The following is a 62,998-nucleotide window of genomic DNA, read 5'->3' on the forward strand; positions in this document are numbered from 1 at the left end:
GTGGACGAGAAGTATAAGAGAAATTTCAATGGTAGAGTAATGGAAGAAAGATGAAATACCCTTTTCGTAAACATATAATCAAAGAGTAGGAAAGCACTTTATTCGATCAACACGGCTTGGTAAACGCGAGCCATGCCACTTGCCAACTTACTTGTTTGGGTCACACATGAATTCTCAAGTCACAAGAAAGACGACAAGTATTTCTAAAATATTGCGAATTAATGATCAGACCAGCTTGTTCATGAGAAAATTATCCTTCTTGGATAAACACCTAAGATATATATATATATATATATATATATATATATATATATATATATATATATATATATATATTGTGTTTGTTGATGCAGGATGTGAGTATTTTTACAAGGCACTTGGGTGGATAACTCGAGACAGTAAAAAAAATATATATTATTTTAAGATTTATTTTTTAAAAAATAATATTATTTAAAATATATTTTAAATCAACTTAAATCATGAATTAATTTACCACGTTGAAAGATTAGATTGAGTATAATAACATTAGCTTAAACATTTCATAAAAAATAACAGATGAATATTGAAGAGGAGAAGAAATAAGAAGAAATCAATATAATAATAATAATAAAAAATAAAGTTTAATTAATCAGGTTCTAAGTTTTTGTTTTATAAATTATTAATTTAAATTTTATAAATTTTAGGATTATTAAAAATTTACATTATTTTTAAATTTAAAATTTATGAAATTAGTTAAAATAAGTTTAAATATTTATATTAATAAAATAATAATATGATGATTAATAAAGGTACAAACAGAATGTTGTCCACAGGCTTTTGCAAAGAGTGGTTGAAAAATGTTCTCTCTTATTGGAAGTTGGAAGTTGATGGGCACGAAGAATGAGGTCAGCCATTAACATAAATTACGACACTCTATCAGCAATTATTATTACTGCTTTTTAAAATATTTTATATTTTAAAGAATATTAAAATAATATTTTTTAAATTTAGTTTTAACTTAAAATAATTTATATTTAAAAAAATATTTTAAAACACAAAAATAAATAAAAAATAAATTTGTTAAAGAGCACCCGTCACATGCTCACGTGTAGACGAGCTCTTCTCCTACTCTGCTGGCAGCAAACACCGTATAGCTGGCAATTGATGGCACGCATTTTCTTGGTTGGACCGTAGCCTTAAGATAGAGGCTTAGATATATATATATATAAAATGAGAAATAGCTTAATTAATAAAATTGGTTGTTTCTTAAATTTTATCGGTTTAAATTTTATAAAATTTAGATTTATTGAAGATTTATATAGTTATTAATTTTAAAATTTATGAGATTAGTTGAGATATGCGCAAACTAGTCTGAATATCCATATTAATAAAAAAGTAAAAAATAAAAAAATTATAATATATTAACACTATGCCATACTCGCTTCTCACCCATAAATCCAAGCTATCTATAAGTCGGTTTTAAGCTTCATATGGTAAACTTGTTTGCTTTCTAAGAAATCGTTTTCCAGGGAAGTAATTTCTTAAGATGTAATTATTATTTGAGTGGGTAAATTTCCACTTGCCACCAAGCCAAAGTGACTTTCTTTCTAATTTTTATATTGAAGGTGTCCGCCGCAAGACCAACAAATGAAATTGGGATGTCTTTCAGTCATGACAGCTGTGTTTAGCGTGATGGTTCACCCTTATTTTTTATTAAAATTTAATTATTTTTTATATTATTTTGATATATTAATATAAAAAATATTATTTTAATATTTTAAAATAAAAAATAATTAAAAAAACAACTATTATTATAATTTTAAACACTCCCGGGCTTGGAAAGGGCAATTGTTTTTTTTTAATTACTGTTATTTATCTAACGTTTGATGGGCCACTGGCCTAAAAAATCCTTATATAAACAATAAGAAAAAAAATTATAATGGGTTAGGTTGGTACCTCGTATCTCCTGCTCCAAGAAAATGTTTGATGGGCCGATTGATTATAGATGCTCAATTAAATTCACTAATCACGAACTAATTGTAAAAAAAATTCATTCTTTGAGTGTTCGTCACAGTAAAAAATACTTTATATAATAATTAAAGAATATTATTAATCGTAGTTGTCAACTTTTTACTATGCGTTAATGGGATGTGGAGGGGGTTCAAGACGGGATTTCTTTCAGTGGATTGGATTGAAGTCTCTATCAAACACGACGTGTAGACTGGGTGACTGGGATTTGCAATATTTTTTTACTGTACTAGTTTTCTGTAATGATTCTTTTAAGGATTCTGTTCCCCAGCAGCTGCTATTTTAATGCAGCTTGCTTACCTCAACAGGTTCACCTCACCCCAAGAAACCAAATCATCTCAAGAAAGCATCCTAAGATCACAGCAATGGCAACCAATGGCAACCATTCAAGAGTGGAGAGGTAAAACATCTTCTTCTTTTTCAAAGTTGTTTAACGACCAGTTCTGGGCCAAGAGCTCGTTTCATTGGTCAATGACTGTAGTGTTTTTTTGCCTTTTGTCCTAGGTATGCAGTGGTGACTGGTGCGAACAAGGGCATTGGTCTTGAGACAGTGAGGCAGATTGCTTCTAAGGGAGTTACAGTGGTGCTAACAGCTAGAGATGAGAAGAGGGGGACGGACGCCACTTGTATGCTACACAACATGGGTTTGAGAAATGTTGTGTTTCATCAACTTGATGTCTTGGACCCAGTTAGCATCGAGTCCTTGGCCAAGTTTATCAAGGATAGATTTGGAAGGCTTGACATCCTGGTAAGGGTTCATTTTCAAGAGCGATTATATTAATTGATCTGTCAAGAAATCTACTTGCTTTATACTTTAGTTAGGGTTCTTGATAACCACTGCGATGCAAATCTGTAGCTGTCTTTCTGTTGTCTGCGCTGACGGTACCAACTGCTGGGTAGCTTTTAATTCTTGTCTGTTTAGGCATTTGATAGGATTATGTTGCATGATGAATTTGGATTTGTCCTACTGGTGTTTCTTCCAAGTATTTTGGTGAGCTCTGGGAGCTCACTTTTAAGTCCAGCAATGGATGGTATGGTTTAGCATCCACAGAAGAAGAAGAAGAAGAAGAAGAAGAAGAAGACGAGAGAGAGAGAGAGAGAGAGAGAGAGAGGAAGGAAAGGAGAGACCAATTCTTCTACTTCATTTTCTGCATAAATCCTTCTCTTTCGAGTTTGTTATATCTAAACCAAAAAAAAAAACAAGCAGCTACATATGGCTGTGTTTTAATTCTTCTAGAATTCAACTAAATGAAACGTGCGTTTTCAATTCAATGTGTAGTCCCCTTTTTTTCACTTCTTCCTGCTCATATTGCTTCTTCTCCAGCCATCCCCTCCAGAGAATTAAGGACCTGTAACAACAATTCTAATTCCAGAAATGCTTGTGACGATATTCTCTCCCCTTGAAAATGTCCTTGTCCTCGAGGACAAATTATGAGATTTGATGTAAAACAAAAGTGTCAGCTCCAAGCACCGATCCATATATCCAAGCATCTCTACGTCTTCATTCAAAAGATTCAAAGAAGTTGCCTTTGCTTTCAACACCTCAAGCCCCTTGAACATGTTGAAAAGATTTAGAGGTTCATTAGCAACACTGGTGCATTGAGGTCTACCCTTTCAACAGTATAAAGTATCCCAATGTCTCCTCTGTAAGATCAGGACGAACCTAGAATCTTCAATCAGCTGCTGGGAATATTTTGATGCCGGGAAACGTTAAAATCCACGATATGCGAGTCATAAGGCAAGGGAGCAGCTAAAGGTGAGAAGGATCTTGAAGGTGATGGCACAGATAACTCCTGGGGATTCTTCGCGACAAATGCATGCAATGGATAATTCAAGTGAGCACCAACACAGTGAAAGAGAAGAGAAGGGCTGAGGGAAGGAGGATTAGAAACAGGATCTGAAGTACTGGTAGAAATGATAGACTCAAAAAGATTGTGAGAGATCACATGCGTTGGACGATTATCCATCCCTCTTTGCCCAAGACTACGTCCATCGTCTTTTAGCAAACGGCGGGCAAGCATAATCTCCAACCATCCATCTGTAAGGCTGGCCGCACCCGGTGACTGTCTAGAATGGATAGAAAACCTCTTACCATTGGATTCTAGCTTGAATGCTAGAGAAGGCATAATGTAGTAATTCCTCGTACTAGCTCCATTGTAAATTCGAGTGCTATGGGAGATGGGAGGTTTTCTCCCAAGTCGTTTTAGGATACGAGTACACTTCCTGCACCATTAGACCCTCAGATAACACTATGTGCCCACCAGCCTCAATGATAGGCTGAGCATCTTCATTGGGTTTGAATAGGTAGGCCCCACTTCCATAATTAGAGCACATTAATTTCTGTTTCTTCACCTACAGCATTCATGGAACCATCTGTATTAGTAACTTTCTGCAACAAACCGTGCTTGACATCAAAGATGAGAGTTTAATGTTGATTCTGAATTTCAGCCACACCACCTTCTATTATGGAGCAAGCATATGCAGCAGGGCAAGAAACTGAATTGGACATCGAGAAGTATTTTAGTTTTGTTGGTTTCGCCTTTTCACATCCCACAAAACCATTAGCAACATAATATGTTTGCAACCCCATGGCATGGACAGAAGCTTTCCAATGGAGACGATGCTTCCCAATAAAAATCTTGTTTCTATCATGCTGCAATTCAGGGGAAACTTGGCTTGGGACAATAGTCCAGTTTGAATCCAGAACAGTAACATCATGCCTTTTAATAATAACCATCACAACCTCTTCTCTAGTTTTCTCCAAGGGATTAAAAAGTGCAACAGATTGTGAAATTCCTTCGCGAGTATTGATTGCCTTAAGCACTGGTTGAGCGTCATATTTAGATCTCACCTGTTCTGACTCATACTGGAATGGACTATGATCAAACTTTTCATGGTGAATACCAATGAGTAATTCAATTGATTTGGACATAAAAATTTGCAAGACCTGCAAAGAAGTATGCATCCAAATCCTGTAGTCTCTAACAACATGATCCCTAGTTGTGCTAGCTACCCCATCATGATGTTGGAAAAGAGCTAAACTCCTCCTCGCAACAGTCATCTTGTAGGCAAACCCCGTGGCCAATTTTTAACATTGTGCTCTCTGTCAATAACCATACAACAAAGCCATCACTATTTCTGTAGCACAAAATGTTTGCTCCGGTACCCGATCAACAGCCTTAAACTAAGGCCTTGAGATGCAATAAGCCAATAACCACTCCAATAGTCCAGTTGCCTATCAGAATAAGTAAAGAAGTCACCCGATAGAGATGGAAAACCCTCAATCTGTCTAGAGCCAACCTCAGTAGCAGGCAGAAGATGAGAATCAGCAACCAGCTCCTCCCTACTATCTACTGTGTTTTCCAATATCATTCCATGCCCACCAGCAAGTTTCACTGCCGCTCCTCTCCCCACTTTTGCATTCCCTCTGTGATTGTATACCACAATCTTCCCCTGGATTTTTGATGGGCTTATACTCCCCATATAGCAATGTTTATTCCCAACATCATCATCATCATACACCAAAGGAAGCCTGGAATCAACATGTGGATCACCAGAGTATAGCGAAACCCCGTTGAAAATCCATCCATTGCCCAAGGCTACATTGGCTGGAAAAACTCTATCAATTATTGAAGCACCTACAGTAAGAATCCCTGGAGCAATATTGGCAGCAATATATGGATCTGGTCCTGTGTTCCCAGCAGAGCAAGACACAACAATTGCATGTAGTGATGCACTAAACGTCCCCCATGGTAGTCGAATCATGGTCATATTGAGGAGAATGTCTCGTAGCACCAACAGAGCAAGACACAACAATTCCATGTAGTGATGCACTAAACGCCCCCCATGGTAGTCGAATCATGGTCATATTGAGGAGAATGACTCGTAGCACCAACAGATAAAGAAGTCACATGGGCTCCTTATTTGCCTGAGTTGTGAGGAATATGCGTGCAGCTGCAGTAACAGTATGTGATGGTGGCAAGTACTGTTCAACAGAGGTTGTTGTTTGGGTGCCAAACAGGCCATCAAGGGGTGGATGACGAAGCCCACATTTGGGATTCAAGCAATTGCCATTCAACCAGAAATAGCAATCCCTAGGATTAACCCTGACATCCTCATTGTGCCGATACTCACACTCACTTCCCTTATAGGAATGGTGATCTCCTTCACGGGTCCAGCATGTTTTTGGAGTAGGGTCCTCGTTTAGCTAGTTGTAACCTTTGCAGAATCAAGCCTTGTTGAAATGAGAGTACACTAATGAGGTCCTTCAATTCCCCAAATCTAGCTTCATGACTAGCTTGCATACTTTCCAGTTTCTGTCCATGTACCTCCAGTAGCTTCATCACTTGCTCATGTTCCTATGTTTGTTTCCCGTTAACAGCATCCAGTGAGTCTTCCAACCTTCTAAGATCTTGGGATCTTATATCAAGTGCCATACCTTGAGTCTGAAGATCTGAGGCTCTGATACCACTTGTTGCATGCTGAATTTGGATTTGTCATACTGATATTTCTTCCAAGTATTTTGGTGAGCTTTGGGAGCTCACTGTTAAGTCCAGCAATGGATGGTATGGTTTAGCATCCATAGAAGAAGAAGAAGACGAGAGAGAGAGAGAGAGGGAGAGAGACCTATTCTGTTATTTCATTTTCTGCATAAATCCTTCTCTTTCGAGGTTGTTACAAATACACAAAAAAAAACAATAACAACCAGCTACACGTGGCTGTATTTTAATTCTTCTGGAATTCAACTAAATAAAACGTGCATTTTTAATTCAAATGTGTAGTCCCCTTTTTTTCTGACTTCTTCCTGCTCAAATTGCTTCTTCTCCAGCCATCCCCTCTTTAGAATTAAGGACCTGTAACAACAATTCTAATTCCTGAAATGCTTGTGACAGATTAACTCCCATGATAGATGAACAAGTGAATGAAAGAAGTTAGATTATCAAGAGCAATTTGGGTTGTCATTAATGCATTTAACAATTTTCTCAACCAAAATCATTTAAATTATACTGCCAGTTACTGATTTATGATAGCAGTTTTGTATCCAATGACAGCCTAGCTGGTGAAGTATAAGCTTAATTCCTTTAAAAAATAAGTCTAGATGTTCTGTTCTTGCTGGCTCGATAGGAATCTTCAAATGGTGTTTGGTTCAATGTTAATCATAAGCGATTTAGAGCAAAAACAAAATTTTATTGAAGAGTTATGGATAGCAAATGTATAATTTTTCACGGGTTTGGAATTTTGAGGATTCTTTTCTTGTTTTTCCCGCATTTTGTGATACATTTATTTTGTCCAGGTTAACAATGCTGGAGCTTCTGGAGTGGTAGTTGATGAGGAACGCTTGAGGGCCATGAATATAGATCCTGAAACTTGGGTGAGTTAACCTTATTCTAAAACATGAAAGCTTTGCCAGTGAATCCCAACCAGAAAAAACACAACCTTATAACAACTGTTTCTCCATGCAGCTTTCAGGCAGGGCAACCAACATGGTTCAACAAGTGATTAAGACATCTTATGAGACAGCAGTAGAATGCTTAAACACTAATTTCTACGGTGTCCAGAGATTAACAGAAGCTCTCCTCCCGCTTCTGCAGCTATCCCCTTCAGGGGCCAGGATAGTTAATGTATCATCTCTCAGGGGTGAGCTATGGGTAAGTGCAGCCCACATTCATCATTTTTTTCGTTTCTTCTTTGATGGAGAATCAACAGCCAGCATCATACTTTCGCATATAGTTATTGTTGCTGAAATGTTCATTGTGGAGTCATGTATGCATAAACCTGTTTGCATTGCTGCTAACAAATAAGCTAAAACCTGGCCTCTTTGTCTCTCTAAGGACCCTGTACTTGCAGAATGGTTACCTTGCAAAAAAATTGATGTTTATATGCCTCGCATTAGTAGCATGTATATTCCGAGTATAACGACCATCTGTGTATATGGAGTCCGACTCCTGCAAACTGCTTCCAAACTGAAAGTGGTGAAAGAAGCCACCTCTGCACTTCATAGAACATAGAATTTGAACAACTTCAACATTTTGCTTGATGTTTCACTCTAAACAATGCATTATGTGCACCTGTCTCGATTAATGCAATCATTACTTGCAGAGAATTCGAGGAGATGATCTAAGAAACAAGCTTGGGGATTCGGAGACGCTGAATGAACAGAAACTGGATTCAATATTGAAGAGATTCTTGAAAGATTTGAAAGAGAATACACTTGAAGCTGGTGGATGGTCATTGATGCTGCCAGCTTATAGCATCTCCAAGGCCACCCTTAATGCATACACTAGAGTCCTTGCCAAAAGGCATCCTAACATGCTCATCAATTGCGTTCATCCTGGCTATGTCAATACAGATATAAACTGGCACACAGGACCAATGCCGGTTGAAGAGGGAGCTCGAGGTCCTGTCAAATGTGCCCTTTTACCTGATGGAGGACCTACTGGCTGCTATTTTGATCAAACTGAAGTCGCCAGCTTTTGATCCAGCTCTTTCTACTCAGACGCTGTTGGATTTCGTTGATGCTATGAAAAGACTACCCTTTTTTTTTTATGATGATGAAAAGACCACCAAGTTAATAATCCTTCATGATATGCTTTTTGGTTCATTCATTTCATAACATGCTTACAAATTAAAATATAATCTTTCACACAAGATATGATGCGATTAATTTGAGGGCATTTATTTGCCACCTGCTATAAAGAAAATGCCGACGCAAAATATCGCAGGTAAAAACCCTTAATCTGTATACGGACTTTTACCATTCAAATTACAGATTTTTAGCAACTTTAACAACTTCACTCAATGGCTTTCCATCTTCAACCTCACTCGTAACATTTCCCAACGTACCTGTTACAAGAGTTAACATGAAGCATATAAAAGAACCAATAAACATATGCAAATACAATCATAATGAAATGCATGATCTAACAGATGCATAACCTAACAGGTTAAGCATTGGATCACGGCCTTGTTAAATAGGTACCGCTCAAACTCCCAATTATACGATGGACAGGGTCTCCTGATCAAAGTCTATGATTTGAGGAGCTATGACAGGAAGGCGAGCACCAACCTCTCAAGAATAGCTTCGAGTCAATTCGATTCTGCAGGCTAGAAAGGACCCATAGTTGTAGGTGAGAAATGAGTCGGAGGTATATGTAAGTCAATGTTACTGGCTCCGAGTGTAGAGAGTCTAATAAGTTCTCTTCTGTCCGCGGGCATAATTGTTTTTTTTCTCGTAAGTCGGGAATAAAGACAGTCTATAAATGTTCTTTACCCTGAGGAGTCCATGTTTAGGAACCTTTCTACGGTAAAGAAACTCCAGTCTAGCTGGACTTTCTTTATCTTGCACTAATCCCCATTCCAAGAAAGGCCATGATCACTTAGGCATTTCAAAAAAAGCCATGAGTAACTCTATGCTTCATACGGCCACTCATCGACCAAAGCATGGAAGTGAAGCTTCGAACTAGGGTTTCTACTTTGATCGATCAATCTCTGACTTTGTCTTTCGCATACATTTCCTCAATCTCACTAAGAAAAGGCATGCATCAACAGCATTCAATAAGGCGGCTTGAGAATGCTTTGAGATTTCTCAGATATTCTCCAGTCGTCTATGGTCCACCCTCGCCACCATCAATCCAAAGATACATTACAGCGGCACCAACCCAGATCACTTAGAGTTGAAAGTGATGAACCACTCGACTTAACTCAGCAAACTTCGGAAAAAGCTTGATCATTTAACTCTCTTGTAATCACATCAGGTGCAGCAACTAACGATTTACTGTCACAAACTCCAACTACTCTCAAGTAAACTCCCTGCCAATGCCAGCCCCAAAACACAAAGGTTTCAACTTTCTCAAATGAAAACGTACAAAGTCGACTTCGAATGCACATTCCCACTGTTACACAGAAACCCATTTTAATGGTATTGGGCTAAAAATGGAAGAGAGTGATTAGAAAGGAAAAAAAGGGAACTTGTTGGACATGAAGGGATCGACAGGAGACAATGTGTTGGAGGAGTTGGCGACCAACGCCTCCACAGACCATCAAAAGCAGAGTTATATTCTTCATTCTATCTGTCTGTCTGTCTTCTTTGCTTCTTTTCTCTATGAATTTTCAGTTGTCAGTACAGTTTGTTGCAGTCTCTCGTCTCTTCGTGGTAGGGTTTTGGGTTTTTGGGCTGTATAAACAGGGGGGGCGGGGTGGGGTTCCACCCCTATTAGTCCCTGTACGTTTACAAGATATTTAATTGCATCCCTGTACTAAAAAAAGGTTGTTTAAGTCCCTGAACGCTAGCTCTTTTTTTTTTTTTTTTTTCCATGTGTCTGCCCTCGATCCAACTCCAAATCTTGAACTCTTTTAAGAGAATAGCAGCTAAAATTTAATATATTTATGCCTTTGACCTCAAAAGGCCTTGGAATTTTGAGTCTTAGCTTTTACTGTATTTTCTTGTATTTAAAAAAATAAATAAATGATATTGAACATGATAAAAAAATGTGAATTTATCTCCATTAATCTCATTTTACTTCTAATAAAATAAAATAAAAATGTAAAAACAAAGTATAAGTTCTTTGAAATAAAGTAAAGGTATGAATATCTAGATTATCAATAAAAAAAAATCTCGAGTAACTATATATTTAGATTAAAATTTACTTTTAAAAATATTTTTTTATTTGAAAAAATATCAAATTAATATTTTTAAGGTTTTTGTGGTGCTTTTAATGTATTTATGTTAAAAATAAAAAAATATTTTCAATTAAAATATATTTTAAAAAAATATTATATACTACAACATCAAACATATTAAAAAAATAAACTACTCGAAACTTCTTTATAATATGATAACTTATAAAAAAGTTACATCAACTTGATTATCTATAATTATCTTAAACCTATGAAATGGAATAACTAACTAGTAACATTGATTTACTAAAAAAATGTAAAGATTTACTACAGGAATAGCTTTAAACTAAATGTACAAAAGTTTTAAATACAATAGCTTTATTGACAATAAATTAAACTTTGAAGGACTAGTTTGGAAATTATCCCCTGCCTGATTACCTAACGGACCACTCACAGTCCCACGCAAGGTTTTGTTGCGTATTGAACTAAATTCGACGGGCTTCTTTAGTAAATTTCTAAAAGAGTTTTAGGGTTTTCCACTTTTTAATTTCACTCTCCTTTTCCACTCTCCTCCTTCAATTAAAAAAAAATCAAAACTTTGATCAATCCCTAATTACCAATCCTCTTTCTCTTTATCTGAATTCACTCAATTTTAATTACCAGGTACTCTCTCTCTATGTTATTATTTGTTAAACTTGATTCTGCAATTTACAGGGCTCTGGTTTTATTGTTCCTTGAAGTGAATTGAATTGAATTGACTTTAGTTGAATTGAGTTGAATTCTGTGCCGTTTTTGGTGTGTTTTTGTGTCGTTTCATGTTGGGTTTTGTTTGTATCAGCTGGTTAACCATGAAAGATAGTCTTTTTTTTTTTTGAGAGTTTTCGATAGCTATGCTGTTTAAGTTTTATTTCAGTGAAAAAAGAATGCTACTTTTTTGTTATTAATTTGTTTAGTTTTCTATTTTCTTTTAAATTTACGTCTCAGAGATATATTTTGGGGTGTTTGTTGGCCAATTTTGTGCAGATTGTGTGGCCACCTTTTGCTTCAATAGAGAATTGAAATGCACGTGGAGTTAAGGAGTGTTTGTTAGGTTTAGCTTTGGAAACGGAGGGTTTTTGGTATGGATGTTCATGTGATTGACAATGAAGAGGGGACGAGTCATCGTGGGGTGGCCTACAATGGAGATGCAGAACCAAATGACAGTGGAGAAGCAAATAATGGCGAGCATGATGAGGATGGAGCTGCTGAGTTGCATGAGCCATGTGTCGGCATGGAATTTGATTCTGAGAATGCTGCTAAGACTTTCTACGATGAGTATGCTAGACGTCTAGGTTTTAGCACCAAAGTTGCTCACTTTACCCGTCCTAAAACTGATGGGGCCATAGCTGCTAGGGAGTTTGTATGTGGTAGGGAGGGTTTGAAGAGAAGGTCTGCGGATAGTTGCCATGCAATGCTTAGAATAGAATTAAAGAGAGGTAAATGGGTCGTGACACACTTTGTAAAGGAGCATAACCATTCAACTGTTAATCCCAGTAAAGTGCACTACCTTCGGCCCCGCAGGCATTTTGCTGGTGCTGCAAAGAGTGCTGCCAAAACTGGGCAAGGAGTGGGAGTTTCTCCAAGTGGTGATGGCCAAGCAGTAGCAGTTGCTACTAGTGGTTTTAGCCAAGTAGGGGGAGTTGTTCCAAGTGGTGTAATGTATCTTTCCATGGATGGAAACCGCACACCTGTCACGGAGACAAATCATGGAGTTAGGAACACTACCCCTGCTGAACCAAATCGTGTCGTTAAGACTTCTACAGCAGTGAATTATATTGCTCGGTCCAGTAACCAAAAGAGAACACTTGGTAGGGATGCTCAGAATCTGTTGGAGTATTTCAAGAAAATGCAAGCTGAGAATCCTGGTTTCTTTTATGCAATACAACTCGATGATGAAAATCGAATGGCAAATGTTTTTTGGGCTGATGCAAAGTCAAGAACAGCTTACACTCATTTCGGTGATGCAGTTACATTTGAAACAAGTCCTCGAGTAAATCAATATAGGGTGCCATTTGCCCCATTTACAGGTTTGAACCATCACGGCCAAACAATTTTATTTGGCTGTGCAATACTTCTTGATGATTCTGAAGCTTCTTTTGTTTGGTTGTTCAAGACATTTCTGACAGCAATGCATGATCAACAGCCTGCTTCACTAATCACCAACCAAGACAAGGCCATACAGACGGCAGTTTCTCAGGTGTTTCCTGATACCCGACACTGTATCAGTAAATGGCATGTTTTAAGAGAAGGTCAGGAAAAACTGGCTCATGTATGTAATGCACATCCCAATTTTCAATTGGAACTGTATAGCTGTATCAACTTGACTGAAACTATTGAGGAGTTTGAAAACTCATGGATTGATATTCTTGACAAATATGATTTGAGAGGACATGACTGGCTTCAATCATTGTATGATGCTCGCGCTCAATGGGTTCCTGTGTACTTTCGGGATTCCTTTTTTGCTGTAATGTGTCCAAATCAAGGATTTGATGGTACTTTTTTTGATGGTTATGTGAACCAACAGACCACATTGCCAATGTTCTTTAGACAGTATGAAAGAGCATTAGATAATTGGTTCGAAAGAGAGTTAGAAGCAGATTTTGATACAATTTGCACCACACCAGTTTTGAGGACGCCATCTCCTATGGAAAAACAGGCAGCAAATCTTTATACAAGGAAGATATTTGCAAAATTTCAAGAAGAGCTGGTTGAAACTTTTGTATATACTGCTAATAGGATTGAGGGCAATGCAGATATCGGCACATTCAGGGTTGCAAAATTTGAGGATAACCAAAGGGCCTATATGGTTTCATTAAACTGTCCAGAAATGAGAGCAAACTGCAGCTGCCAAATGTTTGAGTATTCAGGCATTCTTTGTAGACATGTTTTGACAGTATTCACAGTGACAAATGTTCTTACATTACCACCCCATTACATCTTAAAACGATGGACGAGAAATGCCAAAACTGGTGCAGGAACAGATGACCGTGGTGTTGATTTGCCTGGCCAAGAGTCTCTTACTTTGCGGTATAACAATCTATGTCGGGAAGCTATAAAATATGCAGAGGAAGGGGCAATAACTGTGGAAACTTATAATGCTGCTATGGGTGCTCTTAGAGAAGGTGGGAAGAAGGTTGCTGTTGTGAAGAAAAATGTTGCCAAAGTCTCACCTCCTGGCTCTCAGGGTGGTGGGACTGGTAACGATGATTGGAAGACCTCAACTTCAGCATCGGATACAACCCCATTTTTATGGCCATTGCAAGATGAAGTTACCCGGCGATTTAATCTGAATGATAATGGCACTCCAGTGCAATCTGTTGCTGATTTGAATCTTCCCCGCATGGCCCCCGTGTCGCTTCAGCGTGATGATGGACCCCCTGGTAACATGGTACGTAAAGGAACTTTGCTTTAAGTATTAATTTTTATGTCCGTCGGAGTTCAAATTATAGCAAAACCCACTAACTTGGCAATTTATACCTCTTGCATAGGCAGTTCTTCCTTGTCTCAAATCAATGACTTGGGTGATGGAGAACAAGAGCTCAACACCAGGGAATAGAGTTGCTGTCATCAACCTGAAGGTATGCATTTAATAAACTAAAACCTTGAATGGGCTTTAAATGGTCATCTAGCCACTAGAAAAGAAATTTTTTGACAGTTGACTGCCCTGGGTCATTGTGTAAATACACGAACCTTTTCAACTATTTAAAATGTATTTGTTTTGGGTTTTTTTTTTAAGTGTTTTTGGTGCTTGTGATTTAATCTTTAGCATATTGTCAGTAATACTCGTGTTATTCTCTAGCTGTGTATTTGACAATTGATTTGGGGCCTCACATATAGTTTCTGTGGAACTACTGCAGTTGCAAGATTATGGCAAGACTCCATCAACAGAATTGGAGGTTAAGTTTCAACTCTCGAGAGTTACATTGGAGCCGATGTTGAGGTCTATGGCATACATCAGTGAACAGCTCTCAACACCAGCTAACAGAGTTGCTGTCATCAATCTGAAGGTATGCAATTCAAAACTAGATCTATGTAACAGAAATAAATCTGATACTCAGGTCCTGCCACCATGACTAATGAAATCTCTAAACCCATTGTAGAGAATATCATATGTTTTGTGCTTCCACTTTCATTAAAACAAAAACAAATGGAAAGGATAGAAAAACAAGCTGCTGGTTCAGGATGTTGTTTTCTAGATTGGTTAGAGTATATCCATTCATCTTGCCCATATGGTTTTATTTATAGCTTTATATTAAATTTGAATTAAGTGTGGCAGGTCTCAGGACCTCAAGCCAGCCCCAATCAAAGGGGTAGTCTGAACTCCGAATTGGATGTATTTCTTCCTCTCGCTTCTTGGACAAGTTATTCTTCTCGAATTATTTATCAACTTGCAATGAAGAACAATTTTTTGCTGCAGAATATATGCTATCCCTTCATGTCCAGAAACGTGAAGTGAAGAAGTGCTATTTTCCTGTGCATGCTTTAGAAAATAGCCAATGGCAACTAGTTTACACTCTTGACCTAAACCATTCAAAACTCCTAATGCTGTGTCATTTATAAGAAATTAGTATTAGTTTTTGTGCATTTATTTGAATTCTTTGTCTTTAACTTGGCCCTTCTTAATTTAAAATTCAGTCTGCTTCTTGATTTGTTCTCTTCTGTTTTATGATTTAGAGATACTAATCCTGGCAGTAACATTGGTCATTATGTTTTAGGCACCAATGAAATTAACAATCTATAGAATTGGTTATTGTGCAAATGCATCAGCATTTGTTGTTTGAGGTTTGTTTTATGCATATAAATAAATTATTATGGGTTAAGGAAATCCATATCGAATCATACAGCCCTATGCATTTGTGGATAGTCATGAATTTTCTTACCCATTTAGTGTGGTTTAGGATTACCAAAGTCAGTGATTACAACATGAAAGAGGAGCAAAACGGTGAAATATGAATACACATTTAGGAGAGCCAGATAGCGATGGAAGAAATAATTTGGGGCGTGAAACTGGAATTTTGATGTATATCTCTATAAGTGTGGGATTAGGCTGATCCTTTATTTCCATCATATAGGAGAGGCTAGACTGAAAGAAATGGTTGAGGGATTAAACTACTGGTTGAATGGTTGCTTCCAGAACATAGGAAGGCAGCCGTTAAAGGAATTTTATTTTCTCAATCTATTTTCTCCTGACATGACTTTCTTTCTAATGTTTTTCGCATTAATTTCATCTAACTCTCATTTTTATACTGCCCTAATAATTCGGGTGGGCACATGTGATGAGTGTGTACCTGTGCTTTTTACCTCTCCCTCACAATCATTGTTTTCCCAATTTCTTTCAACATTGGGTATTACTTTTTTAACTTGTTTACACATCTATCAATGAACTTATTTCTCCAAGCATCCCATCTGGATTCTATCATGTGAAGTTTTTTGAAATGTTGTGTTTCAAGGTATCATAAAATGAGAGGACTAAGTTCTGGAAACTTAATTATCAAACCAAACGACAGCAGCTATCCATGAATAGTGGTGCTGTAGGATAGATTTGGTGAGCTTTGTCCATGTGTTTGTGGTGCACTAGGAGTTATTAATCCTATCAGAAAAGAACTAGATGAGACGGGATCTAGGACTAGTTAAAGAATCCCAGGCCCAAAAAGAAATAAAAGAAATGTAATTTTCAGCTCTGCCCCTGTTCTGCCCACTTCATAGTATTAGAACTTTTAATGTTTAATAATCACAGCAGTTATTTCATTCTTACAGATAGGTTTTTGGTCTCATTGAGGTGTATGTTGACCTTTGTTTTTTGTTGTAGTTTACTTTTCATTTGGAAAACTTATCATTTTTTTTCCTGGTTTCAGCTTCAAGACACTGAAACAACTACGGGAGAGTCAGAGGTTAAATTTCAGGTTTCCAGAGATACATTAGGTGCCATGTTGAGATCGATGGCCTACATTCGCGAGCAGCTTTCAATTTCTGTAAGCACTCTCTTCTTACTTCTAGTGGCTTTCTTTCACTTTTGGTACATGAGCTCCAAAACTTTCATCTTCTGATACTGTTGATGCTGCCCCTTCCATTTTGTGGAGCCTGTATTTGTTTCAAATTTTCTGAGTGTCCATCTAGGCCCAAAAGAATTATGCTTACAAAGTATGTTAATTTTATAATAATGGAACTTTTGCAGTAACTGCTACCTTAGTGCACCCATAAAATTGATTCCTTGCATTTTATCAGAAAAGGAAATGCTTGCACTAAAAATGGTCTTTGATTATTGTCCTTGTAAATGTTGCTGGCAGCTTTGACTGTGCATCAAAGCCTTTCCCTTTGTTACAAAGTTTTAGACCTAAGAGCCGTACAATCTCCTAACCATACATTGTAGAAAAAAGATAAAGAGATAGTCCTGTCAGATCGGTGTGTATAGCAATGGGAATTCATCCTGGACGACATCATAATTCATATGAGCATAGTTATGCAAACTATTAAAGAAATATGGTAACGATCTCTCATTATTTGTGCAAGAGAAGCCTTATATACATACTTTCCACAATCTAAATAGTTGCCACTTTTGAAAACTCACAAATAATTGCATATCCAATTTAGTGCTCAAATTCAAGAAATGTTACATAACAAGAAAGAACAATTCCTTTTTTATTGGCTAATGAGAACTGACTTAAGACAAAAAAAAAATATATTAATTAAATATAGACACTACCAAACACAGATTAGGCTCTCTCTCGCTCTATTTTTTTTTTTTTTGGTAAAGTACATATCAAACATTAGATTCTGGCTGGGTACAGAACATTCAATGTCCATCACACAAATATAAATCTGTAAAATAGGAAAAATAGCTCCTTATGTCAAGTTTCTTGATGTCCCTGATTGAACAGAGGAGAGAACCAAATCAATCCATCCATGTTTTACCAAAATGAGCTTTCAGGGATGTAGAATCAAGGCAGCTATGTTAGTGGAGTCTATATCGATAGACTTCCTCAGGATCTGCCAAGTTCAACAGGAAAGCTAATGTTGCCAGCCCTAATTTGTTGAGCAACACTAGGGCTCTCTAAACCTAATTTAACCTTTTGACTTTTAAATTGATTTTGAAAATTGTATTAAACTATAGTTTAAAAAAAAAAAAATTGGATGAAACTAGTTTGGGAGGACAGGTGTATGCCTCAAGATTGAAAGTTCTTATCTGATTCAGATGAAATTTGTAAGTTTGAGAATATGCTAACCTCATCTGATCATTAGAGGAGATCTCTCAAGTGACGAGAAGCTCTCTGTTCCCTTAAAGTGAGAGTCAAGCTCCAGACCGGACAGAGCTAGGAATCCAGAATCAAAATCACAGCTCACCATCTATTTTCTTTTCTTATGTTCTGATCTGTTTCCGCGTTCACTATCTGTCTAATATTGTTGCTTGATTTCCTTGTTTCTCAAAACATAACATTTATAGGCAATTGAATGTCCTCCCCACTTATAAAAAATGGACAAACATGGTAGATACCTTTTATAACGCATCATAATAGTGGTACTGAGAGGTTTGCATTATCCAATATAGAGTATCGTTATTAACGCTACTTTTTAAGAAACTTTATATGCCAAGGAGCTATGACTATTGCACCAAGTGCTTATATTAAACATCTCGAAGGAATCATTTTGAACATGTTATCAATTCACTTTATTTACAGGGATGTACTGTAGCCTTAATTAATTCACATAATTTACAAGGATGTTTTATCGTCATGGTCTCATGCTTCTAGTGCCTTTAAGGGGTGTTTTGTTAGCCAATATTTGACATGATTGGACTGCTTTAGCTTTTTAATTTTTTGGGTTTGCTAGTTTACTGCACCTTAGTATAGAGGCTGTCATATTCTCCGCTTTGTGATTGTACATCTGCTATTTTCATTACTAATTGTTCTCTTTATCATAGAAGAAAAGAAACTTATGTTTAGGTTTAGAGGTAAAGTAAATGCTTCATGATTACAACTAAATGCTGGTCATTTACATGAACATTCTGCCCGCACAAATTCAACTTTCATAGTATGAGAACAGAGGTGATTCCAATAAAGAACCTCGCCCTACATTTTTTATAAGATACGTAGCGTGCACAATCTGTCTGCGTCATATGTTATCTTGCCATTACCTTGTAAAATCCGCATGGCGAATCTGTTTGCACAAGTTGAAAAGTTTAGCATGGTCAATTTTTTTAGCTTGTTCAGCCCTTAAATTGGCAGATTTAAATAGCTGGTTGGTTGTCGTCCATGGTTGTGTTGATCTTGACGGTTGTACATCTGCATATAATCTGAGTAGCTAGAATTTCTGTGAACAGTATGATCTGTGTTGTGAAGCATCTTGCGCCTCTTTTTTCCCTTTTTTTTTTAATTTATTTTGTCTTTGAGTTAGAATAATGCAGCCAAACAAATTTCAGCTATCAACATTATATAAAGTTTATTATTTTGCCTCTTTTTTAATGAAGTAATTCCCCCAAGATAAAAAAAAAAAAAAAAAAAAAAAAAAAAAAAAAATCAAAGCTCCGGATTTCAAAGTTTAGATGTACTTATATAAAATTTTTTTATGTGGAGCAGGTTGAGCCCCAAGCAGAGCCTCCGTCAAAGAAGCATCGGAAGTGAAAGCTTATGTTTATAGTCAACTAAATTCCAGGTAGCCAAAACTGTTTTGAACGACAGAGGAAGTGTGTTCATCATATTGTCTATCGATGTTCCCTTTGATTAGGGCATGTCCGCCTATTGCCCCTTTATTTCCCTCCCCCCCGTCCCAGCTCCCTTGTTTGTTTTGTAACATATTTGTACATGTAGTGTGTCAGAATTATAAAAAAAACTGAGGCATCAAATAGTTACCTTTTTGGGTTTTTAACTGACCCGGATGCCTCGTCTGTTCCAAATCCTTCCCCAAGTTTAGTTAGAATCGATCAAAGATAATTCGTGTTACGCCAGATAATTGCACCGTGTTGCTCTAATCTTCATACCAACAATCGTTGGGAAGTCAAGGCAAGACTGGTATGAACTTAAAGATGGATGCTTTTTCCAATTCATCTGTTCGGTTATTTAAAAAAAAAAATAGCCATCTTTTTTCCCTGAATTTTTTCATAGGATTAGGATCAATTCCTTCTGCCTAAAGAAAGCGGAATCAATACCAGTTCATCCGTGTATTCCTCGAGAAAGTGGAGAGAATAACGAAATAGCTTCTACACAACATTGCGAAGCTAAAATGCCCAAATCTTACTGAAACGAGCACTGTCTAGGACAGGCTACAAGAAAGAGGATTTTAAAACGCTACTCAAACGTTCATCTGGCACCTCTTTGGGACCTCATTTGTTTTTATTTTTTAAAAAAAAAAGTATTCTCAAGCTAACCGAAAACTATGAAATCGAAAACAAATTGACAAATCTGCTTTGCACAAAGTCCATTCTACAGATACAATTTCGTCAAATATTGTATGTTCTCCCACCCCTAAATACACAGCGCAGCTTCTCAAGACAATAAACGTGGGCAGAGATGAAAAAAATATATCAGGGCCACCTTTCATCACTGGCATAATCAGAATTCGTATCAAAGTGTTGCAGCCTCTTACCAATTAACGCAAAGAAGAGCTGCCCTTAATCGCATTAAGTAGAAGGTGATGCTTCTACAGTTGGATTGCTTTATCTAACTGAACTCCACCCAGCACTTAAGCTACCTTCGCCCAAAAATAAGAATCCATATCTGAAAGTCTTTCTGTGAACCACCAGTGACACCTACAAACTCCTGTAATCTATAACAGTGACTTCATCCTCCGGGGCATCTAGGTCTTGATAGCTACAAAAATTTCAAAGTTCCAGGGGAATCACATCATGATTGAGGAAGAGATATTAAACTGAAAAAGACTCTTACTAGATTGTCTGTCAGAACCATATCAAGCACAAGATCCTTTTAAACAGTAACTTCCCAATGCTGGCTGGTTTAAACTTGTAACTAAATGCAACTGTGAATCTCAGGGGAATTTAAAAAAAAAATGCAGATCTTTATGTTTTATAATCAAGATTCAGCCCATCACCCTACAACTGTTGTTTGAAACAATATACAGTATACACCATAGCACTTATTTGTCAGGAAATCCATGGCAAGTGTCACATTGATTTTATTGGCATGGATCTTAATCCAGCTTATGCTAAGTGATGCCCATTCCAAACATGTTAATGGATCAAAATGTTTCACTGATTAATGACATGAATTCAGGGTAATTTAATATATATATATAAAATTGCACAAAAGGGAAGTCTGAAGGGGAAAAGGTAACACAGAAAGCTTACACATACACAAGAAACAAAAACTTTGTTGGAAGAGGTTGCAACAAAAGTTACCTGCGTATACGTCGAGGATCCTGTCGGAAGGCTGGTGATAGAAGAATTGGGGCTGGCCCACCTAGTTGGGGTCCAGGCCTTGCATTTCTGCCACCACCTTCAAACGGAGGGGGGCCACCCTGATCTCTAAACATGCGCATTGCAACTTCAGGTGGGGCAGGAACAAAAGGCCCCAGTGGACTGCAAGTCATCAGAGCAAGCTCTTAATAAAAAAAACAGCAAGAGTACAGAAATATCTCCACTAAGACAACAACAAATCATTGCTCAAACTCTCAACCTACCCAGCTCCAGGAACAGGCATCAAAACTGGTGGAGGAGCTATATCTGAGGGGAAAGGGGAAGGTACATGGATGCCTTGTCCTCCAAAAGTATCAAACATTGCTTCATCGTGATTTCCTCCATCAGGACCATCATTAGATTGGAAGTCACCTGATTGTGGGTTTTCAGACCTATCAAATCTTTCATTGCCATTTGCTCTATTGTCACGTTCTCTACGGTTGCCGCGTTCATCCTTCAACGGACCAAGCCTGCGCCTTTGTGGCTTATCCTTCTGCAATGAAAACATGTGGTTATTCATAAACAAGAATGATAAGGAGAAATCATAATACTATTGTGAAAAACATAGTTAGCAAAACAAGTATTGACAAAAAAACAAGACTGCAGATCATGCATCATTTCCTACTCGTGTAGAAGTAGAGAGAGTCACCTATCAATATAGTTAATTTTTTTGCGAGCAGATCATCAGAATGTTTTGGACAAACAGCTTAAACAATGTTTTATTGGTGACTGTATGAGCATTGAAACTCAACCTAAATGGCACTGTGGATTATACAAGTGTCTGAAAGACAAAAAAGAATCATGGGTATGCTTTCGCTTCCATCAGCGTGTTATTTGGTACATGACTTTTTTTCCCAACTGAGAATGGGAGCTATGGCAAAAAGAAGCCCATGCACTTGACTAAGATGCTCTAATGGTCAGAGATGAATAAAAACGCAGATTCCCAAAGACAGAGCATTAGTTAAGAGAGATAATAGTTTGAAATTATAAGACCTCATTTCCTACAGTAGAGTCTAAAAAAATGAAAATAAAATTTCCTTCATTCACTAGCTTTATTTGCAGTATAAAATCAAGGTCGAAAGGCAATATTCAAAGAAGACAGGCTGTAGAGAAGTACAAGTTTATAGAAACATCTCAACATGCATACGAGTACAGTGTATGCTTATATTGCTGAAACAAGAGAGTGGGATACAGAACAGACAGTTGATAGACATCAAACTATGGAGGGAATTAAAGAACTGGAACTCAATATGATAAAGGGGGGCATCTCAGCACAGCCATAATCATCATTATTACTTTTGGGATCTTCAAGTTTCTATCTTCAAATTATTATCGGGCCTTGCTTTACCATTCATCCTCTATAAGAATGGTACCTAACGTTACATTTTTAAATAGCATACAGTATCCACCCTCTCACATCCATGAATGAAAATATAAGGACCCTTTCTAATTGTTATAGACTGCTCCTTCTTGCTTTTTTAATATTCACATTTCAACTCCCATATTTGGCTTTGAAGCAAGCACATTTATGCTGTTTACGTGTTGAAACAAAAACAAGTTTCCCACCCCCACCCCCACCCCAATCAAACAGAATGCATTAAAAAATGGAAATCAGTATAGCTAGCAGCTCCATCATAAAAAATATGAAGATTTCGAACTAGATATAGGAGAAATTTGGATAAGCTAAAACCTGTTAGCATGACTCGGAGAGGAAGCTGGAAGAGGAAAAACAACAACGGCTTACACAGTGAACATTTATTTTACACATATACCCCTATTATTTGACATTATGTAAGTCTGGATTTTATGTGAGAAAACCATATAGACAATATAAACAGGCATGTAGATCACTGACTACTATTGATTGGATGAATCATACCGGCATGGACTGCTGCATGACAGGTGTGCCACCAGGTGCATCTGAATCACTGCAAATGAGAATAAGGTGCTTGTCACATGATCAATGACATCAGCAGAAGAAAATTATGTTGAAAGACGTTGCTTACTTCATATAGTTTTGATAATACAGCTCTTCCCGCACTTTGGCAGTCAGCTCCATAACAAGTTCAGGGTGTTTCAGCTTGAGATGCTTGTGCACAAACTCAGCAGCATGGAAGAGCTTTGTGCAACCCTTGGCTCCACAACCATACTTCCACCCATACTTTTCATCTCTAATCTTCCGGACATATGGATCCAAACCTTCAACTGCAGTAGCATCTATCTTCTCCTTAGCAGTCATTTTTTCTAGAGGATCTTGACCCCTCAATCTCTCTTGCCAGTGTGAGTCAAGTTTCTTTTCCCACTCAGTTCCACTGTTGCTTGTATCAGAACTCTTTCCCTCAGCTCTCACATGCCTAAGACCCTTAGCTTCATTAGTTTCAATCATTCCATAGTAATCCAATCCATGGACCCGCCAGAGATATGTTATAAGTGTATCCAGTAGCTCCACACCTTCAAGGCCCTTGACTGAGGTTAAGCCTCGTATGATGATAACAGGGCCAGTGGAGCTTCCATGGGATTTCTCTCTACTCATTTTGTCATTATCAGACCCGCTTAAAATATTTTCATCAACACCTTTTTCAGAATCAAGTTTCCGTACAAGGGTCTGTGCTTGTTCAACGTCAACTTGGATTCTCTTGGGTTCTGAACTCACTGGATGAGCCTTTGGAGCAGCTGAAAGATCAGTGTCTTTTGCAGGTGGCCGACCATGCCTTCTTCGTTTACCACCAGTCTCTGCATCATCATCAGAATTTTGATCACTTGCCTGCCCTGATTTATTTGATGATATCGCGTTGACACCAGGACCTCTACAGTATGAATGAAAACTTTAAGTTGGACAAGATAAAAGTAAAGGCATGCAAGGTGCAATTATGTAAATTTAAGGATAGAAATTCCAATCTTACAGGTCCAATGTTCCACTCTGCAAATCAAGCAAAAAGTCTTTCGCAACCTTTCGTGCAACTTCATTCCTCCTACAAAGCATTTTCAAAGAACAATCAAACAAACACCAAAAGGTTTGCGCAGTGGCTGCCATTGAACACCCACAGGTCCCACACCCAAACCTAATATCATATCATGACAATTTTTTCTAATAAAATATGTAGGGTAAAACACACCTTTCAATGACTGCAACCAAATTTGTTGGATGATACTTGTCCTTCAACCTGCATATAGCCAACTAACATTAGCTCATTGAAGCCAACAGAGTGGCAGATACTAACCAAGGGAAGAGAAGTACCATTCTTCATCTTTATGGGCCTCAAAGAAAACCCGTTTCTGAGTCGAAATATACTCTGACTTGTATTCTTGATATCTGCATAATCAAAGGCCATGATCACATTCACATTTTTTACTTATGATTCAACTATAAAGAGTCCAAAAATAAATCCACATTGTACCTGCGCTCAGCTTCAGATGGCAATATATCATCTTCAAGCTCCTGAATGAATTGCTTGTATGACATTAAGCCTTCTCTGAAAAGCATAAAGTTACCTTGTGAGAACAACAAGCATAATGAAGTCTCCACTCAACTTCTGTAAATTTCCTTATCTATATGATTGAAAACAATGAGAGAGAGAATGCTAAAAGATTATGTCTAACCAACTCATTCACATATCAAAAGGTGCTGCTAGGATATTTCCATGTTACAAAAACATTCATGTTCATATAACTTCTACACTACTTCGTCTTTGTCATGTACCAACAAGGTTCACATTCAGATTTCAAACAATACAACCTTAGGAAACATGTTGCTCGACTAAGCAAATACAAAGTCAGAAATAAACTAACTAAACCAGACTGCATTTAATTTTCACAGATCCCTTCTCAAACCACAGATATTGAAATTCTCAAAATCAGAAAATAATTTTGATCTAGTGCAGAGCCGCCTATAAGAAGAGGCGCTGAAGTTGAGGGAAATTTACCCGTGAGCATTCACTCCAGTTAATTTGTGAACGATAAGGCAAATACAATTTATTTTTCCATATAACTCAGTCTCAAATCGGGATAAGCATAAATATTGTGAGCAATGCAAACATCAAATTTTGATAATGAAGGATAGATTCAACTCCATCCAGAGCTAGTCTCTATAGCACGACAAAATACTAACCTTTGAGCAGGCACTACATTGGAAGTATTGCCATAACCACCACGTCCCAATTCCCAATCTGTAACAATAACTGAACCAGTCACCTCCACTTCAACAAATAGTACGAGCAAAACAACAAGGTTGATTTCCTTATAGATGCCATTTTAATAGTAGAAAAAGTAAAGACAATCACTCCATCTATGTGTCTCTGCCCTTTGTTCTATGGTTGGATTTTCTCGAGCAGGTAAAAAATCCTCAGTAAGCTTCCTAAGGGATCTAGTTTGATCATTGATTTTCAGTAGGAAACACCTTGTAACAAAACCAAAGTCACTAAAAATGCAATAAAATACAGATATAAATATGGATACAGGAGGCTCTAATCAAGTCAAATCTTTAACTTAGGTCACTAACTATTGGCAAGGTGGCTTGCAAATAAGTGCCTTGTATCTTCCATTATATCTATCCACCACAAAAATTATGCAGAGCACATGAAGTCACGTTTAGAATTTTAAAACAAAGCCATCAGGAGCAGTTGAGTATGTACCTGGAGGACCACCTTGATATCCACCTCCACGACCCATGTATCGGCCATGAGGCCTTTCTTCACCATAACCTGGCCTTCCTCCCATCTCACGGTCATATCCACCACCATAATCATATCCAAACCTACACCAGACATCAAGTTTCCAATATGTTGAGCAAATATTGCATAAAGGAATTTGCCAAGCCAAAAATTAAGAATTGCAAGCAAATATTGCAATCATTTCCTATGCACATATACAAGGCACGGCCTTGATTAATAAGGTGAATCTTGAACTGCAAACTGCTGACAATAAAGAAAAAGGTACAAAAAAAAGAATGGGAAGGCAGATTCAACCATCCAGATAAAACTTCAAGATTCACCTTGCCCGCACTATGAGGTTTAATAAGTCTAATAACAGTCAATTCATCACTAACGATTTAAAAATATAAATTTCAACTCAGATTCAATCTCAAGTTCAATTCTATCAAACCCGCCTGAACTTGAATCAGGAGACGACCATACTGAAATTAAATCAGATTACTGCATTACATAGAAAGAAAGATTAAACCCACAGCCCTCACAATCCATAGACAACACAATTAACTAAATAACTACCGAAATTTTATATTATACTATATTTCTTCTCCTATTTTATTTTCTTTTTGGCTGATAAATATAAACCCCCTCAATTAACTAAATAACTGCCAAAATTCTCTACGTGATTCTCAAGATTCCTAGACAAAACCTAACCAACCGAAGCACGACACAAGAAAATCTATATAAGAAAAGGCCCAGTCAGAATCAATCAACAAAACCCGAACTCACCTTCGATCACCACCTCCAAATCCACCTCTAGGACTTCCTCTCCTGGCATCATATCCACCATCCTCCCTCCTCGATCGTTTATACGGAGGCGACCTCCTCGGCGGCGGCGAGTGTCTCCTGTCTCTGTAAGGCACCGGAGGTGGAGGACTCACACTACTCCTCCTCTTATACTCTCTCTCCCTCTCTCGTTGCGGAGGTGGCGGGGACCGATTCCTGTCATAATAATCGCCTCCACGTCGATTAGGTGGTCTATCGAAATCTTCACGTCTCTCTCTTGAGTCTCTCTCACGGCGTCGTTGAGTAGGCGGAGGTGGTGGAGGCGAAGATTGTGGATCGTCGGTGGGTGGCTTATCCTTCCTGTCCCGTCCTCCTCCGCCGCCGTTCCCGCCGCGATGGTCGAGGGAATCGACCGGCATGTTAATGACTTCGGCCATCGGGGTTTGGGTTTGGGGATTTTTTTTTAGGTAGTGAAAACCCTAGAGGAAATTTTGAGGGCTTAAAATTTTGGGGGAAAAAAGCAGAGAAGAAATGAGAAGGCGTGTGCGCGTGCTTGGGGAATGGATTTCTCCAATAGTTTTTAAAATCGACCCGGTGTCACGGGTCATGGATTTTAATCAAGTCATCCCGGGTAGACCCCAGATTTTTTATAAAGCAAGACAACATTATTTTGTTAAAAGAAATAAATAGTGAACAGATTGCAACTATTTTTTTTTATCAGGTCTTGTCAAATTATCAAGGGTTTTTTACCGCCTCACTCAGAGTTTTTACCTTGATTTTTTCTTGAATCCGATATTGTTCCGGCCCCGGTTTGATAGGTCCCGGGTCAACCCACAAAACTATGGGTTTCTCTCTTTCTAAAAATGTGAAAGGGTGTTAAAAATAAATTGCCGAGTAATAGGCAGCTGCGACTTGTCTTGGGACTGATTGGAAAAATTAACTCATTTAATAATTTTTATTAAAATTGTGTGGTTTTGTTTTTGTAAAAATAAAAATGGAGCTAATATAGCTGATTTTTTTTGTCTTAACTCTTTCTAGTGTTAATATATATATACACACACGTGCGCGCGTTTGAAGCTGTGATTCAATCTGTTTTTTATAAAAAAATAATTTTATTTTAAGTTAATTATTTTAGTATTTATTTATTGTTTTAATATATTAATTTTAAAAATATATTTTAAAAAATTATTATTATAATATATTTAAAAAAAAAACATTTTAAAAAACAATAACTATCATAAAAATATTTTATGAATTATGCTTGTCCTTGGATTAAAATAAGGCAACAATATTATGATTAAAATCGTACAAATAGTGTTAAGATATGTTCAAGCAGATTGAATGTCGTTGCTGTAAGTATACTCGTAGCCTTTATCTTGTAATCAATAAAAACAATACGTTTATAAGAAATAAAAAATGGCCTGAAAAAAATTTACTTAATCGATCGTATGATGTTACATGCATGGACAATAATTCAAATCCTGTTCATGTATCTTAACATTAACATTGTATATATTATATTTAATTTTAATCCGTGCCTGATATTGTAATATATTTTATTTAAAAATAAATAAATTTTATTTAAAAATATATTAAAATAATTTTTTTTATATTAACATATCAAAATTATAAACAATCATTAAAAAATATCAATTTATATTTTTTTAAACAAAACTTGCTCTTAAAACGCATCTAAATTATAAAAACTACCTAATCAGTATAAATAATGCTTCCAGTAATCACTGAATTAGTTGTCGTGTCATAAATAATACACAAAGACGGTTAAATTAACTAGTTTAAAATTTCACTTCTTGTTATTTTCTATTTATTTGTTTTTGTTGGTGTTATTCCATCCGTGATTGTCTACTTGAGTTCAGTGGTATATTTAAAGATTGTTCGAGAGTGTAGCAGTGTTGATTTTTAAAATGTATTTTATTTATAAATATATTAAAATAATATTATTTTTATTTAAAAATATTATTTTTAATATTAATACATTAAAATAAAATAAACAATATTAAAAAAATTGACCAACCTCTCTTTCAGCCGCGATTCCAAATTGGGCTGTTAATATGCTAGGATGAAAAGTACACATGGGTTTATTTATTTTTACATGTAAATGATCAATAAGTCCTCTGATTTTTGTTTAAAACTGATAAATTCAATTTTCTAAATTTTCTTCGAGGTAGAGTTTATCTCTATGTATTTTCCTACAGAATCCTTAAAATATATCTGAAAATTTGCTATCTGTTTTTTTTAAAAAAATACTCCGCGCCAAGTTTTATTAAATATTGTTTTATGTATATTTTTTTAGATTTTTTCCTAAAATATTGTTTAGAATTATTTTTGCCTAACGTGATTTATAGACATGAAGACCCTGTTTATTTTTATACTTTAAAAATGCTTTTGAAAAAAATTGAAATGTTTTATTTTTTTTATTTCAAATTAATATTTTTTTGTGTTTTCAAATTATTTTAATGTACTGATATTAAAAATAATTTTAAAAAAATAAAAATAAAAAAAATATTATTTTAATACATTTCTAAGTGAGAAATTCTTTGAAAAACAGCCACAATCACATTTTTTAAACACGCTCAAATTACATTTCTTACACCAGTTATTATAGTTCTATTTAAATATAATCAAAGTCTACAATGGTTGTAGTGTGTAAAAAAAAATAGGTTACAGTTATAAAGTATTTTTCAAGTGAGAGATATTGAACCATGAAAAATATTACTATGAAAATGTTTTTTCAAGGAAACTAAAAAAATTATTTAATTGGTAAGTTCTTTATAATATAAAGATGATGATACGGGTAGCACATTTAAACATGAACTTTTTTGAAAAATAAACTGCAGAAGTAAATTCACTGGTGATTCACATTTTATTAGGAAAAAACCTCGATAGATAAATTTCATTTTATTAACTTGTGTTTTTCATGTTAGCCGATCAAGTACGTCTCTCAAAAATTGAAGATTTATCTAGCCAATCACAAACTCTTTTTTTATTATTATTAACTTTAGTATTTGGATTAGCTTACGCGTACTTCGATTAATTTTACAAGTTTTAAAATTAATAACCATGTACATGACCTCTAATCTATCAACAAGGATATCATAAATGGTATCACCATTGTTGGTGTATATAGTATCATTGTCAAGGTAAACATCATAAATTGGTGGAGAATACGAATCCACATGTAATAATATGGTCAAAATCTTCATAATATTTATCACAGTCAATAAGTTGTATGCTGCTCATATGCCCGAAATGAATTCTCAAAATTGAGAATAGATTCATGATCACTTCTCTCATGATTCTTTAATTGTCTTTTTCGTCTCTATTTTACATGTTTATTATCTTCAATCGACTAATTAATTTTGTATTTTGTATTTGCGTGTCCCTTGTCATAAATTTTAAAACATCTTTTTTTCAAGGAAAAACTTATTCAGCCCCACAACACGAGCACATCTTATTTTGCAACCACCTTTTTCATCAATGATTATCCAATAACACGTAATAACTAACTACCAAGAGTCGTCAAGCTTTGATGATAACTAGCATAAATAAAAATAACACGGGAAAAACAATAATTACAATAACACAAAATTTTCAAAATAATACATCATGTAAAAACCCTAATTCACAATTTTATTAATGAATATTTATTTTCAAGTAGCTCTTTGAGGTATTTACAACTCCCTAAATAAACTTGTAAATCAATATAAATAGACTACAAAACCCGATAACAAAGGAAAGATAATAAAAGTCCTAAAAAACTATGAAAGATAAAATTATCAAGTATACCATTTAATTGTTTAAACTAAGTAGGAAATATAAATAATCAAAAAAAAATTTCATTAAAAACCTCCTACATCACAAACTTATTGGTCGTGTTGACTTTCTTGTGATTCAATGCCTCCTTTTTATCTCTTTGCATTTTTTGTTGACTTCCTCAAATTTTTTTCATTAGGTGTTAAAATGTTTTTTTTTAAAAAGTGATTAGTACTTAAAAGTGTATTTTATCAAGGTTTTATATCATTATTCTGCACTTTAAGTATCAATAACTCATTAATTAAAGCATGTTTTATAATATCATGTCTAATACTATAAGATACATTTAATTTATGGTAAATATTCATTTTAAATGCAGGCCTATTACGTAAATAAAAAGATTGATTGATGAGTTTAACTACTGAAATTGAGAAGACAAATAGAGAGTTAAGCTTAGAAAAAATATGTTGGTTCAGTCCAAACTGAAACACAATTCGGTTATTGGATCATAATTGGAGCTGTAGAACTTGGATTTATGTATGCTCTATATGGATGAAAAACTAAGATATAGATCTAAAACTTTCATGGGAGTCTAAGATTCAAAAAGGCTGTTTTCAAGTTCAAATTATAGCAACAACAAAGAAGTTTGAATTTGCCCTGCAGCCCAGACATTGTTCAATGTTCAGCCCATTTCTCGAATTCTATAAGTTCAAATGCACCGATTCTTTTTTTGTTGGAAAACCGAGACAATTTTCTGGAACTTTTATGAAGACAAGCTATTTAAATTTTGACACTAGTAATGATGTTTTGTTCAGACAAAAAGATAAAGATTGTCACCAAGTTCAGATGTAGTCACCATCACTCAGTCACCAATTATGTGGTCACTCATTAAATCAATAGTTTCAAATTTTGCCCTATAAAATGAGGCATTTGCCATGCATTTAAGCATCTTGGTTGTTCAGATCAAGATCATGTTCTTGCTCTCTTTCTTTTTATTTTGTAATGTTCAAGTTTTATTCCATGTTATATTTTTCTTAATCTCTTGTTTATGCTTTTCATTTCCTTTGCTATATTTATATAATTATGTTCTTATTTTATTTATCTATGTTTCTCTTCTTTATTATGTTTAGCTAAGTTTATTACGTAAATGTGAAAATGTTTCACTAATGGTGTTAGGATAAGTATAATATAAATTCAATAACTAATTGCTTATATCATAAACAACTTGTTATTAACATGTCTTGTCATTTTTATTCTTATTAATTTTTAATATATTGCTTGTTAAATTATTAATCTATATTTTTGTTGTATAACACTTGGTACAACAAATACTTTACACTTTCATAGCCAACCGTATAGTATAACTCACACTTGTGCTATGAGAGGACTTGATTTGTTGTTGGCACAAGTTAGCATCATGAATTATTAATAATATTTAAAAGTTTAGTGTTACTTAAATAAGATAGTTAATATGATCATATTAATAATTTATAATGAGTTATTAATGACAAATCATCCGATTGAAACTTCCTTTATGTGTGGTTTCCAACTGAATAATAAAAAAAAGTTTATATTATACTTATTTGAAATACCATTAGTGGATCCTCTAACATTAACAACTGTTTTTATAATTGTTTAATCTTCACCTTAATCTTACATTTCAAAGTTCTCTTTAACTCATCACCACTACCACCACCATCATTGTTGTTGTTATTTATAATTTATATAGCTAACCTCCTTATGGTTCGACCCCGATATTGCCGGATTATTTATTACTTTAATACTTTTGCACCTGGAATAAGACATTAATCTTTTGATTGTTTCAACATGATTGAAATTTAAAATTCTAAAAAACAAAAAATTCATAAACTAAAATTTTATGACCAAACAAAAGCTTTTCACCCCTTTTGAGAAGTAAAAATAAGCTTTTATTTCTTTCTTTTTATTTACTCCAACCCTTATCAATTCAAATTATTTTTAATTATAATATAAATTATAATTTACAATAGTAATATTTAATTTAATGTTAAAATATTTCCAGACACTTCGAATACACAACATCATATAAAGGAAAACAAATTCTAAAACATAAATCAATAACAACATAACTTGTGATAATGAAATAATAAATAGATAACCCTGATGGGTGTAACTCAACTTGTCAGATTTTAGACATGCTTCATAGAGATCATTATTTTGAGTCCCACAAACTTTAAGACCACTGGAGGCTTATATGATCGTTAACTTTAGGGTCCGTAAGATTAGTTGAGGTGCGCACAAACTGACCCGAATACCCATATTATTATTAATAATAAAATAATAACAAATAGATAGTGATATTTACTTACATTAAAATATTTTTAAACACCCTGCACAAGCAAGATAATGCAAGGATGAACAAATCACAACACATCTAATGTTGATATAATTTTTCGAGGATGGGATAACAAAGAAATAAAGTTCTATGGTAAAAAAAGGATATGGTCACTTAAACAATGTAATTCTCGATGAAGGGCTATCGTTATTTCAATCTACTCTTCAAAGTATTTAAAAAAAATAAATTAATTTTATTTGTGTGTTTTTAAATTATTTTGATATATTTATGTTTTTTAAATATATAAAAAAATATTATTTTAATACATATTTAATTAAAAAATATTTAAAAAAACGACATACACCATAGCACCAGATATACATAAAATAACATATTCGCATATTCTTTTCGCTTATTACTTTAATTCAAGTTTGAATACAGTTGAATAAGTTCACACTAACATTATAATATTATTTGTTATTGTAACTCAACCGTATTTTTGAATGTTTTTATATTATTTTAGGTTCAAATTATTTTTTAATATTTTTATTTGTTCTAATATACTAATGTTATAAATAAATCTTAAAAGATAATTATAAAAAATATTATTTAAATATATATCTAAATAAAAAATATTTTACCTCTATAATACTTTGAAACAAGTTATATTTACCACTCTAATGTTAGAATCCCTTGTGAACCATGTTTTACTTAAAAAAAAACATACACCGTTATCATTAAACCCGATTACCTGCCATTGATTTAAAATATTTTTGTCAAAAAAAAAAAAACCTACTTTACCAATCTGACCTCAGGACAAGCAAAACCAAGTTAAAGAGTATCCCAAGCCCGGCCCACTCGTAAAATACTATACACCCAAACAATACATTCTACAAAACCCTAGCCTCCTCCCTATATAAATAGAGAGATTAAATCCGGCTAGGATTTCTTGCTGTGGCGAGCCTTCATTTTGTCTGCAGAAACCTCTCGCATAACAACCATGGTGGCCGCCAAGAAGACAGTAAGTTTCTCTCTCTCATCAACATCTTTTCTTTCCAATTCTTCTTTTAATTGAAAAAAAGATTAAACTTTTCTGTTGTTTTTGTGTTTTCTTTGATTACTGCAGAAGAAGACTCATGAGTCTATCAATAACAGACTGGCCCTGGTCATGAAGAGTGGAAAATACACTCTGGGGTACAAGACTGTGCTGAAATCTCTCAGAAACTCAAAGGGTAAGCTCCTATATTTCTGTTTCCTTTATAGGTTAGTTTTTGTGATTTGAGTTGGTTTTTTTGTTGATCTGATTAATGGGGTTTGCGTTTTACTTGATTTTCTAAACGCGGTTCTGATTGAAGAGTTACTTTACCTTGATCTGTGAGGTTGTGAAGGTTGTTTGGTGGAGAAAGCTGTGCGCTTTTATTTTTTTCTGCTGATTGTTAATAGTGATGTGGTTGATTTTTTGGCTCGGTGCTCGTGGGATCTGTGTGTTTTAATGCGTTAAGAGATCTCTTAAGTAAACGTGTGCTTGTGTTTGCAGGGAAGCTTATCATCATCTCCAACAATTGTCCTCCTCTGAGAAAGTCTGAGATTGAATATTATGCTATGTTGGCTAAGGTTGGAGTTCATCACTACAATGGAAGTGAGTTTCTTGAATTTGCTCTAACACCTCTCTCGTGTCTTTCTTTGCATTTTCATGTCAAGTTATGAATTTAGCTTTAGAAGCTTCCTTTTTGTATAAAGAAGCTCTTTCGCCCAAAGTGGAAAGCCTAACCCAACCGTCATGAAGGTCAATTTGTGTCTTAAAGTTTTGAATTTGATTTTTTTTTTAATTCTGGAATCTATTCGTTTTCTTTTAGGGTTGGCTTTACCGAAACCATGAAGGTTGATGTTCGCATGGCTCATTGTTTCTTTTCTATACAGTGTAGCATAGCATTCTAATTGATACTTGATGATGTTACCTATTTTAAGATCATAGCTCATCTGAAAGTCATGCAATATGTATTTGAAATCTGAAGGTTAGTCCATTGAACAATGCCATAAAGATTAGAGTAGGTTTTGATGGGTGTTTCTCGGCACTGTGTTATGACATCAGCTGTTCCTCCCGTGTCTTTTTAATCAAAGAATAGCTGCTCATCCAAAATTTGGTCTTTTCACTTTCTGTAACAAACTGCAAATGGTCTTTCTTGAATTCTAAACAGTTCATGTGCTATCAAGTTTTGTCAAGTTGGGTTATTTTCATTAAAATTTGTGTTTAATATTGTGTCAGATAATGTTGACTTGGGCACTGCCTGTGGAAAATATTTCAGAGTATGCTGCCTCAGCATTATTGATGCAGGTAAATAGAAGTGGCCTTCATTTAGATATTTACGTGCATTATCTGATTTTTGTTTTCTGATTGTGGCAATCATGTGATTTGTTCAGGTGATTCCGATATCATCAAGAGCGTACCTGGTGATCATTGACCCAGTTTCCAAGCAATAGCTGTCTACTTAGTTTTGGTTCCTTTTCCATTTGGAATGCGGGTTTCAATTGAGAGCACTGTGATATTTTGTTAACAAGCACAATTTTTCTGAACCTCTATGCTTCCTTGATAACCATTTTCTATCTACTAGATGTCTGAGTGAATCTAGCAGTCCTTTATTTCCTGTGTTAATTTTTATCTCTATTTTCTTCTCGTAGTCGATGTTGTTTTGTGGCTTGTATCAGAAGCTACAGTCCCTGATTATACTTTCAGTCTCTTTGATGCTCATTGCAATCGACGTCGTGTATCAAATTCATTCGAACCTGCTTTTATGGATGATAACCAGCTTCGGGTGCTTTGTGGTCGCCTTATAGTTTTAACTTGGCGCCGGTTACACCTATCAAATCTGTGGCCATGGGTTTGATGTTAGTCTTCCAACATTTTTCATCGAGAACAGCTAGTGATGAAGAAAAAATTAAAGATTTGCAGTTCTGAGGGAGTGTACACCTCCATAATGTGCCAAAGGTTTTCAATCTTCTTGCTCACGTAGCTGGTTTTATTGGCCCCTGTAAGCACGGGACTATTTTTATTACCAGAATAATTTCTGCACCCTATAAAGTACAAGCATGGAAAAAGAAGAAGTCGAGTAGTGTTTTATATAAAACGAGCGCATCCTAAATCAAAGAAAAATACTATCGAAAAAAGAAAATCAAGTTTTTCTATTTTAAAATAATCTTAGTTTAAATACATTTTCTATCTATTTTCTTTTCTTAAAGAAACGTGTAAAAATTCAGATTGTATATTATATATTTCCTCTTAATTGGTTTAATATGTTTTTTCATGGAAGCCACCTCAGGCAAGTTAGAAGTCAGTGTGTGTGTATGTATATATTACATTATTTAAAAAAAAAAAAAAAAATTAATAGGTTTTTTCTCTAGCAAGTTATCACGTGTACCAAATCGATTCCTATTTATATTTATTAAAGCTAGGCTAGAACAACCTATCGGATGAAGATCTCTCTCTCTCTCTCTCTTTTTCAAAGTATATGTTTTTAAAATTTTAAAATTTTTATTAATATTTTTTAGTGTTTTTAAATTATTTTGATATAAAATTATTTTAAAAAAATAAAATTATTTTAATATATTTTTAAATAAAAAATACTTTAAAAAACAATTATTATTATATTCTTAAATACTCAAATATATCTTTTAAAATTATTGATGAAAACTAAAAAGCAAACATAAAAAGGTTCTTTTTATTTCCTATACTTTGGGATCTTACCATATCTTCGAGGAACGCAAAATCCATATCCACCACACCGCCGCCACAATCATCGATCAAAACTTACTGTTAAGTAATAAATGTAAGATCATTGATTTATTAAAAAAACCCATTTGCGCAATTAACTACAGAAGTAAACAATGGAGAGTTTCACCGCAGAAGATCTGTCAACAATCGGAGGAATCGCCACTGTTTCTCTTCTCCACTCTTTCATTCCAACACATTGGCTTCCTTTCTCTATTGTCGGGCGTGCCCAGAAATGGACTCTCACCAGAACTCTCCTTGTCAGTATGTACTCTCTTCCCTCTTTCTTGCTTTGATTTTCCGTTTAGATCCGGGTCTCTTTCTTTGTGTACTTGTAAGAAAATAGAAAATTATTGGTGGGTTTTGATTATTAAGAACATACGAAGAAAAAGGTTGCGTCTTTAGCAATTTGCTATAGCATGCATGTTTAGCGCTTGAAATGATTTATTTTTTCATGAAAATGTGATGTGAATCTGCCAAGTTGACCAGCTTGATTTCTTAGTGTTTCATTTTATTGGAGTTTTCTGATGTGATTTTAAGCTGGATGGTTTAAAATCATTGAAAAACACCCAAAAAATGGATGCTTTTTCAGCGGAAAATCTCTTTGTAATAGCACATCCAAAGGCATTATCAAATACACTCTTAACTCGACAATGTTTCAAAACTTGGCACTGTACTTGGTCATGCTGATGTTTTGAGATCAACTTCATTGGTTCTATTCTAGATTCAGATTTGTATTGGAAATTAAAAAAAATTCATGATTCATAGGCTCATGATGTATTATGTTACAATATTGGTGTTGCCATGCCTGTGGTAGTTATCATCATTGCTTTTGTTTTCTTATGCAGCTGCATTTGGGGCAGTTTTGCATGTGCTATCCACTTCACTTCTTGGTATAACAGCAATTACTATGGCGAATACTATAGCTGGTGAAGAAACAGTTCACAAACTTGCTTCGCTTTTGCTTATAATTCTTGGTGGTTGTTATATGATACTGTTTCTGTCTGGGAAAGGAGGGCATAGTCATTCTCATAACCAGCCTATGGAGAAAATGGCCGTTGCAGGGCTTGTCCTTGTTCCTGCATTATCTCCTTGTGCAACGACTCTCCCTGTTTTTCTTGCTGTTGGGAATTCATCCTCCATGATGGTGCTTGCCATTATTGTGCTGCTATTCAGGTATCAATGTTATGTCCATTCTGCATTGTGGGTAGTTATTTTGCTTATTGTGGAGTTGTATACTTAAACATGCCTCTGCTCATCTTGGTAGGGATAAAAATATGATCAATGAACCCGTGTCTGCGTATTTGCTGGTTGCCAGTTTTATTTATTTCTTATTTCTTATTGGAGTGTCTCTCCTTTTGATGCTTTCTGGTGTAATAATCATGTCCAAAACTATTAACATAAATATGCAGAAGTTTTTATCGGTGCTTGGATTACTTTTTGTGCATTTTACTGGTATAGATGTCTAATCATCCACTATCAGGTGCAGAATAATTTCTCTCTGTGTTTATTTACTGTTCCTGCATTCCTTTTATGGTTATATGAAGAGTCCCAAAATTAAATCAGACTATTTGAAATCATATTCAAATGGCTTACTGAGATTGTGTCTTTTCGTAAACCAGATCTGGGTAGTAAAGATTTAGTTGAGTTGGGTCGTTGATTCTTCCATTAATTAGAAGCAGGTAGCTAAACTTAAGTGTTTGGAATGCTGGATTTCCTGTTTAACAGACCACCTTATTGGGCTCTCCATCTTTACTAGAAACTTAAATTAATTGCATGGAATTTGCTTGAGGAAAAAGAAGTCCAGAATATGAAAGTTACACTCACTCTACGTTTATTTGTTAATTTGTGCGGGAATGCTTATATTTGATAATAAACATGTGGATAAACCGTTCTCTTATCTTTCCTTAGTTGCTGTTCTGAATGTTAAGTTGTGCAATAGTCAAAACCATGTAGGTTTATTTGCCGTGATATAAAGATTGATTGACACTGGATCAATTTTTGTTGGCAGCACAATAACTGTGATGACATCTCTTGTGGCTCTATCATTCTACGGTGCCAGCCAGCTGAAGTTTCACTGGGTTGAGCGATACGACAAACTTCTTGTTGGTTCAGTTCTATGTTTGGTAGGAATCTTGACGCTTATTTTCCATGATCATGATCACCAAGGACATGGAGATTTCTCAGGGGAGCATTTGAATAGGAAACTCATCGGCCTTTGAGCTATCCTTGTCTGGTATCATGCTTTGGGTGTTGTTATAATCTTACAACATATGTATCTTTATTGCATTTGAGTTTTAGCCATGAGGTGTCTATAAGGTTACGTTTTTCAGAGCCAATGGAACTCGAACTGTACAGTGATGAAACTAAATTCATAATATTTTGTCATGAAACACACATTTTCTCTTTGGGAATATCAACTCCAGTTTTTCGAAACTCTTTTATCTCAACGTTTAGCCTTCGAACAGATTATGGACCTTATTTTGGATCTCACTACAGACGTCCATTTTAGTGCTAAAAATCCTATTGCAATGGTTAAGATTGTTGTGCAGGCATCCCATCTCATGAGCTTAGCTCGAGAATTGACCCGGAATAGGGCCTGGTCATTGTGTTGTCAGATCAATCTGATAAATACATTAAAATTATATCATGTCACTAACCATGCCATAATAAATTAAAAAAGCAGTATCATAGTAAAAATTCTAAATCAAATACGGATGTGAACAGTACCACCTATTCAATTTATTCAATTCAAGAGATGTTATTTTCATTTTAGCCAATGACTCGAGGAGAGTCTGCACAAAACATGTGAGCTGCCCTTGTGTTTTTGTCGAAGTTATCATCACATCCATATTCAAACCTTTCATGAAACATTTGGAGAGCTATTCTCGTTCCTCTGTGAATCTGTTTCTATCATGGGTATTAAATCCAAATCTATGTAACTTGAAAAATTCATAACCTATATAGCCTGGTGTGGGCTCGGTTTCAAGTTAAAACAAAAATAATATTAACCCCACAAGGTTTTATTGATTTGATGATTAACTTGATCAAATTTAATTAATTTAATAAGATTTTTAGTGATTTGATTAAAATCTGACCATATTAATACCAATGGATTTTTTCTTAAAATAGCAAAATGAATTTGTTTTAACAAGAAATAATTGAGTTGATCTAGTGACCCATGACCCAACAATCTAGATTATTTTTCGAGTTAGTTTCTGAAACGGATTTGATTTGACCATGTATTCGAAGAAATTGCAAAAAAAAAAAGTTTGTAAGGCATCCAATCCCAGTTTCACGATGAATGACATGCATAAAATCTAACAAGAAATTAAAAACCTAATTTCAAAATTAAAAAACAGAACCAAAAAATATTTACTCTTAACTATTATAACGACGCCAATCTATGGCAACAAAATAGCTAGCTAGGCATCTGAAATTTATCTGCACAAGTGAATATCTAATTAATTATATCAAGAAGCTTGTTGCAAGCCGGCGAAAACGAGAGGGTTCACTTTCGAAAGTATAGAAATGATGGAAGTAAAAATAAGCAAGCAAGAAGATGACAGGAAAAAGGGGAAAAACACAGGTGAAGCAGACCGCAGCAGCCTTTGACACGCTCAAAAACCATCATTTTCTCTTGGTAATATCATCATCACCATGAACCATTCTAACAAATTAATTATTTAGTAAACACCTAATCTCACAAAATTCATCAACTGCTTCAAGTTGGTATTAAAAAATAAATGATTCCCACCAAACGGCTTGTATCTCTAATGGTGAATTATCGGCCATTAAAAAATAATCATCTAGATGGTTTCTCTTCAAAGAAACTAGTATAAGAAAAAAGAGCCATAAACTAATCTTATACATAGCAATAACTGGTAGTTCTGCTGCATCAGAGGCATTCCTTTCTCTTATTAAACAACTTTGTTCATCAAATCGTTTGCAATCCATCTACATTTATGAAATGAATATTCCATACGAGTAAAAAAAAAAAAAATCATAAATTGTTAAAAAAAACCCAGAAAGGTAAGAAAACCAGATGAACCAGCTGTTATTGAACAAAAAACGTCAAGTCTAGAGGCCTTAAGTCTTAATCTGAGATTATTAAAAGAATATTATCAAAGGAAAAGGAAAAAATGTTATCGCTAGCAGCAGCAGCAGCTTAAAAAAACTCTCAATTCCCCAAAAGGAAAAAGCTCGAAAATCACAATATCCAGACGATAGTTTGGATCATGATACATTATCATAAAAAAAATCATGTCCCTTGTTGCATCAATCCAAGCATGGGAGGGCTACTGGCTTGGTTAAGAGGTGGACGACATGCAAGAAGAATCCCTGTTTTATCAACCTAACACACGCGCACACACACACACACACATATCATCATGAGCTTTGGAGATAAATAAATAAAGAAACCATGCAACAATTTTCTCATGTTTCTTCTGCACAAAGCGATTTATGTTTAGGTTGGCGTGGAAAGAATCGTTGAAGGGTGGCTTTTGGTTTGCATAAATTAGTCAAGGAAAGGGATTTTACATGGCTGCTTGTTCTTGAACGCAGCCTTAAGCTACCTGCCCCGTTGCGTTTTCCTGGCTAGTGCCGGCAGATATCATACTTTCCAAGCTACCTTCCTACACCCTCGAAACCATTAATTGACGATGACACAAATGCCCTTTCCTCTTACCTCCAGATTTTCTCAACGATATTAAATAATTAAAAAAGAGAGAGGCTACTCTGGTCTTCCCCTCCAAAACAGCGTGTCCCTTTCAAATACTGTGTGTGCCAACTAGCAAGCAAATTAATTCTACAGCAAAAATTAATTAAAATGGAGAAGTGATATTCACGATTTATCTATGAACTAAATAAAATTATCACATGCACCTTGCAAGGAAGGATAGAGCTTGATTTCCTTCCCTAACCTTGACTCTCTCGACTTCTGATCAGCCGCTTTCCATTCTTCTTGACATCAGATAATGAACTGTCCCGCACCATCTAGCTAGAGAGAGAAAGTAAGCAAGAGAGAGAGAGAGAGATTTTTATGTATTTTTGGAGTATGAAATTACCTCATCATTTTACACTGTTATTAGAAGTCTAACCTGAATGAGATTTAAATTACTAAATTATCGGTTCAATTCATTGATCCGGCGAGAGACCGGCTGTTTTAATTAAAATGATAGTATTAATTTTTTTTATTATTATTATTGGTATTGACATGATTGGCTTGATCATGTTTGACATAGTTAATCCTATCATTAACCCGGTAAGTTATATTTCTTGCTATACTACGGCTTAGCTCTCATTTTGACATTTTCAGGTTTTTTTAGCATAATCATAAAAGACTAATTATGTGAAAATAACTTCAACTAATAATTAATTTTTTCTCGCACATTTTATACACATGGAATATGTTGTACGATATCTTTGGTTAAAGAGTTATATGAAAAGTGTGGTAATAATTATTTTTTAAATTATTTTTTATTCAAAAATATATTAAAACAATATTTAAAAAAAAATTATTTTAATATCATCATATCAAAATAATCTGACAATATAAAAAAAATTTAAACAAAATTTTTTTCAAATCTTAAAAATGTCATTTGAAATGTAATTTCAAATGATTCATATCCAATGAGTTAATGTTTGGACATGTAAAATTAAATTAATGTCTTTACATGTCTTTAATTTATAGAAAAATAATATTAAATTAACTAATATGTGTTGATGTATATGCAACAATTTCTTGTCATTTGTTTTTGGGTACCTTTCTTCTTGTTTTTAATTATTTCTACAATAAATTAAACTCTCCTTGCAAAAATGATTTTCTTGTCATACGAGTTATCGTCAAAACTTCCATTAATATTATTTACCAAAAAATGAAGAGAAAAAAAAAATGCCCTATGACTCAAATCAACACACCATGATTTCTTTCAAGGTGAACTTCAAATTTACAATCTAATTACTGGGAGAACCTCAATTACACATTCAAATATTTTCTTTATCAATTAAACGATAAAGAATTTTAATTTCTCAATTGAAGCATTCTATTAAATATAATTAACAAGATCATTGATTATTTGTGTGTTTCTCACATGATTTTTATTAAAGGATAATATTAAAAAAAATTGTTTTATTTTAATAAGATGCAAAAGAAAGATACGCATGCGAACACTAATGGGAGCTAATATTTGAAAAATTTAGGGTGTTTGAGAGTGTTTAATAATTATTTTTAAAGTGTTTTTTACTTGAAAATATATTAAAATATATTTTTTTTATTTTTAAAAAATTATTTTTAACACAACCATATCAAAATAATATGGATATATATAAAAAAATAATTGTAAATTTTTTGATGAAAACTCTCTTTTAATTTCCTCCTCTGGCAAGGATAATACAAGGAACACACGGATATTTAATATATCAGTAACTGTATTTAATAAAATAATTCAAATGAAAAATAAAAATTCTCTTACAGTACAGCCGATACAAGTTTTTTTTTTTTGAATATAACATTAAAACTACCATAATAGCTGGCGTTAAATTTGAGGTTTGTTATTTTTTTTCCTACACAAGGAAGGCTGTTACTGTTCGAAAATTATATATTATTCTCTCTCTCGAATTAAGGAGAAAACACTTGGCAAAAATACAAATTTCCAGCTTTACTCTCAAATCTCTCACGCGGTAACGTTACACGCTCTCCTGTTTTGGCCTATATATTGTAAACTACCGTATTTACCCCTATTGATAATCTCTCACGCGGTCTCGTGTGCCAGACACTCCTATTTAAGACACCAAACATGACACAGCCAAGCCCCTAACTTGAATATCTGTTTTATTCTTTATCGGTTACAGGCACACAGCAGTGGTAGTCTCAACACGCTGACTCTGTCTTCGTCGACAGCAAAAATGGCCGACCGAGTTTATCCTCGTGATGATTCACCACCACAGACTACCGAGCTCAAGCCGCCGCCGCCGCCGCCCCAGGAAGAGGAGGATCAAGCACATCACCCACAGTCACCGAGGAAACTTGCCGGACCTCAGTCAGAGAAACCGGTCCAACCACCAGCAGGAACTTACGTCATCCAGATCCCTAAAGACCAAGTCTACCGAGTTCCGCCACCGGAAAATGCTCAACGCTTCGAACGTCTCTCCCGCCGTAAGCCCCGCCGCAGCCATTGCTGCTGTTGTCTCTGCTGGTTCCTCTCATTCCTCGCTGCCTTCCTCTTCCTCGTCGGCCTCGCTGCAGCTATCCTCTACCTCGTTTTCCGACCCGAGTCGCCGGATTATTCAATTGAGCGTGTCTCCATTTCGGGGTTAAATCTGACGTCATCAGGACCGATCTCTCCGGAATTTGACGTTACTGTGAGAGCTAATAACCCTAACAATAAAATTGGAATTTATTACGAAAAAGGAAGTTCCGTTAATGTTTACAACGACGGCGTTAAAATGGCCGCGGGATCGTTACCTGTCTTCTACCAAGACAAAAACAATGTGACGGTGTTTGTAACGTCGTTAAAGGGATCTGCTATTGAGTTAACGAGTGGTGTTCGTACGGCTCTAGTCAACGGGGTTAATAAAGGAACTGTGCCGTTTAATCTGGTATTGAGGGCTCCGGTCAAGTTTAAGGTTGGGTCTGTTAAGACATGGAAGATTACTGTCAAAGTTGACTGTGATTTGACGGTGGATAAGTTAACGGCTTCTGCGAAGATTGGGTCTAAAAGTTGTGATTATGGTGTGGATTTGTGGTAGTGTAGAGTTAGTACATCTGGGATCATTTTTTTTCTTTTTTTATATATTAATTAATTTTGTTTTAAATGAGATTGTGATTCTAGTAGTGGTATACATATTACAAATCAATAGAACAAATATTTCAGAATTAAAAATAAATATACCATGAATTTATTCTCTTGTAAATTATTTTATCGGTGACTCAAGCTAGTGGCATGCACGTAACGGATTGATGGAGTCCATTTTGTGGCATAATATTATATTTATATTGGCTTAATCCCTGTGACATAAAAAATGAAGCTCTGTAAAGATGATTCTAGCTGATTAATTGAGGTAAATGAGCTTAAATTATTCTAAAAAAATGGTCGTAGGAAAAGCAAATCTAGGAGGAAAATTATCGAGTTGCCAAAAATGGCTGTCAGCAATCATCTTCTCTCATCTTCTATTTTGTTAATCGTTTGATCAGGAGATTCTGATTAATTGAGGTTATAATTTTTTTTATGTTTATAAATTGATTTGATATACTAATATCATTTCAAAAAAAATATATATTATTTTAATATATTATTAAACAAAAATTGCTTTAAAAAATATCATCCCTACGCTTCTAAATAACATCTAAACACCATCCAAGCAAGCTGGGATTTGAGAATGGACAGCCAAGAGAGATGCATTGATCACTATTATTTTTTTAATCAAGAATAAATCTGACAATAAAGAAAATGTCCAAAAACGCAGGTGGGGTCCAAATTGAGTAAGCTGGGTTCAATTTGGACAAGTTCTTCGTTGAACAGTCCAAGTTTCAGTAATTCATGCGTGCCACAAATTTGGACCAGTTCAGAGTTTGGAAGAGCGTCTTTGTATTTATTTATTGAAGCAAGGCTTAATGCCCTTTCACTTGTAGTGACATGAATGTTCTTTCAAGCAAGAAACGAGGATCAAGAATACAAGCCAGATGGCGACCTCGTCTGCTTGAACTCTTTCTCACATTAATTTTAGCTTATATATTTATTTCTCTCATTTCAATTCTATTTCTCTGATGTAGACACCTAGCCAGCTAGCCATTAATCAAGGTTTGAAATATTGATAAAGGCCCTGTTTTTTTATTTTAAAAACATTTTTTAAAAAAATTTAAATTTTATTATTTACTTTCAAAATAATATATTTTTAGATGATTTTGATATTATGATATTCAAAAATAATTTTTAAAAATAAAAATAAATATTATTTTAATATATTTCTAAGTAAAAAATTAACACTTTCAAACAGGCTTAAAGATTCAAAGGATGTGTGTGGGATCCAGCTCTTATTTACTAGGGAAAATAATAATAAAATTGTGTGATAAAATGTGGGATTTTTTCGTCGAAGAAAATAATTAGCGATGTCAACAACGTAAAGGCAAAGACACCTTCTGCCTGGATTTTAAGTCTTCTGTGTGATCAATCACCTATGAATGTCAGCTTGCGTTGAAGCTTGAAATGATCTTAGTGTTAGGTTGGAGAGGTGCCTCCTTTTTCTTTGTTTTTTGATGACTTGTTCTTACGTTGAGTTTTTTCTTCTTTTTTTATGTTCACTCTTCTTTTTCCTTGCTAGATAGGGTTTTCTTTCTGTTGTTATTATTACCAGCTTCATCCACCAGGTTGCTTATTTGGCTTGAATGAAGTATAGATTTGTTTTCTGATATGTTCTGAAACCTTAATGTTGTTATAAAAAAAACAATATCATTTTAATTTTTTCTAATGTTGACTCAAATTAATTCGAATTAACCTCTCTCACTTGTAATTGGGGATGGGTTTTACTAACTTTGGATAAAACCAAAAAATACCACCTGGCAGTAACATGAAGAAAGCACAAAAATACCAAGAAAACCCCAGAAAAAGACAACCGAATCCAAATGCATGGAACATGAGTCAGAATCCAGTTCAGTGCCATATCCTACCAGTTTTTAGTGACGGGGATCGACACAAGAACTGAAACCATACACAAAGTGACATAGAGAGAAACAGGAAAATATAAATCCAAATGATCGCTACATTGAATGCATTATATAGCATATAATCAAGACGATGAGAGAAATGGGGAGGGATTTTATCTGAATTCTGATAATAATTATTAATTACTAAAGAAAAACAAAAAAGAGGAGAAGAGAAGAGACTATACAGATCCTCTTACATTGAAGAACAACATTTTCTTCATAGCACAGCTTTTGAAATACAAAACCACCCCTTTAAAACATCTTTAATTTCACTATAATTTTTTACCAGCCTCTTTATTTTCTGCTTTGATTTAACCACAAACAGCCACTAAGCACCCTTTTATTCCTTTCCCCATGTACAAATACGGTATCCAATCGAGAGATCTATCTGATATGCCTTGCCTCCCAGAGTTTCTCACTGTCATGGTCATACAACGCAACAAAATTGCTCCCTCTTCTCTGTAACCAAGCTCTCTTTTCCAATCAAGCAGCTTGCTGTTGGGACATCTCTCTTTCATAATTACTCTTGACAACATGGATTTCCTCTTCAAGTTTTGCATACATCTCGACAGATTTCTCAGCGAAGTTGTTCAACTGGCCAAGAAATCCCTCCAAGCTTGATCGAAAATGCTCAAAACCTAAAATAAAATCCTCTGAGGCCTCATCTCTCAACATGTTAACTGCTGATTCACTTCCGTTATCACCCTTCCATGATGAGAATTTAGATTTCTTCCCTTGGTTCTTCTCTTGGCGTGGCAAAAAGTGAGCAGTTTCAGCTGCTAAAAGCCTTATAGATTCTGCAACTTCCTTTACAGGCAAGTCAGTTAGACCGTCCAACCAGGCACCACAGGTGGCATATACAGGAGGGCCTTTTGATCTTAAGGCCATCGAAGGGGGCGTTTGCTTCCTTTTTCTCTTGGTAGGTTTTTGTGTAAAAAAGACACATTTAAAAAGCCAACTGTTTATAACCTGCAGGTACGACATCTGAGCCTCAATCCACTTTGTAAAGCTTGAAGATAGAGAGCTTAGTTCTTTTTCGAGATGGACAGTAACCTGCCGATGCGACTCTGATCGTATAGAGAATTTGGCGTTACCATTGTTGAATGCTACTGTAATGATGTTGAGCTGAAGCTTGTGGCATTCAAACATCACTTCCCACATCCGACTCAGCCTGCGGTCAGTGGAGAGAGTGAAAACCAGAGTAAATTATTCACATGAAACTATATGCATAATTCTCTCTCGGACAACCAGCTTAATTATTCCCATGGCAAGGACTAGTCCTCTTCCATAATCAGGGAATCAGATATGATTTTTGCATGAAAGTCATCTGGATCAGGCGCATTATTGAATTTACCAAAAAAGAACCCAACCATTACCCATTCTATTGCGATCATTTTTTAGTTTATTCATTTCCAGTAAATATTACTTGAGGCGTTGAAAGTTCTCTATGGGTCTGCTAGATCAAATATTAAACTTGAGCCAACCTTTCAATATCATGCTTAATTCTTAATGTCATAATGATATCATGCTTGGTTTTTAATGCAGCAATGACATGTGACGGAGTTTAGCAATATATAGTCATGTGGAGCCTCTCACAACAATAAGTTGCACAGGAAGAAAGCGAGGTGATGTTGAATATGCCAAAATCAAATTACAGTTCAACTGATTCAGTCAACTTCCAGTCACCTCTTGATTTTAAGTAATGGAACATAAAATTACATACCCTTCAATTAATTCCTCAAGTTGTGGCTGGAGCTCTTTGTCCCGTAATTCCTCAATCCTCTTTGATATGGAATCAATTCTGTGAAGGGCAACTCTGATTCTCGAGTGCAGATCTTTAACAACAGCACGAGTTTTATCAATTTTGATATTATGGAGACTTTTTCCACTGGATTCCAGTTGTCTTAAAGTTCTACAGCGCATGTCATACTCCCTTCTGAGCATCTCACTAGCCTGAAATTTGGAGGAAATACTATTAACCTGTGAAGAACTTCATAAATTTTCTTTGTTGCAAAGTCAGATTTTAATCTCTCTCGTTAATTTCAAAATCAATATAGACAACTGAGGTAATGTACATAGATTCCATAAGAGTGTTTGCTTGACATAGAACAAGGCTTATGAACAACAAATAATGCAGTGACACATCACCATTAAAATTTTCCTTTTCCTAAGTTATATCGTATTTGAACAAAAAATTAAGTCAGTCAATATTTTTTCTTTATCACCAGTAATTTATATCGGACCGTTCAACAATTATAATCACTAAATTAATCAATATTGGATAGACAATCAGAGGATAGAGTGAAAAGAAAGGTGGAGGCTTCCATACGAAAGGGAGTAACAAAATCTGTAACAGATGACATAGCAAGAATGAATGTGATGAAGGAATGTTTCCCTTTGAATCTAATTATTTAGATATTTACTTTTGATTCCTAAACTATGTGCATCAAAAAATCCATTTTGATTTCTTACACCATGTGAGTGACCGAGACACAGTTAGATAATAACTTCAAAAACAGACCCCTAATAGTAAAAAGGATAAACTGCTGGAATGCGATCATTTACAACAGATCTTCGTGCAATTTTCTGGTCTCATGTGAAGTTGGCAAAACAGGTAAACCGCATTACCTATCTTATGAAAATAAGGCAAAACACATGAACGGAATTAATACCAATACTATATTTATTTTAAGAAACCACAATACCTTCACTTCATCATAAAGTTTCCTCTCCCACGCATATAGCCTGTCCAAGGTAGAAGCATGACTGCCGGAGATCATACAAAAATTATCAAAAAGATTGCCAGCCTGATCATCTGAATCATCCTTGGCATTTAATCCAAGAGGATTCCTGGATGAAGATGACCGTGACGATGCCGTCCTATGCCAAGTTAAGAACTTCTGATCCTTTTGGGCAGGCTCTAAGTAAAAAGCAGAAAGAATTAGCAAGTAATAAAGGAAACTTTTGTTAATTGTCTTATGATACTGTTCTCTACAAGGTTTTTTTAACAACAATTATAAATTTTACATCACAGCTCACCACACAATCCTGAATAAAACGGTAAAAACAATAAACCAATCCTCAAAAAAATATTCTATTGAAAAACTTCATTGTGTTTCTTCTTTTCTTTGCTTTCCTTTTTCGACAAGAGAATGTAGTGGCTGGAAGAACTTGTATTTCGTAAAAGAAAAGTCCAGCAACATAGTGATATATTAAGTAGAATTTGATTCAGTAAATCAGAACTTAAGGATAAATTAAGATGAATCACTCAATCACCCAAACTTTACACAATATGAATTCATGATGGACATTCCAAAAGCAATGCCCATATCAATCCGACCACAACATGAGATCATCATTACTAAACGGAAGGGGGGGGATAATTAGTATTAAACTAAAGGGATATACCTTCTTGCAGTTGACTAGGGTCTTCCCCGCAAGAAAAACAGGCCTTGAAGACTGTAGAGGCCAGAGATCCATCTGCAAGAGTAGAAAATAGAGTAATTTCAAGGTGTTTTTAAAATGAAATTGATACGTAGTTATTGATCTTCAACAAAAAGCCAAAAGTCCTAATCAACTTTCTACAATGAAGTCTTCAAATCAATTATAAACCAACAAGCCCCATCCTAGAAAACCAATCTGGGTCAGTCACTCTGTCCTTTAAATACTAAAAAAACGATGACATAGGAAAAATGTTTGTTAATATTCTCCAAGACCTCGTAAACATACACGTTCTCTAATTACATCACATCTGCTAAGAAATGATAAGAGAATAAAAAAAACTTGAAAAATATTATTTCCTGAAAATAATAGGTTCAGAGAGAGTGAGAGAGAGAGAGAGAGAGAGAGAGAGAGAGAGAGGCCATACTTTCTTTTCCAGGGGCTAATGGACGGAAATGCAATTTATTGGCTTCAAGCATCCTTGGAACTTCATTCCCAGATTCAGAAGCTTTTATAAAGAGATATTCAATATCTTTCATGCTTGAAAAGAAGTCCTTAGGGGAAACCTTATTTGCTGATTGATCTTCCTTCATTGTTGTTTTCTTTTTGTCAGCTGAAATAGCAACTGCTGACAATGGAGTTCTTAATGGTGACAAACCAGGAGAGTTACCTTTCTCCCCATTCAATAACTCTGTTTCTGAAGCTGCACTCCCTGCAGAAGGCATGGTTGGTGAGGCACTAGGCACAACATGATCATTTACCCTATTAAGATTTTCAAAACTTCGAACCAAAGTCTCTGCAGGAGGGTCATCAAATTCATCTTCTGAACCCTCTGTCTCGGCACTTTCATGAATCGAAGCTTTCTCTTCTTCATCTTCCAGCTCAGGAATTCCTTCCTCTTCCCCGAGCCTTATTAAATCATCAGCACTGTCCAACCCATGGTTCATTTGCCTTCCATCTTGGAAAGAAAATTGCTGGTCAATCGGGTGAAAAAGTTCAAAGTAATCCCATTGTTGAATCCCTGGTGGGACTGATGAATCTTCAAACTGTGATGTTCCATGTTTTTCAGTGGAACGAGGTGTGGTATTTTGGGGGGTGCTGGATGAGGTTACTGTCCCTGTAACAACAACAGGAGATTTCTCTTCAACTTTTTTAGAAGAAAAGCCCCTAAATTTCATATGATGTGCCTGAATCCGACTTGAGCTGGGAGGAGATGGTGATGGAGAAAGGTTTTCAGCTGCATCAACAGGGTGAGATAGAGATGGAGAGGAGACTGAGAAATGGGAAATAGACTTAGTCAAAGCAAGTGGCTCTGGCGTTGCATTAGTGGAGGTGTACAAAGAAGATTCAAACAGAACTTCAGGTTCAACGAACTTCCTAATAGCAGTTCCTGTACTTCTCAATGACTGAATATACATAATATGAGCAGCTGCTAGTGAGCACCTGCCATCAAGTGCTCGCCTAACAAATCTCTTTCTTTCACGACAAAGCTGCAAAACCTTATCTTCTTCTGTTTTAGAGTTTGAAGCCCCCATTTTCCAGATCCAAATGTTTCAATGCCCAATTAATTAAAATTCCAAGGCATAGGCTTCTTCCTGAAACTCAATGGATTACAAATAAAATAAGAGAAACCTCTACCAGAATGCAGCAATTATCTGTACGCACCTGAGAAACTCTAAACTATACATAACAGCTATAGCACATTCCAAGTAATCAAATCTTAGCAAAGGAGGAAACTTCAACAAATTCAAGATTTCAATTTAAGAAAGAGGAAACTACGCTTTGAATTCTCATTAAAGAGACTTGACAGGACACAAACATCTCAAATTACTTAGATAAGAGGAAAGTTTCAGCAAAATTTGCCCCAACCACCTAAAAGAAGAAGAAATATAAGGTCCTTCCAATTCTTAAGCTGATGAAGTGAGATAAAGCAAACCCAGACAGCATATAAACATACTGAATTAAGTTAAACACTCAATTCAGTCATTGCAAAGGCAAGATGATCATAAAAATGAAGGTGCATAATAAATTGAACTGGTAACAAATTCATGACTTTGACCAGTGACTTAATCCTTGGATCCAAGAGCATGCCTAATATCAAAAACCATTAACCTAGACTCCTGTACCAAGCCGAAGAAAGAAAAATCATTAACAAATGTCCAGAAAGCTTAAAACTTTTATTTGAAACAAAAAGCTACAGAAACTAAGAACTCAAGAGCTGTTGAATTCAAGACTTATGCCTAAAAAGAAGAGTGCCAAAAAGAAGAGTGGGAATCTCCATGAATATTCATGTGTGCAAGCTCCAAAGCTAAAATAAAAAACACTAATCATTGTATCAACAACAAACATCGAATTAAAAAAATTCTCCAGGTACTCAAATCCCGTTCTAACAAAAAGAAATAGTATAATTTAGAGAGAGAGAAAAAACAAAAAGAAACCCACCAAGGGAGACAAAGAGAGGAAGAAACAAGCACCTCAGAAAAGAAAGAAAACCCAGTTGACTGAATCAAAATTTGCATCTACAGAGATCAAATTCAAGGCAAACAGACAGAACTCAGCAGAGCTGGAAAAAAAAAAAAAAAAGCACAATACTTTCCTGCTCAACCAATGAAAGCAAAACTCACATGAACAAAAAAAAGAAAAAGAAAAACCAATCTTGAGAAATTGAAAACACCAAACAATCAATCAAAAACTCAGTATCCATGCTAGAACAATTAGAAATTAATCAAACACCGAATAAAAGAAAAGGAAAGAAATGAAACCAGGGGAGTTGGTGGGTCACCTGAGAAAAGAAATGAAATGATGTAATCCAATCAGAATAAGTTACTGGTTTTATAGCATGATCGATTGATTGATAGAAAAGAGAGAGAGAGAGAGAGCGGGAGGGAGGGAGGGAGCATGGAATTCAGAGAAGACTCTGACTCAGATGAGAAACAGAATCATCATTTCTTCTTTTAGTATTGTTCAGATATAGAGAGAGAAATAATAAAGAATCTCGGTCTCAGAGACAGAGCGAGAGATTGTACAGTACACTTGAGAGCCTGAAATGCGAGAGAGGCAGAGAATCTAAGGGAAGATAAGAGGGAAGAGAGGTTCCATGCAAAAACGCAACCTGGAAAGACAAACTAAACATGACTTAACCCACTCATGTTAACCCACTCATGTAAGGAATTATGCTGTATTTTGCTTTTGATTAAAAAATATTTATGAGATTTATGAATTGTTTTATAATATGTTTTATGTTTTAAGGTTTATGAGAACATGAAGCATAAGTTCTTCTTTTATATTTAATAATCCATCCATCTTCTACGTATTGTTCTCTGCACTTTAAGATTCGCTTTTCTGCCAAACACTCCCCTCTCTGTATAAATTTATTAATAGGAAAAGGTATAAATTTTCAAGTTTTAAATTAAATAAATTTACGAGCAAACATTAAATGATATATCATTAAACCAGGGATGTTATATTTTTAAAATATATATATCAATTTTATTATTAATTCTATAGTAAAATAATGTTGTTTTTTTATTATAAATTGTGACTGTACATTTTTTATTATAAAGTTTCCCTTTCTAGCCATGTGGTATGAATGCTGTTTTCAGTTTTGTGAACTGATTTATTTATTTAATTAATGAAGCTCTGGGTGGTCCAATTCAAGTGACTATTACAGGCAAATTATTTTAGCAATGCATAAAGCAAGAAATATCAAAGTATTTTTTCATTTAAAAATATATAAAAATAAAATATAATGACACTTCATCATCTGTGCTTTTCTCTCTTTTATCACTGCCAAAAAGTAAAGAAAAAAAATTCTCTGTTTAAAAAGAGAATATCGGTATAAAATGGGGACTAGACGAATAAAACCAAAGGGAGATTGACATGGAAAGCATCGCTTTCTGTGGGCTCAGCAGCTATGCTTATGGACGGACCACTCAGGCAGTACAGTAGCTGATTAATAATTCAACTCCATGCTAGAACAGTGATGGACATGCAACTTCGCCTTCAATTATGCACGGTGAGGTTTGCATAATAATGCACCTTCAATAATGTTCTTAATTTGTGTGAATGTGACTCCTGTACGGATTTATGATCTAGTTTCAGTTGCATAGTCTTTGTCAAAGAGTTTACTCTTCCGACCAGTCTTCTTTGATAGCTATCAAACTCGCCCGTCCGGTTTATTTGAAAACCAGCTGATTTGAGTTCTAACTCGAGCCGGGTTATTTATTTAATTAGAGTGCCAATTGATTTAGATAAACTCAAATGATCTGGTTGACTTAACAAGATTAGATTCATATGATTGTCTCCATATTTTTTTATTAAATTCTTGCTCAAAACAACTTTTTTGACAAAACATTATCATTTTATTATAAAAAAAAAATTAAATGATCATAATCTTGAGTTAACCCACCTACCTGTAAGTTTACCTAATAAACTTGCAACTCAAGCTCTGAGTCCGTAAAGGTGTTTTGACTTCTTTCTGCCGGTTTGAGTCATTTATTTTCCCCACCCCAGTTATACCAATTTTCTAATCTATCTATATATAGCAGCTAATAAAAGAACCAAGGCGCACCGTTTAACATTGCGTGTTTTTGAAGATTTTTTTTAGGTTTTTTAGCTTTAAATTACTATTTTTAATATTTTTTATTGTTTTGATATATTTATATAAAAATAATATTATTATTTTTAGTATATTTCCGATCCCAAAAATACATTAAAAAAAAAATCTTGACAACTGTGCAACGAGTTCCTTTCTACAAACATGCCTTTGACTTTTAACTACCTCAGCTTTAAATTACAGATCGACTAAAGAGACTAGAGGACAAGAAAAGGTAAAGAAGATGGAAAGGGGAGCGTCAAAGGTGTAAAGAAGAGACCTGTGATCATGAGTTTAATTTAATATTCTAAACTCTTTAATTACTGTTGAATTACCTCCTCGCATGTGATTAGGATCCAAAGATCTTTTAAATTCATTTCTTCTTCTTCCTCGATTTAATATTCAGAACCCTTTTTTTTTATTTGCTGATGATGTAGAATCTTTTACGTGGAGTTCGATCAGAGAAAAGTAGTGTCTGACTCCATTTTTCAATTTAATAGGTTTTATTAAATATTGATTTAATTAGATGAAGAACATCTCGATCCATCTCCTTTTCTTTTCTTTCTTTTTTTCAAGCAAGGAATAAAGAATTATAATGCACATGTAAGTTGATATACAAGTCGAGATTGTATATTTGTTTTCTTATTTTTCGGGTAAAAAACTAAGAATAAGTTGTCAATTTTGTTTTCTTAATTAATTTCCGGTTAGGGTTTTCTATGCTCCCTTGTTGTATATTTAAAATCATAGTTGTTTGGCATTTGAGCGTCTAGCTCAGTGGTCAATTGCAAGGCTTGCCTTACGATTGTCCCGAGTTCGATTCTCTCTATACACCAGTCTGTCACCCCCGTGGTGCCTTACTTATTTATTGGGTTTGCAGGATATTTAGTAGGTCCGGGGATTAGTCATGATACGCGTAAGTTGACTCAAATATTCCAGATTATCAAAAAAAAAAATTATAGGTGTTCTTGATTTGTAGATTTAGACTATGTTTCATGTGATTCTTGTAAATTAATTTAATTGTTTTTTTTGAATTTAAATTAAAAACTTGTATAAAATCAAGTGAAAATCTCGATTCAATAAAAAAATAAAATTTTTAACTTTAAATTTATATTATAGATTAAATTAACATCAAATCATTTTGAAAAAAAAAATGACATCATGGTGTAATAAATTGACGGATGCTGTCGTAGATAATTTAAGCTGGCCCACGTCAATCAGGACCCTTTTTTTTAGTGGAATATTTTGTTCTTATCTTTGAGAGAGAGAGAGAGAGAGAGAGAGATTACACAATCAACTGAGCTTTTTACATGGCCATCCAATATCAATTCCCAGGAAAAACAGTATCTGTCATTTAAAAAAAAAAAAAAAAACAAAGAACAGGACAGAGAACGTGAGATTGCCATCCAATTTGATGCGATCCTGAAAGCATTCGTACGTTCTAACGTCGTGATTTCGATTATAATTAAATAATTTGACTAAGGGAGTTGTTTAAGAGTATAGAAAGAAAGAAGAAGAAAAATACGAACTTCTTACAAATTCCAACGGTGTCGTCTAGAGTTTCTCTTCCTTGATATTCTTGAGGTGTATATGATAATAGTTCCTTTTAAAGTATTTTTTATTTAAATATATATAAAATAATATTTTTTTTATTTTTTTAAAATTATTCTTTACATCAATATATTAAAATAACTAAAAAAGAATCGAGGTTTAACAAAAAGGAAGCAAACCTGCGAAGCACACCCTTGGTCTGCCAGCCGGGAAAGTCGTCGGGCTATTTGGATGCTTTGTGGACTTGTGGGACAGTGCCGAGGAATCTAAGTAAAAAGAGACGTTTACACATGGGATGCTGATGACTAAACACATGGAACGATGAAAAGAGGTACCTCCCACTTGTGTGTGCTTCATTCTTGCATCCCTTGTCATTCTATATAATTGTTATAAACACCACTTCGGGCAGTTCATGGATTGGCTAGGAAATTTTTTTAATCTTTTTTTTAATCATGATTTTATCTTAGATATTTTAAATAAATAAAATTATTATTTTAATAAAAATATAATATTTTCTAATTAAATTTAAAATTGATGAATCATCAAAGATACTTATTGTTCAAGCAAGATTTTAAATATGTTTGGCTTGAAAATATGATTTTTTTTAAAAAAAAAAAAAAATACAACACTTGTTATAACCACATCTTAAAAAGGTTGTTAAATTTCTGAACTTTACGAGGAATAAAAACTAAAATGACCTGGTCTTTTCATATATCACATGAGAAGAATAATTGTGGATTCAAATAGTGTAATGATTATTTTACTTTTCATTGCTGTTAACAAGTATCTTGGTATTAAAGGTAAAATCATCTTTTTCAGGAGGTACAAATATCATTGTAGATTAATCAAGGATAATTTTATTGTTCAACTTTTAAAATGCACGATAAAAATACTCTTTTGTCCTTGAATTTTTTTTTAAAAAAAAGTCTTTCATTAGGGAGTCTTTGTCCTTTTTTTATTAACAAAGTGAAATAACGCTTATACCCTTGATTGCTAGAAATAAAAATAACCTTGCAGAGAGGAGTTTATTTATCTTGATATTTTTTTCTACATAGTAAGATTACACATTTAACCTTTAACCTTTTAAATTTTAAGAATGATTTTAGATAATATTTTTGTCTGTCTCGTTGTTTTTTGGTAATAATATCATGTCATGGTCTTGGAAGACTTATTAAAATATTAATAAATTATAAAAATATCAATATTAAAGCTATTTTTGTCTTTCATCAGAGTCTCACACGTTATTTCTTGAGACATATAAGGATATTTTTGATGGCTAATAAAACTCAATCACCGTCTTATCCAGAGCACAAGGTTGTTGCACAACTATTTAGATGGCATGTTTGGCAAGGCAAGCGGTTGTTCAACAACTATGAGTTTTTTTTATCCTACCTCTCTTTTCTTCCTCTTGGATCTTGGTATTCATGCTAAGCCTTTTAAATTTAAATTATGTCTTCCATTTTGTATTTGTTTTGGGTTTAATATTCATGTTTTTTAATTTGTTTTGATTTCAATGCCTCCTAAAGTTTTTATTTTTTCAATATCATCCCTTCAAATTTAATTTGATTTAATTTATGTATCCAATCTAATCCTTATTTTTTTAATTTCTAGTATTTTATCCTTTACATTTATTTTTTTCTCCATTTTATCATCTTAATTCATTTTTGCGTTGCCAGGACATTTAGTATGCTTCCCCTAATTGGGTTCCATATGCCAACGGCCCCCTTTGAGAAGTGCATACCCGGGCTTCAGAAACTCTTGTGGGCTGGAACAGATGAAACATCACAGCTCAAATCCATGGTAGCAATCTATCTGGATACGAGGATCTTTACTTTCTCAATAATTTCCCAACCATACAAGGAAGCTGATCTTGGTGCTTGCTCTATATTCCGTGTTCTTCATTCAGTTTGGTGGCATAGTATTGAATACTATTTTATGGCATGCCTGCTGTGTTTCCTCTGAGAATCCAGGTGAACAAGTTTTGTTCATTTGTTGCTTAATGGATTGGTTATGAGTAAAGCAGTCTCCAATCAACTTGTTCTATAATTGAAAATCTGAGACCTTCTGTTGTCCAGGTCTCGTGTCCTCGTGACTGTAAGAATCTTGAACCCGAGCTTCCACTTGCCATGGAAGGAAGGCTTCTGCTTATGATAATTATAAGAGATGCTTAAAGAAAAAGTTAGAAGTGGCTTAGCATAACTAACAGCCTTCTGTACAATTTCTGAACTTTCATGGTTTAGTGAACCATGCTCTGAAAATTCTACAGATTTTATCTCAGCCATATTCTGTTGAGCTTATCTCCCCTGAATGGGTTTTAATTTTTGCAATTACGAAGCCGGAGAAGTAATGTCGCTGAAGTGCAGAGTTGAAGAAATTAGTTGATCCTTGGTCTGTTCTCCTGGAACTGAGCTCGAGGATGACAGATCTTAAGGTAGCTTAAGCTCTAGCGGTTGTAAACTGGGAAGGCCACCTTGCTAATCAGGACCTGAAGGATGGAAGGATTTCAGAGGGATTCTACACTGCACATAGTGTTCCCATGGTTCATCTCTTTTGAAAACATGAGGAACTTAAGCTAGCATGCTACCTGGTATTTGCATGAAAACCTAAGATAAACTAACTTGCAAATTTGTGGTTACGAAGTATACTTAAAAAGAAAAGAATTAGGAGAATGCCATGGCATCATTCAACAATTTTCATTTTGCTAGAGGGATAGTTAGCTCTTCCACTCTTACAATGTGAAAAAGAAGTAAAAGGTTCAATAATTAAACAACTTGCTGCAACAGAACGTTTTTGCATCTAGAAATGAACATTGTCAAGAGTATACATTACAAGCTAGGGTTAACAAAGAATGGCTTAATCCACTTATCTGAGAAAATTTTATTTCCCTAATTTCCTCAGAATAAAAAAATACTCGTAAACCACCTATCAAAAGCCATTATTCACAGGATCAACAGCAGCTTACGAACATTAATTAACCATGAACAAAAAAAATTAGAAGTAGTATCCCTTCATAAAAAGAAAGAACAGTAGAACTAATAAACTGGGTTAGTCGCAAGAACAATGGTTAGAACTTCTGTTTGCTTTGAGGTGTCTTTCATAATGCTATTGTTGAAAGATCTTCAAATACTATTTTCATGTCAGGCCTTTCAGATGCTGGTAGGATACATCTAAGAGCCACCTGGAGCATTTCATCAAGAACCCTGGGAGCCTGACATTAGTGGTATCCATAAGCAGCTTATCGAAGCACTCACTAGAACGGTTTTCTTCAGACAATAGCCTCTCCCAGTCGGTCAGATCAACCACTCTTGGGTCTGCAGAAACTATCTCCGGTGAACTTTTTCCAGTTAGGAGCTCTAACAAGATAACCCCGAATGCATAAACATCACTGCTCAATGACGGGCAGGGTTTAGTTGAACTAGCAAATTCAGCTGGTGGCCGATAGCCAAGAGCACCTGCATTCAGAACTTGTTCTGCTGTGCTAGCCGATGTCAATATTCGATGGAGACTGTAGTCAGTGAGCAGTGGATTCATGTTTGGAGGTTCTAATAAAATATTTGTGGGTTTGAGATTTCCATGGGGAATTGCTCTTTCATTGTGGAGGTAGTTTAGACACCAGGCGACATTAACAGCAGTCCTTAGCCGATCATCAAGAGATAAAGACCGAAGTTTCATTGGCTCTGATTCTACACAAGACACAAAGTTAATTTGTAAATCCTTTAAAAGGAACGTTTCTTGCACAGCAGTGGGAAAAGTCAGAAAAGAAACAGAGTAGAATTTCTATTTCAGCAGCCCATCTACCCCATTTCCTTGGATAATTCTGTATAAAAGGGGGTTTCATAGCTAATCAGACTCTGCAATGCATATAATTCAAATTAAATTTGTACTCGGTATGGATTAGGCGTGCAAAGTTATAAATGTTATTCAAGTTAATTTTGTATGCAGTTTGAATGAGACATGCAAAGCATTCGCCCAGCTTTGGGCCTAACAAATGTTATTCAAGTCTAAAGCTGGTGAGTGAAGCTTGGAGGGAGTGAGAGCATAGCAGATCAGACAAAGAACAGGAAGGAGTAGGTGAGTGGTGTAATGTTACTATATTATTTGTCAAATTGGAAGTAATCAATAACTATCAAGAAAAGGACAGATTTACTTTAGGTAATGACTGGTTGCATTACATCCTTACATGTTAAGGTTAAGGTAAGATACTAAGGTTGAGTTGGCTTAAGATCAGCTGGTGTTTTTGACTTGTAAACTAACTGGTTTTGCAGTTGCCAACAAGGTTTCAACAAATCCCTCTACATTCTTTCGTTTGTGTCAAGATTTGAAGTATTTATTTGAATTTTTTCTGGCTAATACAAGATTAGTCCATTGTTTGATTATATGTGCACATGAACTTGGTTACAAAACCCAGCTTGATGACTTGAACTGAGTTTCATTTTAAACCGAATTAAAAAATGTAAAGACATGCAAATAAATACCAAGAAACTCCTTGAGGTCAGAAAAAAGAGTTGCTGAAAGTGTAGGTTCTTTAGATATTGAGGTCAACATACAACAAACACCTTGTTGAAAAAAGTTTACACAGAAATGGATCTTTTAAGATTTTCAATCGTTATTAAAGTTTTCTGCAAGATCAAAAACAAGATATGAACCTTTTTTTCAATTAAATCGACCTGATTTATGAACCTACAGCTCTGTTTTAGATTAAAAGTCATGGGTACATCTTCTCCTTTCTTGATTTTACAGAAAGACTGCAAGCAATTGTCTATCTTGATGAGGAAAACAGGTCAATTATCTCTCCAAGAGGGCCATCTGTCGAGGAGTATATTTGGTAGATTGAGAGCAACCCTCTGGAATGTCCTCTAGCACAGAGGGATCCAAATTAATGGCAAGGCATTCATGTCCTCTGTCGGGTATCCCAGGCTGCTTGAAAGGGCTTTTTTCTTTTATTTTTTTTATTGATTAAAGTTTATATTAGTTATATTTTCATGGTTTTTACCTTTGCAGAGAATTGGCTTTGAAAATAAGTTTATATATATAAATAATAATTGTACCACCCGAAACGTTATTTTCAGTGAGGTAATTGAAAGAGATTATCTATAAGGGGATTGGAGTTGCATGTAAATTGAGAGAGATACGATGCGTGTATTTCTCTCGAAAGCCTTGGAGCTGATGGCACAAAAGCCCACGAAGGCCTCTAAAAGAGAGCAGCTCATCTAGCCTCCCTCGAGCCTCAAGTGTTACATAAATATTCAAGTCCAGATCCAGGAGGCCTAGGAATTCAGACCCGAATAAAAAATCGAGCCATTGCTTGAAATTCAGAAAACATTTAGGTATGGATTGGACGTGTTTCTACCTCATCATTAGCAAAACTGCCGATTTTCTTTTTTTTTTTCTTTAAAAAAAAAAAAGAATAATCGGGAGTGTTGTTATCATTTTTGAAATTCTCTAAAATCATGTTTGTAGAAATGTCTTGAATTTAATGATTTATGCTTAATAGAGATGACAGAATGTAAGAGAATCTGAATTTGAAAAAATATACTTTTCTAATTCGCAATTAAATATACAAATAAAGTACTATAGCCTATATTTTCCTATATTTTTTCCGGTTTATATTTTATTTTTATACAAGCAAAACTCATCATCTACTCGAAATAAGATATCATGGATAAGAATTGACTAAGATGGTATTAAACCAAAAGGTATAAAGCTGTGAGACAACCGATGCTCTATCCAAATTTAAAACATGTATCATAATTTTTAGAATAAATAAAAATACAAATAACTCAAAACACGGGCTCGCATAACACTCCACACCCAAAGGGTAAAGCCATTATGTCAAGGAGGAAAAATTAAAATGGTGGAAATGGATTTTTTTTTTCTTTTTTAATATATAATATATGGTCTACAACACAAGCCTGAATTGCATATCAACTTAGTCAACTTAAAATTATTATTTTTACCTAAGGTAATGCAATTTTATATTTAAAAAAAAAAAATATATTAATGTTGATCACGAGAGGAATGAATTTAATTCATTGATCAAAATAAGTCACGGGTTGATAAGTCTATTATAAACTAGTTCAATTTTAGACTTGACTTGATTATAAATTTTTCAAATCAACACCTCAAAAGTAGATTTGATTATCATGATCATTATAATGGAAAATGGTGATATCGTGGATGCTTTGAAAACTTCATCTTCCTTATTTTATTTTTCTTTTATTATTTCCTTGCTGTTATGCATGTTAACCGTGCTTAAACGTGCCCATCGTCCTTGAAATGCTTGCTGTTCGACGTCAGATGGAGAGAGAGTGGAGGACCGGTGAGATGCCATTGACACGCAGCGCACGAACACCATTTTCCCTATATTTTGTTGTTACTTGCATCGCCAGCTAAGGTCAGCGGCGTTGGCTTGCTGCCTCGTTGCAGTGACCTTCTGATAATTAACATTTTCTTGAAGATTTTGATGCATCAACTGACTCAACAAGAAATAAATGCAGAACAGTATTAATTTTTTTTTTTTTTTTTTATTTACGTGGGTACCCGGACCAGCATACGCGTACCTCGACTAATCTCATAAGCCCTGAAGTTAACGACCATTGATGCAAGAAAGGAAAAACCTTCCAACTACCGTATTAATTCTTGAATTGCTTGGTTCATGCATGACAACTGACTCTCGAGTTTTCTAACTCAGTTCTGCATTTATTTCTTGACATCTTAACTCTTTACGTTTCAGCTAATTAAAATATCACCAGCAGTCAACGCCTGTTTTCTTTGCTATGGTTACACGAATGATCCACAACATGATTTTCTTAAAAAGGAAATTAATTTAGATTCTCTTCCTTTCTCAAATATATATAAACTGTCATATTTTAAACTTGATCATCAATTTAGATGTAAGCATCTGAATTAAATTAAATAATGAGTTGAGTTTTTTTTTTTTTTTAAAAAAAAAAAACATCGTGTATTATATATATATCATGATTATCCTCACCCTTTTGCTTAATGTATCGACAAACTAAGTTCGGATCGCTTTTAATAATTGTTTAATGAACTGTAAGGATTAATATTAATTTTACCGAATATTCCATAAAAAAAACAGGGGAAAATTAGTATTTTGAGCCTACAGTGTATTGTTTATTAGATAAATCTATGAAGACATGAAGATTGAAGAGTGACGTAAATGAGAGCTAATTAGATGATGTTTTCCAATAAATAAATCATAGTAGTTGTCTAAAAAGGAGGGCTTGTTGATGGATGAATCATTAAGCTAAAAGTTGAAAATACGAGGAGGACAGATAGGGAAGGCAGAGTCATTAAGTATTTCCTAATCCCAACATGCTTAACAATTAAATATAT

General features: G+C 34.8%; 7 protein-coding genes, 1 long non-coding RNA gene and 1 pseudogene across 10 annotated transcripts; 6 read left to right on the forward strand and 3 right to left on the reverse strand.

Moving 5' to 3' along the window:
* The first annotated feature begins 2,248 nt into the window (after positions 1 to 2,248).
* Positions 2,249 to 8,608, forward strand: LOC118032394 (short-chain dehydrogenase/reductase 2b). The gene is made up of 5 exons (XM_035037100.2): positions 2,249 to 2,407; positions 2,512 to 2,755; positions 7,301 to 7,378; positions 7,470 to 7,655; positions 8,107 to 8,608. The coding sequence occupies exons 1-5, from the start codon at positions 2,250 to 2,252 to the stop codon at positions 8,482 to 8,484; spliced, it is 1,044 nt and encodes a 347-aa protein (XP_034892991.1). The 5' UTR covers position 2,249; the 3' UTR covers positions 8,485 to 8,608.
* LOC118032265 (alpha-mannosidase 2-like) lies at positions 3,119 to 5,829 on the reverse strand (annotated as a pseudogene).
* A 2,512-nt stretch (positions 8,609 to 11,120) lies between the features above and the next one.
* LOC118032392 (protein FAR1-RELATED SEQUENCE 3) lies at positions 11,121 to 19,552 on the forward strand. The gene is made up of 6 exons (XM_035037096.2): positions 11,121 to 11,286; positions 11,647 to 14,050; positions 14,151 to 14,240; positions 14,520 to 14,669; positions 16,518 to 16,634; positions 19,236 to 19,552. The coding sequence occupies exons 2-6, from the start codon at positions 11,744 to 11,746 to the stop codon at positions 19,278 to 19,280; spliced, it is 2,709 nt and encodes a 902-aa protein (XP_034892987.1). The 5' UTR covers positions 11,121 to 11,286; positions 11,647 to 11,743; the 3' UTR covers positions 19,281 to 19,552.
* Positions 19,553 to 19,950: 398 nt separating this feature from the next.
* Positions 19,951 to 27,062, reverse strand: LOC118032393 (serrate RNA effector molecule). Its single transcript, XM_035037099.2, has 12 exons — positions 26,503 to 27,062; positions 25,699 to 25,820; positions 25,176 to 25,233; positions 24,466 to 24,540; positions 24,306 to 24,380; positions 24,184 to 24,231; positions 23,971 to 24,039; positions 23,074 to 23,874; positions 22,947 to 22,995; positions 21,292 to 21,560; positions 21,011 to 21,190; positions 19,951 to 20,465 (listed from the first exon to the last, which is right to left on the reverse strand). The coding sequence occupies exons 1-12, from the start codon at positions 26,934 to 26,936 to the stop codon at positions 20,405 to 20,407; spliced, it is 2,241 nt and encodes a 746-aa protein (XP_034892990.1). The 5' UTR covers positions 26,937 to 27,062; the 3' UTR covers positions 19,951 to 20,404.
* Positions 27,063 to 33,450: 6,388 nt separating this feature from the next.
* On the forward strand, positions 33,451 to 35,265 carry LOC118032391 (large ribosomal subunit protein eL30). Its single transcript, XM_035037095.2, has 5 exons — positions 33,451 to 33,608; positions 33,714 to 33,819; positions 34,125 to 34,226; positions 34,854 to 34,922; positions 35,009 to 35,265. Exons 1-5 carry the CDS (start codon positions 33,588 to 33,590, stop codon positions 35,047 to 35,049), a joined length of 339 nt encoding a protein of 112 aa, XP_034892986.1. The 5' UTR covers positions 33,451 to 33,587; the 3' UTR covers positions 35,050 to 35,265.
* Positions 35,266 to 36,282: 1,017 nt separating this feature from the next.
* LOC118032390 (uncharacterized) lies at positions 36,283 to 38,789 on the forward strand. Its single transcript, XM_035037094.2, has 3 exons — positions 36,283 to 36,617; positions 37,202 to 37,529; positions 38,365 to 38,789. Exons 1-3 carry the CDS (start codon positions 36,470 to 36,472, stop codon positions 38,573 to 38,575), a joined length of 687 nt encoding a protein of 228 aa, XP_034892985.1. The 5' UTR covers positions 36,283 to 36,469; the 3' UTR covers positions 38,576 to 38,789.
* A 4,374-nt stretch (positions 38,790 to 43,163) lies between these two features.
* Positions 43,164 to 44,270, forward strand: LOC118032388 (NDR1/HIN1-like protein 13). The gene has a single exon (XM_035037093.2). The coding sequence runs from the start codon at positions 43,263 to 43,265 to the stop codon at positions 44,103 to 44,105; it is 843 nt and encodes a 280-aa protein (XP_034892984.1). The 5' UTR covers positions 43,164 to 43,262; the 3' UTR covers positions 44,106 to 44,270.
* A 1,900-nt stretch (positions 44,271 to 46,170) lies between these two features.
* LOC118032387 (uncharacterized) lies at positions 46,171 to 52,669 on the reverse strand. Of its 2 annotated transcripts, XM_035037092.2 has the most exons (7): positions 52,283 to 52,669; positions 49,928 to 51,095; positions 49,468 to 49,539; positions 48,765 to 48,979; positions 47,783 to 48,012; positions 47,113 to 47,230; positions 46,171 to 47,028 (listed from the first exon to the last, which is right to left on the reverse strand). In XM_035037092.2, the coding sequence occupies exons 2-7, from the start codon at positions 51,033 to 51,035 to the stop codon at positions 46,543 to 46,545; spliced, it is 2,229 nt and encodes a 742-aa protein (XP_034892983.1). In that variant the 5' UTR covers positions 51,036 to 51,095; positions 52,283 to 52,669; the 3' UTR covers positions 46,171 to 46,542. The 2 variants fall into 2 exon arrangements, with proteins under 2 accessions (XP_034892983.1, XP_034892981.1); XM_035037090.2 differs by having other exon boundaries at positions 46,171 to 47,230; positions 52,283 to 52,666.
* Positions 52,670 to 56,894: 4,225 nt separating this feature from the next.
* LOC140955939 (uncharacterized) lies at positions 56,895 to 60,740 on the forward strand. Of its 2 annotated transcripts, none has more exons than XR_012170719.1 (3): positions 56,895 to 57,060; positions 57,319 to 59,713; positions 60,383 to 60,740. It is a non-coding gene; the product is annotated as an uncharacterized lncRNA (long non-coding RNA). The 2 variants fall into 2 exon arrangements; XR_012170720.1 differs by lacking the exon at positions 60,383 to 60,740 and having other exon boundaries at positions 56,898 to 57,060; positions 57,319 to 58,229; positions 58,784 to 59,532.
* Positions 60,741 to 62,998: the final 2,258 nt, after the last annotated feature.

The sequence above is a fragment of the Populus alba genome, chromosome 9 (assembly GCF_005239225.2).
Source record: "Populus alba chromosome 9, ASM523922v2, whole genome shotgun sequence".
Taxonomy (NCBI): Eukaryota; Viridiplantae; Streptophyta; class Magnoliopsida; order Malpighiales; family Salicaceae; genus Populus; species Populus alba.

Bases quoted from the DNA above. Each gene is read 5' to 3' on its own strand.
- LOC118032394 (XM_035037100.2), top strand. From the start codon at position 2,250: ATGATTCTTTTAAGGATTCTGTTCCCCAGCAGCTGCTATTTTAATGCA. The intron at 2,756-7,300 runs GTAAGGGTTCAT...TATTTTGTCCAG, and splicing joins TTGGAAGGCTTGACATCCTG to GTTAACAATGCTGGAGCTTC. The intron at 7,379-7,469 runs GTGAGTTAACCT...TTCTCCATGCAG, and splicing joins ATATAGATCCTGAAACTTGG to CTTTCAGGCAGGGCAACCAA.
- LOC118032390 (XM_035037094.2), top strand. From the start codon at position 36,470: ATGGAGAGTTTCACCGCAGAAGATCTGTCAACAATCGGAGGAATCGCC. The intron at 36,618-37,201 runs GTATGTACTCTC...TTTCTTATGCAG, and splicing joins CACCAGAACTCTCCTTGTCA to CTGCATTTGGGGCAGTTTTG. The intron at 37,530-38,364 runs GTATCAATGTTA...TTTTGTTGGCAG, and splicing joins ATTATTGTGCTGCTATTCAG to CACAATAACTGTGATGACAT.
- LOC118032391 (XM_035037095.2), top strand. From the start codon at position 33,588: ATGGTGGCCGCCAAGAAGACA. The intron at 33,820-34,124 runs GTAAGCTCCTAT...TTGTGTTTGCAG, and splicing joins ATCTCTCAGAAACTCAAAGG to GGAAGCTTATCATCATCTCC. The intron at 34,923-35,008 runs GTAAATAGAAGT...TGATTTGTTCAG, and splicing joins CCTCAGCATTATTGATGCAG to GTGATTCCGATATCATCAAG.
- LOC118032387 (XM_035037090.2), bottom strand. From the start codon at position 51,035: ATGGGGGCTTCAAACTCTAAAACAGAAGAAGATAAGGTTTTGCAGCTT. The intron at 49,540-49,927 runs GTATGGCCTCTC...CTACTCTTGCAG, and splicing joins ATTAGCCCCTGGAAAAGAAA to ATGGATCTCTGGCCTCTACA. The intron at 48,980-49,467 runs GTATATCCCTTT...CTTTTTACTTAG, and splicing joins CCCTAGTCAACTGCAAGAAG to AGCCTGCCCAAAAGGATCAG.
- LOC118032393 (XM_035037099.2), bottom strand. From the start codon at position 26,936: ATGGCCGAAGTCATTAACATGCCGGTCGATTCCCTCGACCATCGCGGC. The intron at 21,191-21,291 runs GTAGGTTGAGAG...GATGACTTGCAG, and splicing joins ATGCCTGTTCCTGGAGCTGG to TCCACTGGGGCCTTTTGTTC. The intron at 20,466-21,010 runs GTAACTTTTGTT...AAATTTTTGTAG, and splicing joins GATCCTCGACGTATACGCAG to CTATCAAGACCTAGATGCCC.
- LOC118032392 (XM_035037096.2), top strand. From the start codon at position 11,744: ATGGATGTTCATGTGATTGACAATGAAGAGGGGACGAGTCATCGTGGG. The intron at 14,241-14,519 runs GTATGCATTTAA...GAACTACTGCAG, and splicing joins TTGCTGTCATCAACCTGAAG to TTGCAAGATTATGGCAAGAC. The intron at 14,670-16,517 runs GTATGCAATTCA...TCCTGGTTTCAG, and splicing joins TTGCTGTCATCAATCTGAAG to CTTCAAGACACTGAAACAAC.
- LOC118032388 (XM_035037093.2), top strand. From the start codon at position 43,263: ATGGCCGACCGAGTTTATCCTCGTGATGATTCACCACCACAGACTACC.